Source organism: Falco cherrug, chromosome 5, assembly GCF_023634085.1.
Source record: "Falco cherrug isolate bFalChe1 chromosome 5, bFalChe1.pri, whole genome shotgun sequence".
Taxonomy (NCBI): Eukaryota; Metazoa; Chordata; class Aves; order Falconiformes; family Falconidae; genus Falco; species Falco cherrug.
In genome coordinates this window covers 88,166,264-88,238,352 of record NC_073701.1, presented here as the reverse complement: position 1 = coordinate 88,238,352, position 72,089 = coordinate 88,166,264, and positions in this window count along the sequence as shown.

Here is a 72,089-nt window from a genome sequence, read left to right as displayed (position 1 = left end):
GAACCTCTGGTTAAAATTAAGCTGGGAGATAAAGAAGTTAAATTTTTAGTAGATACGGGAGCGACATTTTCAGTATTAAATACTTGTAAAGGAAAAATTGGAACAAAAACAGCCAATATAAAAGGAGCAACAGGGAAAGAAGAAAACAGGCCATTCCTACAACCCATAGATTTGAAATTTGGAAATAAAATAATTACACATGAATTTTTGTATGTACCAGAATGTCCGGTACCCTTGTTAGGAAGAGATTTATTATCTAAATTAAATGCACAAATTGTTTTTGATGAAGGAGAATTCTTTTTGAAGATACCCGAGTCAAAAACGGGAGAAGTTTTGATGATACAAGAAAAGGTAAAGGAACAAGAAATTCCACCGGAGGTGGATTTGGCAGTGATCCCTACTGTATGGGAGACAGATATTCCTGGCAAATCGAAACTAGCAGAACCGGTTAAAATAGATTTGAAGGAAGGCGCAGGAGCAGTGATAATTAAACAATATCCAATCAAACCGGAAGTGAGACAGGAATTGAAGAAATTGATTGATAAATTTTTGGAGTATAAAATTTTGGAAGAATGTGAATCTGAGTATAATACTCCTATTTTACCAGTCAGAAAACCCTCGGGTGAATATAGACTGGTACAAGACTTGAGAGCAGTAAATCAAATAGTTAAGGATATTTATCCTGTAGTAGCAAACCCTTATACACTGTTAACAGCATTGAGGGAGAATTATCAGTGGTTTACAGTGCTTGATTTAAAAGATGCTTTCTTTTGTATACCTTTGGAAAAAGGAAGCAGAAAACTGTTTGCTTTTGAATGGCAAAATCCTCAAACCGGGCGAAAGATGCAGCTGACATGGACTAGATTACCCCAAGGATTTAAAAACAGTCCAACTATTTTTGGAAATCAATTAGCAAAGGAACTTGAAATCTGGAAACAGGATAAATCAAGGCCTGGACATTTACTCCTACAATATGTGGATGACATACTGATAGCTACAGAAGAAAGACTTACCTGTATACAGGTGACTATTGACCTCTTGAATTTCCTGGGACTAAATGGATATAAAGTGTCCAGAAAGAAAGCCCAGATAGCCTGCCAGACTGTGATATATCTGGGCTTTGAGATTTCAAAAGGACAATGACAATTAGGAAAAAATTGCAAAGAAGCTATTTGTAGTATACCTGAGCCGAGAAATATTCATGAACTCAGAGCATTTTTGGGAATGACTGGGTGGTGTCGCCTTTGGATCATGAACTATGGGCTAGTAGCTAAACCGCTGTAAGAGGCCCAAAAGAATTCTCCCTTTGTATGGGGCCCACAACAACAAAAGGCTTTCATAGAGTTGAAACGTGCCTTAATGTCTGCACCTGCCTTGGGACTGCCGGATCTAACCAAAGATTTCCAGCTGTTTGTACATGAAAGACAACACCTTGCACTGGGCGTGTTAACCCAGAGGACAGGAAGCTGGAAACGACCAGTCAGATATTTCTCTAAACAACTGGACACAGTGAGTAGAGGGTGGCCGAACTGCCTTCGAGCAGTGGCCACAACAGTGATGCTCATACAAGAAGCTCAGAAATTGACTTTGGGAAGAACAATAACAGTCTATGTCCCACACATGGTGATAACTGTCTTAGAACAGAAGGGGGGACATTGGCTGTCCCCCAGCTGAATGATGAAATACCAGACAGTATTGACTGAACAAGATGATGTGATTCTAAAGACAACTAACCTAGTAAATCCTGCAGTGTTTTTAAGTTCCATACAGGAAGAAGGACGACTGGAACATGATTGCTTGGCTACCATCGAGTATGTTTATTCCAGTCGTGAAGATCTGAAGGATGTGCCATTGGAGCGACCAGACTGGGAACTGTATAGTGATGGAAGCAGCTTTATGGAACAAGGAGTTCGATACGCTGGATATGCGGTAACAACAGAGACTACAGTTATAGAAGCAGGAGCATTGGCGAGTACCACATCAGCCCAAAAGGCAGAACTCATCGCTTTAATTCGAGCCTTAGAATTAAGCAAAGACAAGAGAGTAAATATCTGGACTGATTCAAAATATGCCTTTGGGGTAGTGCATGTCCATGGAGCTTTGTGGAAAGAGAGGGAGTTATTGTCCTCTCAAGGATCAAATATTAAGCATCAAACAGAGATTTTACGATTATTACAAGCAGTTCAAAAGCCAGATCAAGTAGCAATCATGCACTGTAAGGCACATCAGAGTGGGAATACAAAAATAATAGCTGGGAATAATTTAGCTGATAAGACTGCAAAAAGGGTAGCAAAGAAACAAGCATTGCAAATGGCAATAATTCCTTCTAAAACAGTAACCCTTCCCAGGGAAAAACCGAGATATTCAGAAGAAGATGACAAATTGGGTCAGTTATTAAATGCTAAGAAAAACTTAGCGGGATGGTGGGTAACTCCTAACGGACAAGTAGTAATTCCACCTCCTTTGATGAGAGAAATAATTCAAATGAGACATCAAGAATGTCATTGGGGGGCAGAAGCCTTAGTAACATCTTTACGCAAACAAGTAATATCAGTTAAGATGTTAGGAATAGCCAAAATGGTAACTGCAAAGTGTGAAGTATGTTTGAAAAATAATCCAGTGATTAAGAAAAAGGTTCAAATGGGTAGGCTGAAATCTGGTACAGAACCTGGAGATTACTGGCAAGTAGATTTTTCAGAGTTGCCTAGATACAATGGGTACCAGTACATCCTGGTAGGGGTTGATACTTTTACAAGATGGCCAGAAGCCCTTCCCTGTCGCACTACACAAGCAAAAGAGGTTGTAAAATGGTTATTACAAGAAATAATTCCGAGATTTGGAGTTCCTATTGGAATTTCCTCTGACAGAGGTCCACACTTTGTGGCTGAAGTAGTCCAAAGTGTTAGCAAAGCATTGGGTATTAATTGGGATTTACATTCATCTTGGAGGCCACAATCTAGTGGGAAAGTGGAAAGGATGAATCAAACGTTAAAACGACAAATAAGTAAAATTTGTCAAGAAACCAGTTTAAAGTGGCCTCAGGCACTTCCATCGGCATTATTACGAATCAGAGTACAACCAAAGAGTGGAACCTCAGTCAGTCCTTATGAGTTATTATATGGAAAACCATATGAGTCTCCAGAACCAAATCCGAACATACATGTGAAAGGAAAGCAGGATGTATATAACTATTTGCTTTCTCTAGGAAAAACTTTGACTGCAATTCGGAGTGCAGTAATTTGGAATAGACCTTTATCTCTGGAAAATTCAGTGCATGATTTCCAGCCGGGAGGCTATGTTTGTGTGAAGAATTGGACCTCCGAACCTTTGCAGGAGTGTTGGAGAGGACCCTTCCAGATACTGCTAACCACCTTTACAGCTATCAAAATTGCAGAATCGGATGCTTGGATACATTATACTCGAGTGAAGAAAGCACCGTGAAGAAAGCATCTATTCCGTGGAAGATTGTGAAATGTAACTCAGAGACTTAAAATTGACTTTGAAACATGTTTAATTTTGCATATCAGGTTATGATTGGGTTTTGGATTTTCTTTTGGTTGGTAGTGTTGGTGGGATCATGGGCTGACTTGGTAGACAGGAACAAAAGACAAATAGAAACAGAACAAGTGATTGACATTCCCAAACAGATGGTTGAGGAAAATTTGATGGTAGGATTGATTAAAGAATTTGCCAATTTACAAAACATCACGCAGATTACTGCTTGTTTGCCAATACCGAAGGCAGTAGGTGAATCTATTCCATGGGGAATTTTAACTATGAATTTGACTAACCTGGAACATAAAAATGAAACCAATTATTGTGAACAGAGGCCAGTGACTCAATGGTATGAGCAAGTAAAAGTCACTAGAAAACAGTGGAAAACTCCAGGTAATCTGGCGGATTGTGAAAAATTGTTAAATTATGTTTTTACCAAAATAGGAAGATTGAAGACAGTGGGATGGTGTTCTTATGATGAACAATTTAAAATCAACGTGAGCAAAAGTGTTATGAAATGGAAGTGTAACGAAACTGGCCAGAACACCCAGTTAGTAGACCAGTGGGACTCTATATGGTCTATGTCCATATTTTCCCATTTTCAGTATATAGCAAGAACTTCTTGGTGTTTTACCTGGGATGGAAAGGTTTTTTTAGTATTACCCTGGGTAGATGATAGGTCAACTACATCGGGAGAGAAGGAAAATAAAATAGTGCCATGGTGGAAATGTGAAAAAGTGTATGATTGTAATAATGCAGACTTAGTAATTCAAAGAATTTCTCCTTTGGCTGCTGCTTTGAAATATGGTTGTTTTTGTCGAGGTCTTAAGAATACTCTCAATTTAACCAGCGCCTTTACAGTCAGAAGAGGAACTTTGTTTAGTTGTAGAAAATCTTCTATTCGAAGTCCAGGACATTTAGTTTGGGCATTAAGTGATGGAACCTGGACAACACACCTACCATTAGATGGTAAGGTGAAACAAATCACATTGGGCATGCCAACATTGTGTCCGATTTGGAAGAAATCACCATTTAAAGGATCTCTAGAAAATCTAGAATTAAAACGAATAAAGAGATCAGGGATAAGTGATGATATTTGGAATGAACCATCTACAGGAGTGAAAATTGGCTGGGCACTGGAATCACTTTTAAATCCTATAGCTTCATATAGAAACAGAGCATGGCTCTATCATTTAACTGCTCAAGTGGAAAAATTGGCAAATGTTACCAAGAAGGGGTTTAAGGAATTGAATATACAACTACAGGCAACTTCCAGAATGACTTTACAAAATAGAATGGCACTAGATATGCTCCTACTTAAAGAACATGGAGTGTGTGGATATCTTAAGGATAAACTGGACCACTGTTGTATCCACATTCCAAATGTCACTCAGGATGTGGAACATGATCTAGATCTATTGGGAAAAATTGAAAAAGAAACTGAAACAATTCAAAAGGATATGTCAGAAGATTGGCTTGGGAAAATTTTTAACAAACTGGGACGGAATTTGAGCTCTTGGATACAACCTATAATTAAGACTTTGTTTCTGTTACTAGTTGTCTTTTTGATGAGCATGCTGATATATGCATGTCTGAAGAAACAGTTTACCAATAGAATTGCAGTGAGTCGTATGATTATGAGAGAAGTACCAACTATTTCACCAAGACACGATCCATTACCCAAATATGTTGAAACAAAAGACATATGAATAAAGTGAAAGTATTGAAATAATGATTTTCAACACTTTCAAAGGGGGGAAATGTTACCGATTAGTTAATAAGTTAAAATTGATTGATTCTATTTGATTAATTAATTGATTTTATAAAATCATTTAATAGAATTAAGATGTAGAAGGCTAAGGAAAAAAAAAGTTATAGGAAACTTGCATCTACGCAATAAGAGACGTTATGGAATCTTTTGTACGTCTTGTACCAAGGCTAGAAGAAGGGCCTGGAACTATTGTAATAACTCTAGGGTTGGAAGGTTCCATTGTATTTAACCAGTCTTCTGTACGCAGAGGTGTATTGAAATGTCAGAATATGAGATTAATGGGAACTGGGGAGAGTCGACTGGAACAGCTTGTAGGTCCCTGCCAAGAAACCGTGAACTTTAGTGACAGGTAATTCCGGCAGGGGGAGATCGCGACCACCCACTCATATACCACCTACCCAAATCGTACCCCAGACCCATTTCTAGACCTTTCTAAGCTTTGCTGCGCATAATCGGATATAGGAGGAGAGTATGTTAATGATCTACGGGAAATGTTATGGTTATGTATGAATAATTAATGAATATGTATGAATAAGTTCTATATATGGAATCTGCTTTTGGGACCTGGTGTGCGTTGATCGTGAGAGGACTCGCTCACGCACCCGGCCGTCAATAAAGAAGTGTCTGCTTATCTACATCACATTGGTGTCGATAAGTTCTTCATTCCGAGATTTCGGTAACACAGCCAGCTCCAGGACAGACTCCACCAGTGGCCAAAGCTAAGCCCATCAGTTCTGTTGGTACTGTCTCTGTAATAACTCTTACGAAAAGGTAAAAATTGTTGCATAGAAGCAACTGTGAGACAGAGGAATGAGGATATGTGAGAAAAACAGCCCTGCAAACACCAAGGTCAGTGAAGAAGAAGAGGGAGGAGGTGTTTCAGTTGCTAGAGCAGGGATGCCCCTGCAGCCTACAGAGACGACAACCACGGTGAAGAAGGCTGTTACTTTCTAGCCCATGGAGGTTAATGATGGAGCAGATATGTACCTGCAGTCCATGGAGGACCTCAGGCTGCAGCAGGTGGAGATGCCCTGAAAGAAACTGAAGCCCATGGAGTATCCACACTGCACCAAGGGTTTCTGGCAGGACCCGTGGCCTTGTGGGGGACTCATGCTGGAGCAGTCTGTTCCTGAAGGACTGCACACTGTGGGAAAGACCCATGCTGGAGCAGTTCTTGAGGAACTGCAGCCTGTGGGAAGGATTCATATTCCATGGGAGGGACCATAAAGTGGAGCAGGGGAAGAGCATTGTCATGATTTAAGCCAGGCTGGTGACTAAACCCCATGCAGCTGCTCACTCACTCCCCCCACAGTGGGATAAGGGAGAGAATCAGAAGACTAAAAGTGAGGAATTTCACGGGCTGAGGTAAAGACAGTTCAATAAGTAAAGCAAAAGCTGTGCACACAAGCAAAGCAAAACAAGGAATTCATTCACCATTTCCCATCAGCAGGCGGGTGTTCAGCCATCCCCAGGACAGCAGGGATCCATCACACATAGCGGTTACTTGGCAAAATAAATCCATCACTCCGATCATCCCTCCTTCCTTCTTCTTCCCCCAGCTTATATATGCTGAGTATGATGCTATATGGCAAGGAATATCCCTTTTGCCAGTTCAGGTCAGCTGTCCTGGCTGTGTCCTCCCCCAATTTCCTGTGCCCTTCCAGCCCTCTCGCTGGCAGGGCCCAGGAAACTGAAAAGTCCTTGACTTAGGGTAAACGTTACCCAACAACAACTAAAGACATCAGAGTGCTGTCAACATTGTTCTCACACCAAATCCAAACCACAGCCCTGCACCAGCCACTAAGAAAATTAGCTCTGTCCCAGCTGAAACCAAGACAGGCGTGCAAGGGAAGGAGTGGCAGAGCTGAAGTGCTATGAACTGCCTGTATCCACCATTCCTCATCCACTGCACTGCTCGGGGGGGGGGGGAGACAGAGGAGTTGTGAGTGAAGTTGAGCCCTGGAAGAAGGGAGGGGTGGGCAGAATGTGCTTTTTAGGTTTGTTCTTACTTCTCATTATCCTACTCTACTTCATTGGCAATAAATTAATTTCAACAAGTCAAGTCTGGTTTGCCTGTGACAGTAATTGCTGTGTGATCTACCTGCCCTTATCTTGATCCATGAGGCTTTTGTCATATTTTCTGCCCCTGTCCCATTGAGGAGGTGGAGTGATAGAGTGGCTTGGTGGGCACCTGGTGGCTAGCCCAGGTGAAACCTCCACACGTCATCACAAATTTAGACATATTTCTGACTAATGTTGCAGTTACCTGAAGCCATATTTGATTAAGGACAAAACAATGCAAGTATTTAGTGAACTTTTATTTCTCCCCACATCTGAGCTCAGATGTGGTTTGTGACAGCAGTCATTGAATCTTCTTGTTTCTGGTAGTTTCACATTAATCCCTCACTAACAGCTGTAAACTAGGCAGGGAAGAAAATTGAACAGATCGTAGGAATTCAAGGCTGAAAGGTATCTCAAGATGCCACTTCATACCTTTTCTAATGTATTGAAGCTCTCCTCACTGATTATTCTTAAATATGTCCAGTGATAGAATTTCCACATTGGGCATTTTTTTTTTTTTTTTTTTTTGCAAAAAACCCATCCAACTCATTATTATTTGTAATCTACATAATCTGAAAACCAAGGTAATTCAACACACTGAAAATACATGGAGAAAATGAAAACAAAGATTTTTCTTTAGAAATGTTAAATCTAAACATATTAAAAGTATTTAAATAAATGTGTTCATTATAAAAACTGATTTTCTAAAGCAATTTAATAACAAGAAAGAGTTTTAGAAGATACTTTTTTATTATCGTCTTTCTCACCTTTCCACCAGCCAACCTTGAATGCCAGTATATATATGTATATATATATATTCAAATTAGTAGACCAATACGTGTTTTACATTTGGTGATCATGATTAATATTGGAAGCTTCTTCTGTATGGAACAAAAAAGTATTTTCCAGCAGTCTGAATAGTTCTACTGTTTCTCATGGTTTTCCTAATTTGAAATAAAGAAAATATTCCTTAAGACGATAGTGTTTTACTGAGACAAAAAAAAATCCCAAACAACAAACCAGCAACAAAAACCCCAAACAAAACCAAAACCCTAAAAAACTTGTTTCTATTAAATAGTAAAATAACGTAATTTTAATTGTTTTGAATTAATTCTGACAGTCAAAGATTGCAAGAAACTAAAGGACATTCTTCTGAAACCTTAAAATCTGATTTGACTTGGATAAGAAAGAACATAAGGCATATATGATCATCGTCATCACATCATATCATTGAGTCAGTCCAATCCTCAAGTGCAAGGTAATTATAAATATATTATAGGCTCTGGAGTATCCATTTATTCTCATTAAAAATAATTTTAAAAAGTGATGTAACAATATGTTAGTGATGATACCCATTAACTAGAATAGTATGTTATTGACACCATCAGCCACAAATATTGCCCCAAAACCCATCAATTTTTTTGCCTTTAAATGTAGTCTGGTTTTAGGCAGAAATATTAGGAACCATAGCTAGTGAGTTACTCTTGTGCAAAACATGAAATAATCTGTACAGGACTGTTACAAATTTTCTTTCAGAAGAAGATCAGTGGTTGCCTGAAGTTTCCCAAGAAATCATGTTCTTATGACTAAAACTGTTTTATTTTATCTGCAGTAATTGAACAGCCAACAGGATCATAAAGTTCTCAAGAATGCACTGTTGACATTCCAGCAGATTCCAGACATTACCAGGATGGTAATTCTGTCTCATCAGGTTGAATAGTTACTTTTCTTCTCCAGTAGATCTACTAAATTTCAGGATGAGTGACAACCATGCATGGTCTAAATAAAATGACTGTACAGATGTGTTGGAGTCACCACATATGTGTTATGAAAGCCACTGCAGGTATTTCAGAGGTGTAGGATACACCCTGCCTACATAGATTAACTGTATTGCATAGATACACTAGGCCCAGATTGTAGTTAATTTCCTGTAAATATCATCTGTGTCTGTGCAGTAGGTCTGAAACTGTTGGTACATCTTGACTCTGCAAATCTCTGTGTACTACAAAACAAAGTAGCCTGGCATATGAAGCACAAGAGACAAGCACACAAATATTGCTTATTATGAATAACAGGATTTATGTGAATTCCTCCTAACATCCCCCTTAAAACTGTACTTCTAAGATTCTTTCTATCTGTGGTTACACTGATTGACATTAATACCTGAAAGGGCTTTAAATATCATTGTTATTCAGACAACATACAGATTTAGTGCTACTTTAGGTTGATAATTCCTTGATAAATCCTATTTGTGCCCTTCAAGAGTATTTGATGGTGATTCAGCAGTGGATATATTCAAGCAAGCTGTCTCTTCACACCTTGTAGACTAAGTTATTATTATATCTCCATCTGCTTGTAAAAACTGTCTGGTGACTTCTATATTTGCCTAAAATCTAGATAATTACCATACAACATCAAATCTTACAACCATTCTGGAAACAGTAGCAGCTACTTTTTAACAAGTTAAAAAACAAGTTAAAAAAACAAGTCCCTAACAAAAGCTCATGGGCTTCAGAACTAAGGTGTTACAACCACAGCAACAACCAGTTTCAGATCTTTCATCTCTTTTACAAAGTCCATATAGTGAATATGTATAGAAAAGGTAAACTTGCTGTTCCTGAAGATTTTTCAAAAGATATTTCAAACTGGTTAATGCTTTTACTTTTTAAAATTACATATAATCTTATATCTGTATTTCCTCTTCTCTTTTCTCTCCCTCAAATATTTTGCTGATAATTTAATTTAATATTTGTAGAATTAAGATGATAATTTTTCCTTAATTTTCTTAAGACAAGCTAAATAGAATGAGAAATATAGATTACAGAAGTCACTGAAAGCAAGCATAGGAAGTTTTAAAAATAATAATGATTTATTATTATGATAACTAACTCTTGTTTTATGAGAGCTATTTAACTAGCATTTGAAGGTAATTCACAAATTGTGTTTGAGTACTACTATAGAAAATTTCCTCCATAACCAAGGGGCAAAGTAACGGATAAAGATACAATACCCTTCAACTTGAGGGAGAAGCCTCCTGCATTTGGTAAAGTAGGCAGCTAGTTTAGTCTGAATCCAGAAATACTTTCAGAAGTGATGATTCAGTGAGATACAGCACTTCAGTCAAATATCCAGCCTTGTTTTAGGAACTGTTTTGAGCTAATTCACATACGTCATTTGCTTAGCTGAGATTAGCAGAGATCTGACCAGAATGCAATTACCTAACTGAGATATATGTCAAGGATTTTAAAAAGTGACCAATACTACAAAAATTGTGTGTAAATATATATTTATATATGTTAAAACAAGGACAAAAAATGTGTTCTATTTGTCTATAGACTGTGGAATCCATGGAAATTTTAAAAGAATAACACAGGTGTTGACAAAATTATATCCTGCATCACTTAGGCAGGCATATAATGCTTTGATGTCATCTAGACAAGGCTTGTGGTAGAACAAGTAAATACTGTGTTATCTTTGCCATATAATCAAGATATGTAAAAACTGAAGAACTGGCAAAGCGCTTTTTGAGCAAATAACAAAGGTTTTGCTCTTTTTTTCTAATTGAGAATGTACTTTAATACACCCAAAGACTAATTGCAAAGTACTGTCTTCAGTATCTTGAAAGCTGAAGGTATAAATTCCTAAAATATAAAAGAATCAGAGAACAGTGGTTTTAAATAGCAACAGGAGCTCTAAAGAAAAAGAGCATATTGGAAAAATGTGTCAAAGCTGATGAATTGGTGAAAATTGAGTGTGAATTATTTGAGATTTTTGTGTGGGTTTAGTTTTCTATTTGTATTTAGAAAAATATATGGAATTCTAATATTTTTAATAAAGCATTAACATTTATATAAAATATAAATACAGGAATTATCATACATGTATTAAAATAGTAAAATATATTGATTTAATAAAAATATGTATACACTACCTATACATGTAGAAACAAATATGCATACAAAATCACACAAAAAGTGCAAATACTCAATCTTAGTCTTCATAGATCTGTCTCAAAAACCTTCAGGAATGAAAAAATAGCATGGTCTGGGGACTATTTTTTTAATCGTATGATCAGATATATTTTTGTAATGTTACTTGAGCATTTGATGATTATAAAATGTGGGATACACTACGTCTACCAAGAATCAGATTTGGATATTTTCTTTTGATATAGTGGTAATATGATTGGTATCTCACCTGCTATCTTAGTAAGTAAAATTCAAGAACAGTGCTGAATTTTTTTCACTGACAGCAAAAGAGGTTTAACTTTTTTTATGTGCTTTATCGATAACAATAAACTTTAAAGCCTTAAAAACTCTGATAGAAAAGCAGCCCATTCTTCTTTACAGCTGGTTTCTAATGCATTTCTGAAGATTTTTTTTAAGTGTTCATTTTAAAAGATCTATAAAAGTTTATTGGCATATTTATGTCCGTCTATCACTACAAGACCTATGCAAGCAGTTCTTGGGTTTTATTATAAATGTTTAGAAATCATCACAACTTTTTAATAATGAAACCCATTTTTCTCTAAGAAAAATAAAATCGGTCTGTTTGGTGGTAATAAGTACTTTCTGTGAAAAGTAATCAATCATCAAAGCAAAGTACCATCTTTCACTGTAGATCAGAATTAGACTTTAGATAGCAAAAATCACCCCACTTAATAGCTTTATTTAAAAGAGATTATTTCAGTGTAATAAAACTTATCTTTTCTAATGTGCTCATATTTGTTCATGTCCTAACTTTATTATTCTGCTGGTATGCTTTAATAGACTCTGCAATTAATGACCATTTGTTATTTAGGATAGCTCAGGTGGGCATCACTGAACACAGTAGACACAAGCAAAACAGACAGAAACATACTGAACCTTGGGGGCAGGCAAAGAGCTCCAAGCTCCTGTAATGTGTTGCATGTCATTAGGCTGTGAAAAGTTTCCTATTAGGCAACATATATCACTAGAAAAGTACATGGTAAAGAAAAAAATCCTGTCTTGAAGTGTGAGTGACCTTTTCCATTTTTCCATTCCTATTTTTTTGATTTGGGATTTCTATTTTTTAAACAGCTTCTGTCTTAATAAGCTTTCTGCATAATCTGGCAGATATCATACTTTCTTGTCATCGTAGGTATGGATAAGGATAAAGCTTACTGAGCAAAATTGGCAACTGATTCCAAATATGGAAAATAAAAATATAGCTGATCATCCTTAAGTTACTTCAGAAGATGGAGAAGCAATGGTGCTTACTGAGGACTGGATTATCTGGGATCAGGATGACCAGGCACTGTGTTTTAGGTTTTACTATACCTACTGGAGGATTTTTGAAACAAAATAAAATCCTAGTCATATTTGTATGACAATTATTGCTATTGCTTGATAATTGTTGTTATTTCTATAATATCAGTCAGTATTTTCATATGAACAAATTAAGATCTTCAAATTTAATCAAATGTCATGAATTCAAATAATTTCATAATTTCAAATAATTTCATAAAATTAAAAACTACTGAAGTCTCAAGTTGTGTGAAACAATAAAATCAGGAAACTCTGTGCCCCAAATTTGGCCATAGCATTTGTAATAACCACTAGGTCAAAGCAAATGAGAGAGAAATGTTTTTTTCTAATACGTAGCCTGATGTTTGATAATTACTCTGTCTTCTTCTTAAAAGTAAGCAACAACTGGAGGACTTTATCTTACTGTTTTATCTCCAAAGATCTTTCTACTCCTGAATCCCCAAATGCTGATTCATGTCAATACATTTGAAGCTAGCATGGGTTAAGCTCGGTGAAAGGGTATGGGAAAAAAGTGGCAGTCTTAGTTGAGATTCATCAAAATCTGCAGAATTAAAGCCTTGTTCCCCTATTAGGGGGAAAAAAAAAATTAAAAAACCCCAACCTTCTGCCCCTCGACATGAATCTAAGTGTAAAATTTGTAACAACTGTTTATCCTAGGAAGAGATAATAACTATATAAACACATCTATAACACTAATGGAAGTCAAAATCATAAATTAAACTTTTTATTTGCAGTAGTGAGCAAATAAGATATGCAGAACCTAGATTGATCTACTCCTGTTTTCCTCTGTTCTGCATACAGTTCTGTCTCTTGCAATTATTTGATGTATTTTCAAGTATGTTATATTGTATTTACAAAGTTACTATAGCTTATATAAAAAAGACAAAAAATATATCTACATCATAGATTTTGTTGATAATGTGGATTATAATTTACTACTATCATTGAGGCAAGATAGCCTCCTGTTTCCTGCAACAGTCAAAACATACAGTAAAACAGTGCTCAGACTGAGACAGATACACCAACTGGAGAGTAACACAGCTATTAAGTATCTTAGGACAGTATGGATCTGCCATATATATATATGGCTAAGACGATTATTATATATGATGTTCATTTCCTGTCTTTCATCTGAAAATACTCTGTACCTTTAAATTAACATGTTTATATTTTCATTACAGCTGATGATAAGTTTAAAGAGGCAATTCCTTGAATTTTTGTACTTATGTAAAGTTGCATTCAGACACATTTGATTAAGGATTTGACAAGCTACTATGAAAAATATTCAAACTAGTATTTCTCAGAAATTTGTTAGTGAGTTGTGAGCAACTGCTTCAAAATTGGTTTAATTAAGATTAGATGGTGATCAATATGGGTAATACCAACCCAAAAGGAATAGCTGCAAAACCCTGAAATTTTAGTTATTTGTGTTCTGAAGGGCAAAGAAAACTGCAGTGAAATGATTGGGGGGGGGCGGGGGGGGGGGGGGGGGGGGGCGGGGGTGTGACACAAAATACATAACAGCAAAAACCGAAAACCAAACCAAAACAATTCTTTCAAGGATGCAACACTAAACTTGTTTCAGTTATTAAATGTTGATAGAGCACTGTCTTCTATTTGTTGTTTTTTCAGACTGGTGTCAGCAGCTTTTTTACAGTTTTTCTTCTTTTTTGTAAAACATTAATACAATAGTCTGTGTTATATAACTCTGTGTTATACATAAAAGCAGACTCCTGTATAGATATATATTTCTTTTTACTTAGTATAAATATTATAAACCAGAAGACATATTTATTGCATACAAAAAAAAAAAAACCCAACCAACCAAACAAACAAAAAAGACCATGGTAAGATTTTCAGTGCTTGGACTGTATTTAATAACTTTGCAAATCTTCCTGTCAACCGTTCTGTACTTCTAAAATACTCTGTATGCAAATGGATACTTAAAAAGTCCATATGTATAACTGATGAAATCTGCCTTGAGCACTCTCTAAAGAAGCAGTAAAAATCATTGCTTAATGTAACACTGGAATGAATGGCTGAACTAAAACTGCAAACAGCCTAGGGACAATTATGTTCCCTTTATCGTAGAACTTACCTGATGGACACAGCTTCAACACAGATTTGTCTCTCAAGCCTCAAGACACAATGTGAGAGATGCTTCACTGCTATCTTTACACACACACAAGGCCTCAAATTTGCATTGAAATCTTGGTGAGCAGATGTCCACACATATGCAATATATCAATGAAGTCTATCAGCCTCCACTAATGCACAGTGCTTCTTGAAGGATCAGCATTTAGATGTTTCAAGTATTTAAAAATACATATTAATGTATTCTATATGCAGCTAAGTGAAATTACTTCTCATATTTCTTGACATCTTTGAAAATTAACCATCCTTTTTGGAGATGACACGTTATTGGCCCTTACAGTTAATGTTTCAAAGCTGTAATTAGTTTAGGTCTTTGTACTTCTACTGTTTTCCCAAGATTTGTAGTTCCTGAGCTATCAGTCACTTTATAAGATACTAAATGCTAGACATGGTAAGAAAACACCCAATAGAAACTGCTGTTCAGTTCTGACAGATATTAAAATTTAATACAATCTCTATGAAGTAGCTTAATCAAATGTCAAAGACATCTGAAATCTATCAATAAAGACCTTAATTCACCAAGGGGGCAAAATCAACAAGAAAGGCAAAAATTCCAAACAAAAAAAGAGCCTTTATGGGTTGTATTTGTAGTGCCAGCTGCTTTGAGTTTATTGTTCTCAACAGGCTACTCAGCTGCCATTTAGCATCTGTATTACTTATTAAAGAAGTAGTGATTACATAGAAATATGTCATGAGCATTAGCAAAATCCTGATATAGTGATAACACAGCCTGATAGATACACTTATACTGTACTAATTTTTTTTTTCTTTATGAGTGAAATAGCAATCTTTGTGCATTCACAGTTACAAATTAATAAACCTGGTGTTTGTACAATCTTAAAACAAACATATGATGTTACAAACATATGGCAACACTTCCAGTAACTCACAAATGTCATGAGTTGTATTGGTCATTAAAAGAGCATTACTCCATCGATTGCAAAGCTGTGCAAAATTTCTTATACAACTATGAACTAACAGAGACACTTAAAATGTTGGGAAATGACAGTTTGCCCTTGTATCTAGCAACTTGCTCTGTTGTTCTTTTGTGAAGTGAATGGACTAGGAATACCATTCGTATCAGCAGGATATTGCAATGTGTCTCTTCTCAGCGCTGCGGCTTGAGTGCAACAAGTACAGTAATGGGGATAACGGAGGGCAGTGGACAGAAGTATCACAGAAAGCTGAGGTGAAAGGAAGGCAGTTTTGGAGCTTTCACCTCTGTCTCTTTGTACATGTTTGTCTCTTCTTTACAAACAGTTTGTTGATATAATTTGGGGAAAAAAAAGAATATGCATAAATGTTTCTGTATGTTAATATTTTAATTATTATAATAATAATAATTATAAGAAAAAAACCCACCAGCCAGCCAAGCAAAACCCACCAAAAACCCACAGATGTCAGTGAATCAGGATAGATAATCATAATCTGATAACAGATCCAGTTTGCATTACTTCTTTTGACTTCAAAAGGTCTCTGTACATAAACCTTACATTTCTGTTTAATAAAGTGCTGAGCTCTGATAGTGTTGTAGCTCTTTGTCAAACACTCTTTGTATCTAATCAGTGTTACAGCTATTACTACATTTTTAAACCTTCAGCTATCAAATCTGATTTTTTAAAAGAGAAATATACCATTGTATCCAGCAAAAGTAACCCTGAAGTTCCAGTATAATTACCCAAGTTTAAATAAACAAATAAACAACACATTAAAAGAAGCATTTCACTCAAAAGGGTAACAAAAATGAGATTAGGAATTACTGTTTAGATCCCTATCCTATGAAAAAAATGCATACTGAATTTCAGATGTGATTGATTCTACTGATTTCAGTGGGATTACTCATCTTAAACATGTTTTTGTCCTTTTCCTTGATCAAGTTTATAGAACAATAAATAACCAACAAGAATGTTATATGTACTGTCTCTGGACAAAGTTTCCTTTCATGCCTCCTTCCATCTACCAACCTCAGGACTTTCTATAGCTTCCACTGAAACTGTTTATACATGTTGCTCCTAAAGTATTATGCTATGAACAGATCATATTAATTGGTCCCTACCACTGTACCACCTCTTATTATCATCTGGTTTTATTTTTCTTCTTTTTTCCCCCTTTAAGATCTTTTCATTCTAAAAGAAGGCTTAATGAAATGTGTTTGAAAAGACATGTTTTAGAAGGGCAGCAGAAGAGACTGAGATGTAGGATAAGTCTGACCAAGGTGTAATGGCAAATTTTAAATACCTGCAGACTTATTTTTTCATTTTCTGACCTATGCTGCATCTTCATATGTAGATTTGAAACCCTAACACTTCCTATAGGACTATTGTGAAAGATTAAAGTAATCTGAACCCTGACTCCACAATTTTATTTTCAATTATTTAGCCTAGAAGAAAAGTATCTGAAGGATCAAGATCTATTCTAACACTATAATGTATCAAATTTCAAGAAAACTCAAATATGAAATTGCTTAGCTTCTTTCTATGAAGCAGAGCTATTTCTTTAAACAGGCTAGGTATCAGAGAATTTAAATATTTGATATGCAATGTCAGTTTCTAAAAAGGTCACAGGTCTGATCTCTGTACTTGTTACATTCAAAATCTTGTTATGAGCAAAAAGAAACTCACCATGTATATGGAGCTAGGAATTTATTGGCAGCCCAGTTAATGTTTTAATGCTCTAGTAATACAAATTATGAAATTAATACAGATAAAAGCCTCATTAGTAACAGAGTTAAACCTGTTATGCAATCCCTTTGCCCCTTCCTGGCATCTACCTCTTTTCCATCCTACTGTGCTCATAACTTCAAATGTCCCTGACAGTCCTGAAGTTGGCAGGATCAGCTCCTGACAGGAAGACTGGAGAAGTCTAGAAGAAATGCCAGCACAATCCTGAGGCCTTTGGCAAGATGGGTATGAAGTTTAGTGGGGTGGCGGACGAGGCTTCCTCCTCTTTTAGGGACTTTGCTTGAATTAATTTTATACATTTCTCTACCCCAGGCAGGTGCCTTCTGGCTTCTGAGAGGTGACCATGGCCCCATGGCCTCCCCAGGCTCAGCCCCCTCCTGTGTGCTGGGCAGCGGCCCCCTGGGTTTGCCAGACCCTTCTCAGGGAGGCGTTGGCAGGGCCCAGGCCCAGGCTCAGGCCCAGGCTCAGGCTCAGGCTCAGGCTCAGGCTCAGGCTCAGGCCCAGGCCCAGGCTCAGACCCAGGCTCAGGCCCAGGCCCAGGCTCAGGCCCAGGCTCAGACTCAGGCCTAGGCTCAGGCCCAGGCCCAGGCTCAGGCCCAGGCTCAGGCCCAGGTTCAGGCCCAGGCTCAGGCTCAGGCTCAGGCTCAGGCTCAGGCTCAGGCTCAGGCTCAGGCTCAGGCCCAGGCTCAGGCTCAGGCTCAGGCCAGGCCAAGGCTGACGACCAGGCTCAGGCAGGGGGGCAACAGGCATGTGGCCCCAAGTCAGGCGCTTAAACCAGCCCAACCCAGTGCTGTCCTACCAGGTGTAGTGCCAAACTTGTGAACCTTTATTAGTAAAGGCAATAATTATATTTTCTGGGCTGCATTCTAAGCAACGGACAGAACCAATAGTAGATAAGGCAACCAGCAGACACCACCAAGTGCTTTGCATAGGGGTAGAGGGAGCACAGTTTTCTGGAGAGAAATCGTACCTAACTAATTTTCTAGTATTCTTTGAAAGAGATATACATGCAGATACAATAGAAGTCTTACCCTGGGGAGCTTAGCTGTAACTGGATGTGAGAAAATCTTTGGCTTTCTAACTGGTTGAAGACAGCAAAGAAGAGATTGCAAAAAAGGTCAGTTTTCACAGCAAATCTAGGCTGTCAGTAAGGATTCCAAATATGAAACCAGCACAGTGCAGTCATAGCGGTTCTGGAAATGGATTTAAGGAGTGAAGCAACAATGTTTGCTGGTGGTACAGAAGTATTCAAAGAGGAATAAGGCCTAGTACTATAAAAAGACTGAAAATCTTTGTCAGGGTCTCAGGATATTGAGCAATTAAATTATAAGATGACATCAAATTATGATACAGTTTAACACAAATTTATATGAAATATAAATGGTAAATGATGCAAAAAATTCACAATTAGCAGAGTTTATATACCTATAGCTTATTTTTCTACTTAGAATTCTATTTTAAAATTATCTTTTTGTTCAGATGCAGCCAAAATGATGGTTTCTTACTTTGAGGAAAGGCATTTGGAATAAATTAAAAAAAGAGACATAACACTGCATAAATTAATTATAAGACCACATCTTAAATATTGTGCAGGCCACACAGAGAAATTATTAAAAGATGGTTTAAAGACTAAAAGAAAGAAGGACTTTTTCAAGTATGGCAGAAACAGAAAATATTTCTAAAGTATGGATAAAGAAGGCAAAAAATCTAAATAGATTTCAGATGTCATGGATGATGGTGACTAGCAAGTACAGTAGTTTGGATGTAACTCTGGCTTTGGAGTCCTTACGTGACTAGTAGTTTAAAACCAGAGGATATTAACGAAATCAGCTCCCTTTAGACATGTCCACTTTCTTTTAGTCTTTTTATAGTCATCTGCTATGGACAGGTAGAGAATACTAAATCACATACATCTTTTATATAACCTGATTTTTTAGATACTTACAAAATCTTACAATTTTTAAAGATATTATAGCTTATTTAATGTGAAAACCAGGATTAAAACTGAATAAAATTCTTGTCATGCTATTTCTACAACTGACAAAGTGAAACTGGAATTCACCATGCCAGACTCACCATATAATCTTTTTCTGTTTTTCTGTTTACCTTGGATGTTTTTTATCTTCAGAAATCTGTAATTCAGAACGTCACATATGTGTCTGTAAGTAGTCATCTGAGAGTGTGATCTGCAAATTTCATATAGTGTATTTTGAATGAAAATATGGAAGGCATACAGAAAGCTAACATTTATGGAAAACTTAATATAACTCAGAAACTTGTATATGTTCCTAAGTCAAAAGAAGAGAACATCCAGCTCTGTTATCTCTTGTAAATTTTTATGCTGAGGGAGAACAGACTTCTTTAAATAACATAAAAGATGTTCTGATCAATATTATAATGAAATTTAATATTTGATGTTAGATTATTAGCTTATAATGAATTTTCCCTTTTATTATTGATGCATAATCAGTATTTTAAGCAGGTTCATAAATGATACCGTATCTAGAATTCAGCATAGCTGGAAAATTGATTGCTGGATTGATAACAAACAAACCTTATTATGACTTCTATTGTATATGCTCTTCAGTAACTGATTTTATAGATGAAACATTTTATAACTATAGTAAACACTTAATGCCTTGCTTATTAAGTGAAAACATACCAGTGCATATTTCTACATTAAAAAAAGAAAATATTAATTTTTTTAAATGCAGAAATATCCTTATTCTGAGAAGTTTAAAAGATGATTTGTCATGCTGACTGCCATGAATTTACGCCTTTTACCAGAAATAATTGTGTTCTTCACAGGTTTATATTTTAGTGACTGGAATGTGAAATTATGAAAAAAATACTCTTCCCACAGAAGACAGAAAATCTAAATATCTTAATTAATGTAGTTTAACAGTAACTACAATAATACCTGCCTTGTGAGAAAAATATTTTTCTTTATTCATAAATAGCATATCAGCCTGGCTTAGAAAAAAAGCCTAAAATGTATGTTAATGATATATGAAACTATTATTATTTAATCTTAAGAAATTATGACCACCTGACTCAAGGCATATATGACAAGGTATAGCTCTTTGAAATAATGGTGTAGAGTATAACAGTTTCTGCTTTGACATCTGCTTTGACCCTTAAAGAAGCTTACATAAAGTAGGATGACCACTGACTATAGTCTCAGAAATGTGGAGTTAGAGTTGAAAAACAAATACTTGTGCTTTTATAAAATAAAGGTTTTTACCCCAGGCCATCAACATCTGTAATTTTTAGTTTATGAAAGGATTCAAAACTGGATTTTGTCTAGATCAAATAAAAGTCAGCTCTATTTGTTCCTTTTATTTTTATATGAAGTAATTAATACAATTATCATTTAACAATTTAAAAAGCGCAAGTAGTAGGGTTCAGTGTAGTCAGATACCAAAGGACAGATCTCAGGAGATAACGATTTAGTAACAGAACCATTTGCCCTGAAGTATGAATTGGCCCAATCCACAAAAGAGGATACATTAATTTAAAAATTATATGCTGAATATTGCATTTGTAACCAGCTGATGTAACTGTTAGTGTTATTTTATTTATGTTGTTAGTAGCAGAAAATGGTGTGAAACAGATGTTCTACAGAAGGTAACCCAGCAGAAAAAATGAAAGGAATAAAGCATTAATTACATAAAATAAAACAATCAAATTACACCATGACCCTCCAAACCAAAACCAAAATCAAAACAAAAAAAACCCCGCCCCACACAAAAACCCACACAACCCCCCCCCAAAAAAACCATACACACACACACCAAAACCAGGAGTTTGATGGTTTCATTTGAATAGGATTTCCTTGCATTTTTGAAACCATTAAAGGGACATATTGTCTAATTTCTTTTTTTTGTAGAGACCAAAGCTTGAATTCCAAAACCAGTTAGGGATATTTGGTAATATCTCTTCCTGCCTTCTTATGAAGCAAAAAAGGTACATGTTACAAAATACTCAGTTTACAACAAGGAAATTGTACCTCTTTTGTAGTAGTTCCTACATCCAAATCCAATGTTAAAGATTGAACACAGGGATTTTTCATGTTGCCTAGGAATAACAGGCAGTATTCAGGGACTAAGGATTATTTTGAAATAGTAAATCACAATTTCAAACCTTCTTCCTTTTTGGTGGGGGATGCCATAGGAAAGGCTGAGATAAACAATGATGTAGATGTACTCAGATATACTGGGATAATCATGTCACCAATAGTTCAAATGTCAAAAGGGACATATTCTTTACCTGCACAGAGATATAGATATCTACTTGGAGTGCATTATACAATTCTTACTTACTTTTTGCAGAATAAACACTTACAAATTAGTTTTAAATCCTATAATTTGTTAATTCATTCAGGAAGATAAATATTTACCAAGCATACTATTTATGTTTCCTGTTATCAGTGCTTGGATATCTGTATCAGGGGCATTGGTATAGACTAATAATATGATCCCTAGGTAGGCAATAAATAATTGGTCCTTAAGCATCCCAGAATTTTCTCTCTGTTAAGCTAGTGCCTTCTGATATTCTCTAGGGAAAGATAAAAGTGAGAGAATGTGACTTATCTTTTTTTATCAGAAGTGGTTCCTTACCAAAAGTAATGTAGAAACAATCAGGCTTATTATTTTTTCTGCTTTCTAATTGGATGTTTGCATGATTTATGACGAGCTTCGCATTGTATTAACAATCTGGACATAGCTTTCAAGCTTGGCTCTTTCTAGTTACCAGTTTACACAATTCTTGTTGAGTCATCATTGGATGTAATTATCACCTCAACCAGATTAAAATTACCAGCTACCTCTTCTTTGCTATTCTGCTTTCATCTACAAAATGCACATTATTTTTAAGTGTGGGGGTGGGTCTTACCCTGGTAGTAATAAGCACTTACATCTCACAGAATTTCTCCGGTTTTTTCTCTGAACTCAAAGAGATTTTGTTGTTAAATGTCAAATTCCAGAGCTTAGTATCTGGAAAATGACATTTCTTTTTTAAAATGCAAGTCACATGAACTGTCTTTAAAAGTAGAAAACAAGCATCCATTGTTTGCCTTTCCTAAAGTGCAACTTCAACCAGCTTAGCCAAGGGAAATAAATTATCTGAAGCAAGTGCTGTTGGCTACTATAAGTATTATAGAAAAGCATATATTTGGTTTTGCTTTTGATTTTTCTGTTCTTCTGAATTATTAACAACTATTAATTTTACTACAGATGAGATGCTTCTAGGTTGCTATTAATTAGCAGTGTCCAGACTTTTTAAATTTATGAATAAATTAGCTTTTTATAATTATAAAGCTCCTATCTATATACCCCCAAAAGCACGGAAACTATTTAAAATTCTGAACCCAAAGTACAGTACGGCCAGTTCACCTCCTTTCACAATGACCACTACGTATTTTAAATTTCCTAAGTGAATTTTCCCATCATTCTCCATATTTGTCTACAAAGTCTGCAGTAATATCTGTATATCCTTATTTCCCCCAATTTTTTTCCCTTACTTCTTTCAATATGCATGAAAATTGCATCAATATGCAAAATGCATGCAAAAAGAGCAACTACAAATATTCTTTAGTTAAATCATAATCTCATATTTTCTCAGGTTACAAACTTCAACAGATAAACTGGGAATTTCTCTTTTCCATTGTCTGCATCTTTCCTGTGGAAAAAATATCTTTCCGTGTTTTTTTCAGGCCCTGAAAAAGATGTATAATCTATGAAAAAATAGTATTTTTATTAAGAAGAAGTTCTAAACCCAGTCAATTCTCTCACACTATTTGTCTGACAAGAAACAAAAGCATGAATACTTATAAATTTCTCACAGTGATGGTTTTAATAAAGGCACATTCAGCACATATGCTGTCACTAGTTTAGGAACAAGCAGAAAGAACACTAAGTGTGAGTGAGTGCATGTGTATGACGGATATATATAGTCAATCAAGGAATAACTGAACCATAATTATGGTCACCATGCTTTCTACCTATTTATTCACACAAAACCATATGCGTATACATCAGTTTCAGTGCAAATCTGTCTGAAGACAGCAACCTAGTCTGTTTTTATTCTTTGCAGGAATCAGACTTATCAGTTTTAATCATAGTTGCCAGCTTCTAGGTTGTCCTTCACATCTCACTGGTCAGCTAACAGTAATCAACACACATTACTCACATAGGGCTCAATCCTAATTATTCTTCTCAGCCTACAATATAAACAATCAGAGATGCATGATCTGAATGCTGACTCACTTTTTAAGCTTTCTGAGTTTTCTCAGTTTCTTTACAGACTGATCTCCAAATATACCAAATACAACCACAGTGGATACACCAGACTGATTATAATACAGACATATTGGGCTCTAGGTCCTTAATTTAGGGTACAGAACATGTTAGTTCCAAAATGATACATGAATCATTAATTAAAATCTAGAGTTTATTTTCTTGCTTAGATCTAGGAGGATTTAATAGTGAATTAGGTGGTGCTCAAAGCTATTACAGTATCTTTAAAAATGTAAAAAGGGTATGTGTACCTCATCCAGAAGACCAGAACAAGACCTGTGTGACAGGCAGGTTTTTTTCATATTTTCTCACTGTTGAGTTGTATCTCCCTATCACACTGGCCACTTGAATATTTTCTGTGGGTTTCAAGATTTTGGTTCTGGATGAAAATTTCATCAAGGAAGTGATATTTTTAACAAAATCTATATTAATTGAATTAATAACTTGGTAAACCTTGATAACATCTAAAAACCTTGTGATACACCTAGAAACAGAGCCGTAAGAATGGCTGCCATGCTTGGTCTTCTAGAATAGGAGGAATTTCTTCTCAGGCATTCTGGGCTGAATACCCACAGTATTATTAAAAAAGAGCATCAATCCTGGCTCTGACCAGTACTTAGAAGGAAGTAACCTGGAAATTGTGGGTGCTGCAAAAAAAAACATTTTTTCATGAACATTTATGGTATTAGTGCTAGATGGTAACAATCAGACTTTCTAGGTTTCATCAACATAACTGAAAAAAAAAGAAAAAAAAGTGAGAGAAGGAAGACAGAATTGTAAGTGATTACTTTGAAGTTACATGTTGTGTTTATTTCATAAATTCCTCTGTTTATGGCTAAGAACATTTTGGACTGAAGATAAAATCTCCAGAGACAGAAAGCAAGGGATATAGGAGAAGAATGAACTGACATAATTTGTTCTTTGGAGAAAATGACAGATCAGTGTAAAGCACACTGTGACTCTTTGAGTTGTAATGTTAACAGAATGGTACTTCAGTCCTGTAATCATCTGTCAAAGACAAATTAATGCTGACATAAAGCTGAAGTATTCAGCAGCCATGGGTATAATCTTAAAAGCAGAGAGAAATTTCTATGAAAATGTGAATCTTCGGTCTAACACAGTTAAGAATTTCTGAGGAAAGAAACTGCCTATCATCATTTGTTTATATTGTGTTCAAAAGAAAAAGCATTTGCAACTCTACCTTTTTTTTTTTTTTTAATAAAGATTAAAAAGAACACACTAGGCTTGTATAAGTAATTTCTTCTCTTTGTGAAGTCAGCTTTACAAACTAAAACAGTAACAGAAACTCTTTATTGACCTCAGTAGGCTTTCTGGGAACTTTTTAATATGTATAGGAACAGATATAATGAAAGTTCCATTTAATTGAGCATCTCTCGAAAATCTTTTTGTTGAATTTTCTTCTCAGATTGTTGGAGAACTGAATTTTGCCTTACAGGTGGGAAGTGTGAAAAGAAGATACAGTTTTTCTGCACTCTTCTTGTGTTGGTGTGCATGTAGAACTCCAGACTTTTGAATGGTTTATGGGGCATGCCATTCTTTGCAGCGACTGTGGCAAATGAAGTCAGGCAGAAAAGGTGAGAAGACTTCAGGACAAAGATTCAAAGATACAGTCTTCTGGAGACAAAAGGTTAGATGAGGATGTAGAAATGCAAAGGCTTGAAGAGACATTATAATAAATGTTTGAAGGCTGTGATCCTTCAGACTTGAATATAGCCAGACAGATTCTTGAATTGTGTAAGTTACCAAAACAAAACCTTTATTATTTAATAAGGGAAAATTGTTTTCCAGAAAAAGATGGAAAACTACCTGTTTGTTTGTTTGTTTGACATGATTTTAAATAATGCTTACAAACAGGGTTTGTAGGAACCATGAAAATGGAGAAGGAAAACTTGTTCCGTAGAAATAAGTAGTCAGTAAAGTACTAAAAAACAGCTTTAAAATTTACTCTGACTTTTTCAATGTATAATTATTTGGGGTTTGGTTAATTTTATATGGCCTCGGCCACTTCTTTTCAGCTATTTGAAGACCCTGAGTTTTTTTGGTTGGTTTGTTGGTTGGTTTTCTTTTGAAGGTGACCCAAAGTCACCATTTATCTGCTCTTGGTTATGACCATGAAGTCTTGAATTATGAAGTCCTCAATTATGAAGCGTTGAATGCCTTCTTTGCCTCAGTCTTTACTAGCAAGATGAGTTTTCAGGAATTCCAGGTCCCAGAGACCAGAGGGAAAGGCTGGAGCAAGGAAGATGCACCTTTGATGGAAGGCAGTGAGGTCAGCGAACACCTTGAAAAACTGATAATACATAAATCCATGGGCCCTGATGGAATGCACCCACAAATGTTGAGGGAGCTGGCAGATGTCATTGTGATGCCACTCTTAATAGTCCTTGATCATGTTGACTAGGAGAAGTACCTGAAGACTGGAGGAAAACAAATGTGACTCCCATCTTCAGGAAGGGCAAGAAGGAGGGATCAGGGAACTACAAGTCAATCAGCCTCACTCAATCCCTGGAAAAATGATAGAGCAGCCAATCCTGAAAAACATTTCCAGGCACACAAAAGACAAGAAAATCCTCAGGGCTAGTCAGCATGGATTCCCAAAGGAGGAAGTTATGTTTGACCAGTTTGATAAACTTTGATGAACTGACTGGCTTGGTAGACAAAGGGAAAGCAATGGAAATTTTCTACCTAGACTTTGATAAGGCTTTCAACACTATCTCCTATAAGATCTGCACAGGGAACTGTTGATTTATGGGCTAGATGAGCAGGCAGTGAGGTGGATTGAAAAGGGGCTGAATGATCAGACCCAAAGGGTGGTGATCAGTGGCACAAACTTGGTTGGAAGCCAGTGGCTAGTGATGTACTCCAAGGGCCAAAAGTAAGTCCAGTTCTGATTAACATATTCATTAGTGATCTGGATCACAGGCAGAATGCAGCATCAGCAAGCCTGCTGATGGCACAAAACTGTGAGGAGTGACTCATACACCAGAGGGTCATGCTGCTATTCGGACAGACCTTGACAGGCTGGTGAAATGGGCTGACAGGAACCTCATGAAGTTCAACAAGAAGTGCAAAGTCCTGCATATGATGAGGAACAACCCTATGCACCAGCACATGCTGGGGCCACCGAGTTGGAAAACAGCTTGCCAGAGAAAGACCTGGGGATCCTGCTGGACAGCAAGTTAAGCACAACCCAACGAACTACCCTTGGGGCCAAGGTGAATGGTAACTTGGGCTGCATTAGGACGCGTGTTGCTAGCGGGTTGAGGGAGGTGATCCTTCCCCTCTACTCAGCACTGGTGATGCCACACCTGCAATACTGTGTCCAGTTCTGGGCTCCCTAGGAGAAGAAAGACATGAACATACTGGAGAGAGGCCAGTGAAGGGCCACAAAGTTGATGAAGAGACTGGAGCTTCTCTCATGAGAAAGGCTGACACTGTTCAGCTTAGAGAACAGAAGGCTCAGGGGGAATCTTATCAATGTATATAAATACCTGAAGGGAGGGTGGAAAGAAGTTGGAACTAGACTCTTCTCAGTGGTGCCCAGTGGCAGGACAAGAAGCAGTGGGTACAAACTGAAAAACAGGAAGGTCCACCTGAAAATCGGGAAAAGCTTTTTCACTGTCAGGGTGACTGAGCACTGGCACAGATTTCCCAGGGAGGTTGTGGAGTCTCCACCCTTGGCAAGTGGTTCTAGGTGGCCCTGCTTGAGCAGGAGATTTGGATCAGATGACCTCCAGAGGTCCCTTCCAACCTCAACCATTCTGTGATTCTATGATGACTGATTAATGAAAGCTGAGATCCATTTATTTCAAGTGACTCAGATTTTTGTTTGCAGCAGATGAGTTGTAAGGCTTCCTAAGAGTCACTAAATAGCATGGTAAGCTAGATAAATAATTGGTTGATAGAACTTTTCTCCTCTGAAAAATCTCAGTTGCAGTTTTTGTGTTTATGTACCAGATGTATTAATATTAAAGTCATCTCTGACAGTGGTGTCAGTGGTTCTCAAGTGTAAGTTTAGGACACAATACAGAACTGTATGTCTGAGGATTTACTTTAACACATGATCATTTGAAAAAGTCATGACATGCATTTTGTGAAACTGTGTCTTATTTTAGTTTCAAAAAATCATTTTCAGGGTTGTCTAAATGGCTTAGAAATATGGTGTAAGCATTTTCCAAGCTGATATCTAATCTTCTGAAAAAAAATCATGAGTCTGGCTATTAACAATCTGAGGACAGCTCTCCATTCTTATCTTGTTCTTGTCAACATGCTTGGGACAATTTCCATTTGTTTCTAAAGCCTGTCAAATGTATAATTAGATTTGAATCCTACTGCTTTAGGTGATATTTTGGCAGGCTGTTTTAAGCTGTTAAGGGCTATCCTCCCTCTTTATCTTGAAAGAATGAGTGCAATGTCCAAAGATTTTTATATGCTACAGGTAATATATTTGTACTGTGATAACTATATTGTAAGAAGTGACTGAAGAAGATGCTTAAGTATAGCCTGAAGCACATCATATACATAGAGATATATCTGCCACCTGTATTACTGATTAAATTCATAGATTACAGAATTTATCTTTCCAGTAATGTAAGGCAATAGTGAGTGGTTCATTCTTTCAGAAAAGACTGACTGCTGCCTTTAGGTACATGACAGGGACACTCACAAATCTGTACAGTACATGCAATTGCACACAGCCTCTCCAGTGAGTTTGGTATGATTTTGAAAATCTATGACTTCTCCTAAATAGCAACACTTTACTGCTAACAGTGCATCAGAAATACATTTATGCTATCTGGGAGTAAACCCTGAACAGGAGCTGTATGATCACTCTAAAAACTGGGACCCCAGGATATACTCAAGATCACTGATCCTACGAAAAAATTCATATCAAAAGCAGTGAAGATTCTGCTTCCTTATATTGCTTTCTACCTCCAGGATATACAGGCTGACTCAGCTGGGGCGATGATATGTGCAGAGGAATTTGATTGCTTTCTTACAGCTGTAAAAGACGTGAAATTTGTGATATGGTCCAATTTCTTTCCGTTTGTGGCTTCCATTCTGCATTGCTGTTCTGCTGGAGGAGGATCTAATTTAAAATATTTTACTCCCCATCCTTTGCAAGACTTTATGACACCCTTGGGTGTGCTGATTCAGCTGTGTGGCCTTGCTCTAAACCAGAGGAGTGAGACAAGCCATTTTAAGAGTAAAACACACTATATCTTTTTATGTATTTCAGTGGATCATTTCAGGAAATGTAGGTTATAGTAAGGTGACACAGAAACGGAATTGAACAGGGATGGTAATCTTTTCTGGGGAATAAGCAAGTGTGGAAACAGAAGAGGCAGAACCCTGGAAATTAGCAACTGCTGCTGCTGGGTTACTGACATAAAGCCATATCAAGCAAATAGGCTTTTTCCCATAAAATTAATTCTTACCAGTTGTTACACAAGTCACACATCAGAACACACTTTTATAGTGTTCTACACTAAAGAGAGGTGGGGGGTTTTGTTTGTTTCAAAGGACTAAGAGGAGAAATACATTTGGTTCTTTTTTAAGTCTGAATGTTCTACTTGTTCTCCAGCTGGCAATAAAAGACAGTGTACCTCTTCCTCTAAGTAAAAAGAAAATATAACACTTTTTATATAGAGATTCTCTTTCTGGATTGCTTTCTCAGATAGAATAAATCAGCGCATACTGGCCCATCAAAGTCATTGGTACTATGTCAGTTTATATTAGCTGACAACGTGGTGCACTTTTACAGTGAACTCTTTCTTTCTTATGCCATTCAGCTCTGTCTTTGCTGAGCTGTTTTATCTCCCTTTCTGCTGCACAGTCTTGCTAAAGACTTGTTTAAACATGGGAAAACTTCTAGTCTTAATAGTCTGTGCTTTATTCTCTCTGAGCCCTTTAGAAATGCTTTTCTAAGAGTTTTGTACATATACTTATGATACAGAAAGATTGTTTTCTGACTCCATGCACCCCTCTTCCAGTTAATTTTAGAGGGGGGAAAACCCCCGACTATTTTATATATACTTTCTATATGTTTTCACTGCTTGGAAAAAAATACAGACCAGTTCTGCATATCTTAGTAAGACTGTTATTTTCCTGATGAGTATATCCTAAGGTTCTGTATTTTAAATTTCTTACAATATTATTCAGCACAGTAAACTGGGCTGTTAAATCAAATGGTTCTTCGAACAGGACATAGTGGAAATATTAAGCACAGTAAAACATTGAATGCAAAATAGTTCTGTCTGGCATTTAAGCTTGGAAATCAATTAACATGAAAATAACAGAGAAGGTTACGCCGTACACTGAGAATAGAAGTTCTATTCAGAATCCAAACACAGTAATACTGATGAAAATGAAATATTTCTGATTCATCTTTGTATTTTCAAGATAGATAGCCTTCTATGATGGAATGACTAGCTGGGTAGATGAGGGGAGAGCAGTGGATGTTGTCTACCTTGATCTCTGCAAGGATTTTGACACTGCCTCCCATAAGATGTGCATAGGTAAGCTCAGGCAGTGTGGGTTAGGTGAGCAGACAGTGCGGTGGGCTGAGAACTGGCTGAATGGCAGAGCTCAGAGGTTGTGATCAGCAGCTCAGGGACCAGCTGGAGCCCTGTAGCCAGCGGTGTTCCCCAGGGTCAGTGCTGGGTCCAGTCCTGCCCAGCCTTTCCCTCGGTGCCCTGGATGAGGGGACAGAGGCACCCTCAGCAGTTTGCTGGTGATACAGAACCGGGAGGAGCGGCTGATCCCCCAGGAGGCCGCGCTGCCATTCAGCCAGGCCTGGACAGGCCGGAGAGCTGGGTGGAGAGGGACCTGGTGGAGTTCAACAAAGGCCCGTGTGGGGTCCTGCACCTGTAACCCCAGCACCAGCACGGGCCAGGGGTGACCTGCTGGGGGGCAGCTCTGCGGGGAAGGGACTGGGAGTGCTGGTGGGCGGCCAGTTGCCCATGGGCCAGCGGTGTGCCCTGGTGGCCAGGAAGGCCAGTGGGATCCTGGGGGCATTAGGAGGATCGTGGCCAGCAGGTCGAGGGAGGTGAACCTGCCCCTCTGCCCTGCCCTGCTGAGGCCACATCTGGAGTGCTGTGTCCAGTGCTGGGGTCCCCAGTTGGAGAGACACAAAGTACTGGAGAGGGCCCAGCAGAGGGCTACAAAGACAGTGAGGGGACTGGAGCATCTCTCCTGTGAGGAAAGGCTGAGAGAGCTGGGGCTGTTCAGCCTGGAGAGGAGAAGGCTGAGAGGGGATCTTATCAATGCCTGCAAATATCTTAAGGGTGGGTGTCAAGAGGATGGGGCCAGGGCCTTTTCAGTGGTGCCCAGCAACAGGACAAGGGGCAATGGGCATAATCTCCAGTACAGGGAGTTCCATCCGAATATGAGGAAAAACTTTACTTTGAGGGTGACAGAGCACTGGGGCAGGCTGCCCAGAAAGGCTGTGGAGTCTCCTTCTCTGGGGACATTCAAAACCCACCTGGACACGATTCTGTGCACCCTGCTCTGGGTGAATCTGTTTCAGCAGGGTGTGTACTAGATGATCTCCAGAGGTCCCTTCCAACCCCAACCATTCTGTGATTCTGTGATTCTTAGACTATCATCTGGTTTATTCCTCTTCTTATTTATAAGTATGAATATATAAAAACACACATATATGAGTGTATAAAAATATGACTGAAACATTCCTCAAGTATTCCACTGTTCCAGTATTCAGCTGAATAAATGTGAAAAACTATTTACACAGTTCAATGAGTTTCTTAAGGACAAAAGTTTGAACAAGTCTCCTTCTAATTTAATGATAAACTTAGAATAAACTATTAGGTGTATTCTGTCACTGCATTACATTTCAATCATTTTGAAGGCCACAGTTAACACATGGTAGCAGTTACATGAAGTTTCTGTCAAAAAAAATTTTCTGTGTCCACTCACTGACTTAACTGTTAACTGCAAAACCCTGTATTTTTTAATAGTACAATAAACTGCTTATGGCGTAGGCAATTGTAAATTACTCTGGCAATTTGATGGAAATAACAGTATTTCCCTGCTTGATAATAAGGTGTTCAGATCTCTCAGAGCTATAGCAAAGACAGATTAATAGCTAGACATCCATTTCCTTACTTTTCTTTCTTTGTAACCTAGTCTTCCTGTCCAGCTGATAGAGACTTGCAGCGCTTTACTTCAGGTGGCTGCAGTGGCAGCTATCAAGGATGAGGTGGATTTTATTCCCCTTTGAGATGTAGGCAGAGGAGAAAGAGAAAGAGGACAGGTGTTTTTCATACTCCAGTTACACTGAATGAAGCAATGGCACAGTAGAGATAGGTTGCAAAAAGTTTTTCTACACTTTACAACAAAAGCTGATTAATATCAGCATGTATACAGTTTATTTATTAACCCTAGGTATTTATAATTGATTCCTACAATGTATCAGTCTACTGAAAAATCTGTAGGACACATGACTGAATGACACACTAGATGATAAATTTATACTTTTCTTAGTGCAATCATTTTCCTTTCAGTCACATTCTCTCTTGCTAAACTGAATAGGCAATTATATGTGACTTACATGTGCTGATTAATATGTGTATAAGTATATAGCTAAATGTAACATTTGTATATATGTGCATAACCATATATTATTGTATGCACCCGATTTATCAGCGCAGAAATACTTACTTGCAAAGATCCCAGGTGTATGCTTTCACATCTGTATTACTACATTATCTTTAATGTACATCAAATAATCATGATATATATGAGGATGCAAAAAATAATTCTACACACATTTTTTCCCTGTCACAGTTTGCAGTTTTGCTTTGAGCTTGTGGGTGCATATGGTCTTAGGTAGTCAAACAAATACTTATTTAAAATGGTAATTTCACTTGATTTCAGGTTAAGCCATGTGAGAATGAATGTTCCACATGATTCAGATATAGAATTGTGTGTTGTCAATGACTTTCTTCAAAACTGCTTTGGGAATGTTTGAGCTCTGTGATGATCCTAATCTGAACTTTGTATATTTGAAGACAAAGATGACATCATCAAGGTTAATAAAATTTTGAATTTAAGAACAAAATATATAACCATTATTATATTTAATACACAATGTGGATCTCTTCTGAGGTCTCTAAGGCCCATTCTGTAGAAATTTTTGTACACCAGGCAGCAAAAGTATATAAAATAAATGGTATAATAAGTGGAGATTTTTCTAGCTCTGCTATTTGGACTACTCTTGTGATTCTAGCAAGATACATTATGAGACAGTCATGAAAAGTCATATATATTTCCCTGCTCACAGGCCTAGTGAGTATACCATGAGTAATATTTTTTTTGTATTATTTTGGGCCCCAAATACCCATCAGACATTGATAAACTGGAGTGAGTTTGGTGAAGGGCCACCACAATGTGGCAGTGGGGCACTTGCCCTGTGATTTGAAGCTGAGGAAGCTGAGCTTGTCCAGCCTGGAGAAGAGACAGCTTCAGGAGGACTGAATGAACATCTGCCCCCAAAGCCTATGGGGAAGATAATGAGAAATCAGTCAGCGTCTTCACAGTGGTGCATACTGGTAGAAGAACAGAATATGGAGACAGGCTGATAGAAGAGAGCTACAGAGCAGATATAAGGAGAAAACATTTCCCTGTGTGGACAGTCAGGCAGTGAAGCGGGCTGCTCCAGTCTCTCACCATCCTTGGAGGCTTTCAAGACCCAGCCAAAAGAGCCCTAAACTGAGGTCTGACATCAGAGATAATCCTACTATGAACAAAAAGTACTCTGGATTTGAGTTATCCTGAGATCTCTTACAACCTGAATTAGGATATGACATTGAATTATATCGTGATTCCCTTGCTTTAAGAATGTACAGATATTTAGAGCTACAGTAACATAGCAAATTTTAGACTTGCTGAGTGTTGTTTTCAATTATTTAAACAAATAAAGCAATAGATAAAATTAAAGTTTAGGAATAAAATTAATGGACTTTAAGCATTTTTACAGGAATATTCTAAAAATTGATTATTTATGTATTTTAACCAAGACCATGTCTTTATCCAATCCATATACTCTTAGGCATATGCAAGAACAGTCTCACATCATATTCAGTTTTGGGATCAGACTGACTTTTGACTGGAAAAATTGATAATACTTTCATTAACAATCAAAAGCAGGGTGGTGGTTTTTTTTCTTTTTTCTTCAAGAGGGTTGTTGGTTTTTTTAGCTGTCAGTCTCATTTGTTAATAATCTCAGCATCACATCAATCAATTCTAGCAAAGCACTGGTGTTTCCCCCTGTTCCCAGATTATATCTGCTTTTCTAAATGAAAAGAAAATCATAAGTTCTCTGTAGTAATAATGCAAGTTAAAAGCAGATTATGTGAAGATGCGTTCATATTCCCCTTGCATAGTCCTGATCACAAAACTTGGATATTCTGTTCAGTTACAGGTATAAGAGCTGCAAGAGGGCTATTTTGTTTAATGACAGCTATGCAGGTCCTCCAATGAAGCAAGAACCTACATAGTTCCCACATGGGATGTATGGTCCTTCTACGTCACCCCCCCATAAAGCTAAAAGGGTGGTAAAAATAATAAAACCACCCCCAAAAAAGTCCCCTTTGGAAAAAAAAAAACACAACCAAAAAGCCACCACAAATCCAAACAGTTTAAGGGTAACCAATTAACTTGTTTTGAGTCAGATTTATATTAATAGGAGCTAGAAGGTCAATTTGTCTGTGTATGGATAAACACGTTAAGTAGCAGTTAAAGAGAAGGGGTTTTTAAGTGTTCCTTAAAAACCCCTCCCTATACTTCAGGTTGTTAAGCATGGTGTTTCCTCAGTCAATTCCATAAATATGATGCTGCTTAGTAGTCAAATGTTATACTTGAGTCTTATTTCTGATACTCTGTGCAATCTAATTTTCAAGGATAACTTTCCCTGAAAATCAAGTGATGAAGAATTTTGAAAAAAATTTCTTGCCTTACGTACCATCCCTTAGAAAGTATCTGATGACAATGGTGATTTCCTTGGATTTGTATTTTTCTTCCACATTTTCTTTACTCAAATTTAATATTCTGAGAAAGCACAAATGAGATTTTTGCTTTCCTTTCAAGTTTGTCTTATGTTTTTCATTATGCTTTTTCTTCTTATTCTTTAACTTAGCTTACTGGTACTTTTAGGAAGACACAAAAATTTCTGTCATCAGAGCTGTCATAAAAGTTTACCTAAAAGCAAGCTATTGTTTGAAAAGTCTCTGAGCTCCCAGGAACAGAGTGATCTTAAACACAAAAGAAAAATTTCAGAGAACAACATTAAACAGTAAGTGGATAAATTATGACAAGAACATTTGTGGTTGTACAGGGCATAAAATGTTTCCTGGAGTGAACACACAACACACTTATTCACGTTTTGTACTACATGAGAGTTGCTGAATGATTAAGGCAAGTGAACCATGACATTAAGGCAGAATAATATATATTACCATAAGAGTAATTCTGAAGATTCAGATGTAATGAGACATGAACCTAGGGAAGTTATGTTAAGTCATTCTCTCTGCGGTGCCCAAGTTTTGCATTTTGCACTGTATATTGTAATTTAAAATGTAGATTTAGAGATGTGCTAAAATATGGTCCTTCCTTCGTGTAAACCCAGTGATACCAAGCATTTCAGAAAATCAGATCCTAATTATAAACTAAATTATTTAGGCCGCAATCACACCATTTTGATATCTCAGATTAATAAGATTTTTGGAAAATACAGGACTTAAGATTTGTGGTTTGATCTCATCTTAGTACCCTAGAGAATCCTGTTTCTTCATGATGGGTAAAGTGACATTGCTGGAGTTCTATTTTGACTTTTTGTGGTCTGTTAATCTTGGCTACCAGACACCCACCAAGCTGCTCTCTCACTCCTTATGTCAACAGAATGGTAGAGGAAAAAAGGGTAAAAAAGCACATGGGCTGACACAAAACCAGGGTGATTGCTTACCAGTTACCGTCACAGGCAAAACAGGCTCGACTTGAGGAAGAGTTAATTTAATTTTTTGTCAATTGAAAGCAGAGTAGGATGCTGAGAAACAAAGACAAAACTAAAAGCGCCTGCCCTCTACTTCCCCCTTCTTCCCAGGCTCAACTTCACTCACGACTCTTCTACCTCTTCCCACCCCAAGCAGCACAGGGGGGCGAGGGGTGGGGGCTGCAGTCAGTTCATGAAACTTCACCTCTGCCATTCCTTCCTCCTCACACTTTTCCCCTGCTCCAGCACGGGTCCTCTCCACGGGGTGCAGTCCTTTGGGAACAGACTGCTCCAGCGTGGGTCCCCCACAGGCCACAGTTCCTGCCAGGACCCTGCTCCCGTGGGTGCTCCCCGGGCTGCAGGTTCCTGCAGGGCATCTCCATCTGCTGCAACGTGGGGGCCTCCATGGGCTGCCGTGTGGGTATCTGCTCCACCATAGTCCTCCATGGGCTGCAGGGGAACAACCTCCTTAACCATAGTTTTCTCCATTAGCTGCAGAGGAACCTCAGCTCCAGCCACCTGGAGCACACATGCATGCACCTATCTACTTCCTTCCTCACTGACCTTGGGGTCTGCAGGGGTTTTTCACTCTCACAGCTGCTCACAGCATTTTTTTACCCTTTCTTAAAAATGTTTTCGCATAACACTTCACCTCTGTGCTCTTTCCCCCTCACAGTGCTGACCTGCGCCACCCACCCAGTCCTTGACAAACTGCTCCAGCATGGGCTCTCTCCGTGAGGTGCAGTCCTTCAGGAACAGACAGCCCCAGTGTGGCTCCCCCATAGGCTGTGGATCCTGCCAGAGAACCTGCTCCTGCGCGGGCACTGCAGGGGCCGCAGCTGCTTTCAGGGCACCTGCACCTGCTGCAACATGGGGTCCTCCACGGGCTGCAGTGTGGGTGTCTGCTCAGCCTTGGGCTTTCATGGGCTGCAGGGGCAAAACCTGCTGCACCATAGTCTTCTCCATAGGCTGCAGGGAATTTCTGTTCCGGCACCTGGAACACCTCCTCTCCCTCCTTTTCTGATCTTTGTGTCTGCAGGTATTTTTACTCACATTTTTCTCATTCCTCTCTCTCGCAGCTGCTGCACAGCCTTTTTTACCCTTTCTTATATATGATTTCACAGAGTTTTGCTGGCAGCCTCAGCTTTGTCCAGTTGGCTCTGTCCAGCATGGGTTAACACCTTCTGCATTGTCATAGAGGCCACCCATACAGGTCACTTCCCCGCTCCCTCACTACCAAAGCCTTACCATGTAACCTCAATACACTTGTCCAGGTAAATTAGTGTTCTGTTCAAACTTACAAGTTTCTTATGCAAGAAAATCTTATTATTTTTTTGTCCCACTTTGTAAGCTATTGTTTTATAGGTTATGAGGTCTTTTTATTGCCGTCATGTTTATATATCATCAATCTGTTACCCACTGAGAACATTTTGGGTTATTTCTTCATGTTATCCATAACATCCACATGCTAAAGTTTTAGGACAACTATGAAATCCAATGAAGTTTTGTTTAACTGCTCTGGTGGTGATTAAAGGACCAGCAAACAACTCTAACTGGTGATTTATAGCTGATTGAGTCCAGCAAAATCCCAAGATATTGACAAAGTGCCAAAGTATTCAGGACCAAGATTATGTGTCCAAAGGCATGAATGTAGCCAAATATTTTTTTCAGGAAAAGGCAAACTTCTAGAACAAAGGAAAACCTCTATAATTAAGCTGTTATAATGTAAATTTGTGTTTGATTGTGTGACCTATACTATGGATTATTGAGTGAATTACTGAAAAAAATTAAAAAGGATGTTCTGCCTTCAGATCACGTGTTAGGTGAAACTTAGGAAAAAAATATGATTTAGACTCTTAATGTCGGTAAGGTAGTTTTTGTTACCCTCTTAGAAGGTGCACCACAGTAGTAAGGATCCCTTGGAATAATGCAGCAACAAGAAGTGTCTGAAATGACATATTTCCTTGCATTTCATTTTAGTTATGATAACAGTCATGATAATTTAACAGGCAGTGTTGATAAAAAACATCATGATCTTCCCTACACTGTCTTCTTGTAATAAACTTTGATTTTATAGTCACAATACTATGCCAGACAACTTGGTGTCTTGCTTGCTGAAACACATGGCTCCCTGTCTGGGTCATCCTACAGCAATTAGCAACCTTTTATTCCCCCCCGCCCCCTTCTTTTTTTCTTTGCAAAACACCAGTGTTACATGAATTTCCTATTTTTGACAAAACAGCATATTAAAAATGATGGGCTAATACTTCATGATCACTGTATTTAATTGGATGCTCTTCATTCAGTCCACTGCATGTCTGTCTTTATTATTTTCTTTAGCAATTACTCATTATCTCAGACTATGTATTCAGACAAAGTAAACACATAAGCACATTATTTTTTAGAAATAATGTGAATATTTTCCTGTTTCTCCAAAGCTATCCTTTTCAAAGCCACAAATTTCACACAGCATTTGTTTTTCTAGACTAGGCTATTTTACTTGTGGACTATTTAAAGGATGCTGTTGCAAGCAAATGACTAGGCCAATGACTAGATTTTGGCCTGAGGGTAAGCTAAATGAAGAGAAAAACTACTGAATATGCTGTGAGGTATTTCTGAACTTAACAAATGGCAGAATGGGAAGCTGATGACACAGGTAGCTCAGTGAGAAATGGCTGGATTTCAATGATGTTGAAGTAGAAGTGATGTGTGAGACTGCAAAACTGCAGAGATACTTGAAGGGGAGCATTGGGGACTTTTTGGGGAGTACAATCTTGTAAGGCCAAGAGCATATAGGTAATCACATCAGATGTAGTATACAGAGCCGGGATTACCTAAGTAATGGAGAAATACTAAGTTCTATGTATTTCAATATGGATTTAGCAAAACTGTGACTGAATGGGCAAAAAGTAATTTAGGCAGGTTGTTTATTCAGGCAGGAAGGACATTGAGATGGAAAAAGGGAGTTACAAGGATGATAAAAAGGAGGGCCAAGAAAAGGAGTAATAAGGTACGTAATTGTGTGGACAGTGTTTTCTGGGGATACCCATGGGGCAGCCTTGTGTTTGATCATCACAATTAGAGCAGGACAATAAACCAAACGTTGTTATAACGGTGCCTCATGAGTCAAATCTTCTGCTGTCAGGAGGACAAGGGTGGGAGTGTGATGATGGACTTCACTGGACTGCGAGAGAACACCTCAGTAGATGTTCAACCACACTAGTGTCACCATGTCAGTGCAGATTCCAGGTCTGAAGGCAGTGGCAGCTATTCACTGCTTCAGAAAGTACTCTGGGCAGAGTTTTGTTTATTAATTCTTTTTCCACCTTGTTCAAATCTGTAGTTAAACTGGATTATATTTCTAATTTTATTAAAGATCATTCAATTTAAATAGCATTGCAAAGGATTCCAATCAAAGTTTTTATCATGTAGGACAACAGAATGGGCAACAGATTATGTGGTTTTATGGCAAAAGTTATCTAGCTGCTTATTCTTCTGGGTGACCTCTGTGCCTTATTTCAGACAATGAGACTTGTAATTCAGAATAACTGCATGATATAATAGCGCAATACTGATATTTTCAAAATTGAGTTGCATCTTTCTGCTATGAGCTAGCACACACGGCACTTTCTTATGCTCTGATCTACCATTCTGTGGTTTTTAAACATCATGAAGCAAGGCCCATGTTTTTTTCTACAGATGGTGAAAATTGGTGTTCATAAATAGGTACTGTTGGATCAATTAATGTGTGCTCAGGACACAAGAAATGGAGACTTATAATGCAAGGGCAATGTCTCTTGTTCCTTATTGATTTTTCTTTCTATTGACTTATACCTTTGATAGTGCTTGCCTTGTAACCTGTTCTCAAGGTAGCCTACAGTGTCAAAATGAAAGTGCTTTTCTCTATCCTTTTAAGAGCATACTAGATACATTGTGATGTCTCCACAAGAACTACTTTTCCGCAGCAACTTTGCAGCATATGTCATTGGTTTCAGGGACATGAAGATTTGATCAAAATTTGGTGAAGCTTAACATCATTAACATGCCTTTAACAGTGTCCTAAATTTTGTGCAATACCTTTTTATTTTGGCAGAATATTCTCCTCAGCCTTCTTTAACTCTTAATCTGCCTTTATGTGCACTTTATATGTATATATTTATATCCATATCTATACCTACCAGGTTCATAGAAAAGATAAAGGCGATTTGAGATCAGCTGAAGAAAGATGGAATTCACATTTTATGAACTTTTTCATATGTAACTTTTCCATAACTTTTCAAGTAATTTTCTATGCTGTAGAGCTAAATAAAGCCTTACACATTACCAATATAAAAAGTCTGAAGACATTCAGAATCTGTTTGTCTGTCTAGTGTTTCTAACAGAAATCAGAAATTTCTTGCTTAAAAATTAATAATCTGTCTTGGAGCATTAAGTACATATTTTTCAGTGTGATTTCACAATTTGGTAGACAAAACCCACTATTTCTCCTCATGCATTAAACCTTAGTCGATATATGCACTTTTACATGGCAGTAGACATTTTCTCAGTTGTTGTAAGTGCTATACATTTATATAATTTGAGTTTGCTTTTTCAACCTCCTTTTAATAAGCAAAGCTTTGTTTCAGGGAAAGCGTATGGGAGTTCTGCAAATATCCTGTACAAGCACAGCACTAGTAAAGTAGTTCAGGAAAAAACCTAGTAAGGCCAGGTCAAAACTTTGAGTCTTTGAAAAGACATTGTTTTCTGTTTCATCCCTACTAACTTCAGCAAATTGATTGGTTTTTATTTTCTTATTTGGTTTGTATCTATTTAATTACTCCTCCTAGTGGAAATACACCTCGGTTCAGCAAATTCAATTAGTTTTTTACTTCATTAGAATAATGAATTTTATTTTAAAAAATTAAATAATCAAACCTGGTAATAAACATTTAAAATTGGTAGGAAAAAACCTAGGAAAAATACTCAAATTTTTCACTGTAGCTGAAAATGTATATTGGAAATAACATCTCCTGTGTGGAGGAGTAACAGGTTTTCTCATCTATTTACAAAAAAAAAAAGAAAAAATCCTTATAGAAAAGAGGACTAATAATAATCTTAATTATATTAATATTTTTTATCAAACACTTGGTTTTTATTAACAAGTTTTGATGTCTGTATTTCTAAAATGTTCTTCATAAATGTTTTATTTTATGTCTGAATAGTGCATATTATTTCCTTTCAGGCATTATATCATTTTCCTTATGTCTGCTGCCCTAATATTGATCCTATTAGTGGGTTTCTGGCTTATTTTGGATTAATTTTTGTTGTAAATAACAGGAAGAAGAATACTTCACTCCTAGTCACTAAAGAAAATCTTTTCCATGGACTTCATCCAATGCCTCCTGAAACTAAAATTAGTTGTCTTTTTCTATTAACATTTCTGTATTCACATTTTATGTGAGTAAAGACTACCAAGTGTTAGTATGTGATGAATAGTTAATGGTCTCCGTTCAGTAGTATGGAGGAGCAATAAAAATGATTTTTCAAAGGCTACTTCAGTATCTAAATAAATAAATATACCTGATGGCACTGACTTGTATAAAAGTGAAATTCCTAGAGCAGTGGTCTGAATGATATAAATTTCACCATTAAAATAGTCTTTAATAGACAAAAATGTAGGGCAAAGTACTCAATATAAAATTACTTGAATTAATTACAAGATCTTTAATTAAAAACTTGAGCAAAAATTTATGTTAATGGGTCATGAACACGTTCTATGAATCAGCAAAGCTGTATTGATCTTTCAGTTGTGTTACTCTATCACAATTACTATGCTAAAATTTTGGGGCGGCTTTGCTTTTTTTGGGGGTAGTCAAAAAATCTCAATGTTCAGTAAGAAAAATGTATTTAAAAAAAATAATTCATGTCTCCTCCTCTTTCTCTACTAAGCTTTTACATTTTCTTTGTTTACCTTTGTCCTTTTTGAAACATTCTTTTTTTCAATGGCTGACTTCTTTCTTACTTTAAAGGTATAAGGAAAAGTTAAAGATGCTTATGGCAGCAGATTAGTTTGTATGACAAAATGATTACGGTCTTATTGCTTGGCTAATCTAAGTCAAAGACAAGAAATCCAAGGTTACTGTATCTGTTAGAGCCATGGATGGAAAGCAATTTAATTTGCAGGTAAGACCTACTCCAAAACATGAAAACAGACAAGTTAAGTTGCTTTTTTTCTTTATTTTTACCTGTTGTTTTGAGCAGCTTCCCTTGCCATATCCTACCAAGGAGCTGGGATTACCAGTAGACTGGTGCCGTTTCATTCTTGATGCTGAAATTCTGCTGGGAATGCTGGTTCTTTAGGACTCAAAAAAATATCTCTAGATAGTGAATGTTTCATGTCATTCTTATTGTGTCATAAGAATTCTTTTGCTTTATAAGGGGAGAGGTTGTGCCAGGTATTCAGAAAGCACCACCAGCAATGCCACACTTAACTTCAGGGAAAACAGAAACACACGTATTGATGGAGCCAAAAATCTAGTGTTAATCCAATTAGTGTTTTAAGAGTGTAACAGTTCAAATTATTTGATACAGAAAACCCCTTCTTATGTATCCCTGTTCACTTGGTGCTGTGTTTACCCTTCCAATTTCCCTAGAGGTCTGAAGTTGATGGTGCCAGCCTCCTCAAGAACAGAGGAGGATTTTATGGTAAATCATCCTGAGTTCTTAGCCAGGAACAGCACAATTTGGAACCCCTCAGTTGTGGACTCAGCTCGGGTTTATTTTAATATGTCACATTGGTCTGCTGCCTTCTGGATGCTCCCAGCTGAATGTGAATGTGGCCCCATGGCCTCCCCAGGCTTAAGTCCCACCAGGGGTCTTCTTTACTGGGCAGCAGCCCCCTGGGTTTGCCAGACCCTTCCCAGGGAGGCACTGGTGGAGCTCAGGCCCAGGCTGGGGGGCAACAGGCACGCGGCCCTGAGGCAGGCGCTGAAACAGCCCAGCCTGTGCCGGCCAAGGTGAGCCCAGGCCAGCCCCCAGAGCTGGGCTCTCAGCTCAGGGCAGAGCCTGAGGACTTTTCACTAGGAACAGCAAAAGTCGTATTTACAGGCTTTCCTGTATCAACATAATCACTGAAGTATCACCCTGATCTATTCTTCTTCCCTCAATACACTACACAAGTACATGACAATAGTATGTCAAATTGTGTCACTGAACCACAAAGTAACCATAATATTATACAAGACAGTTGCATTACTGCAAGAGGAATTGTGGTCTTTCCATCTTTGTGCATTCTTCACCCAATATCTTTCTTCCTCTCCTGTTAGGATAACCATTGGCCTCTGGGCATCTGTTTAGGTTAAAGCTTTTCCATATTCTGATTATCTTTTTTCTGCTAGAGAAAGTCTGAAAGAGGCTAGAAAGGATCATAAGAAAATAATTGGTTCATGTAATAAGGTCACATGCACAAGTAATTAAATGTCATATTTTGACAAATTCAAATTATCTGAATTCCTAAATATAATTTTAAACAGTTCAATTTTTCCTCATTTGACTTCAGTACACTTGGTAATAGAAACCTGTTCAGAAGACTTAAAAGGTGATCCTTCTGTAAGCCATTCTATAAGTGACAACTTGACTACTGTGAAAGGTATTCTAATAAGCTAAATTTTGATAAACAAGATGCATCTTCAGACTTTTCCAACTCAAATTAGAGAAATATCCTAAACACTAAACTTGTAGAAGGAGTGACATATCTTGTGAGGAGAAAAAAATAATCTTCAGTATATTAAATATTTGTTGGTTAAAGATGACTAAATTAGATTCTGTAAATTCCATTTAGTCCCTGTGACTGCAATGTCTTGTTTTCTCATAGTCGGCTAATGTAAATTTTAGGATGTACACATCAAACTAAAACAACCAGAGACTAAGGCCAGGTCATTAAGTCTTACTGCCATGGAAAGTAACAGAGCTGTTATTGTTCAGAGTTTTAGGTGAAGCACCAGGCTTTTAAATGTAACTAGAACTGATCTGCCAAGTCTAAAAATAAATAAATAATTGGGGAAAAAAAAAGTAAATAAATGAATGGTGAAGTATAAACACAGTAACCTTCATATTTGGAAAGCATAAACATGTCACACTGTAAATGTATAAAGCTCTTTGAGAGACTTGGGATGTCTTTGATTTACCATTTTCCTATGACACTCAGATATGACAGTTGTTGGAGGCAGGTAAACAGCCTTATATAATCTCTTGAGGTCTCAGTAAAACTGACAGAATTTATGAGGGGTTGCATCCTTCTTTTCTCAGATTCCAACTTTGATTAAAACCTGAAGGATATTTTCAAAGCTTCTAAACAAATCTCTCAGAGCAAAATTTACAAAATATTTTTAATTTCAAATTAATGTGTTGTTTGTTTTTTTTCTTTCATGGCTTGTTAACTTTGAATTTCTCTAACTTAGTGTTACATTGATTTCCAGCACTGGGATTTTATAGCTTTATAAATATTAAAATCAGAATGAGTTCTACATTGTAAGTTATGAGTTTTGAAATTATTTGAAGGCAGCATTGTAGTTTTGAAGTTGTACCCACTCTAGTTTGTGGTACATATAATTTCAGATGTTTTAAGCAGACATGTCAAAGAGAAAAGCAGGCATATGGAAGAGCAAAAAACATCCTCAAACTCAACTATCCAACACAAAAGTGAAAGCAATGGATTATGCCCAAAGACAGTAAGCACACAGAAGGATTTCTATCACCAAATGAGTCATTCAGACTCTCAGAGACATCATAGACATCACAGGCAAATACTTGAAACATGAACTTTAGTACCAAGTATATCGTAATTATTGGAACAATGCCAAATAACTGGCAGAATGTGGGAGCCACGAGGTATATTTTCCACTAACACAAATTTCAGGTATAGTCTTATCTGGAGGGCAGGGGAGCAATTCTCTCACTCCATACATATCTTTTTTGTCAAATTAAGTTTCAGGATCAGTCTTTGTTAATGATATGCTAGAAGGCTTACTCCTGAGCTATCAGAAATTGCAAGTCTGGAAGAACAAGCTAAGCGTAGATCTGGAGATGAGAACCCATTGAGTTCCAGTCCTGATTTTGACTTAAGGTAGATTCCCATCTTGTGAAATTTATTGTTCCCTCAGTTCCACAGGCATTTCTGAAAGTGTTCTGGTTTATGGCTGCACAAGATATGACCTGATGTATAATGTTAGTCAAAACTTGCTGTGTGCAATTAGAATCATTTGTGTTTCATGGAGATGACATTTTAAGACCCCACAAAAGGCCTTTACATAGACAAATATAGCGGCATGACATGCAACCATAACATAACTAAAGTTTTCAGGATACAGAAGGTTAAGAAAACCTACTAGAAACTTGCATTGCTCCACCCTTGTGTATCTGTAGCACAAAGTGCAGCTCTGGTCCAACTCCTGAACTACACCAGTATGGCTGTTCTGGGAGAACGCCAGGTATGATTTTAAAATTTGACAGTTTTCTGACCAGTATACTCTGTATTCTAACACCATCACAAATACAACTCTGTCCATTTTTAATATTTATGTATAGAAAATATTCCTCCATTCTGTCAATTCTCTGGTGGCTTGTGGAAACATAAAATGGCCCAAGGAATATAAAACTAGAGAGGTACACTGGAAAAGCATATGATTACTTTTAATTCAGATGTAATTAAAAACTATTGTGGATACTCATGAATATCCTAATTCATGAACAAACAGAATTATCATGAGATTAGTGTTATAATTATTAAAATAAATCAGAACTGTTGTATAGGTTGTGTTGCTTGTAACCTGCATAACTATTTATAGCTTTCTTATTGCTTAAAGAGGAGGATGTAATTAATGAACAAGATCTACAGTTACTGGCAGGTAAGAGTTTTAGCTAGTGCCTTATCAACCATTAGATACTTCTAAAATTTAAATGCAGTATAATATAAGAAGAAAATTTTATCTAGTCCCTTCCATCTTCAAATGAGAGTACATTTCAGTACTACGTAAAGATTTTCTTTCTATCTGTACTAATCTTATAAAGAAACATTCCCTCTTTTTCATCACTTTCTGTTTTCAGAAAAAACATTAGGACTGAATCATATGACATAGTTTTAACTATCTAAAGATTAGGCTTCAAATTAACTGTATTTTCTCTCACATTGACCATCACCTAGAGAGGCAATTCACCCCAACTGAAAAAAGGTGTCTAAAATACATTGTAGGTAACTATTCCATTTTCAGTTCCTTAGCTCATATGTCTTCCTTACATTCCACATTACTGAATTTCAGGCTGAGTTTTTCCTGCGTCTTCCTAAAAAGTTCCCGAAATAAGTGTTTTTAAACTAAGAATATTCTTGGTGTGTCAATCCATTTTCCATCAAATCATCCCGAAACACTGATGTGGCCTCTCAATTTTTTTTGTTTTCTCTACTTTTGTTTTTATTAATTTCAACATGTGAGTTTAAGTCATGAGTTAAGAAATTGAACTCTGACACCATACATTGTGGTAGTAAAGCTACTGTGGAGTATAGCAGATACCTTCTGGCACAGAAACACAAAAAACCCACATGGTGTATCAGAGATACTTAAACCAGAAGCATCCAATACTCATACACACATGCATAAGAAGATCTTAACATTAATTGAATGTTCCTAAGAACAGAGTCATATATTTGAACAAAACTAGTTAGTCATTACAAAAGTAATATTTTTTTGAGGATTCATTTAGGGCATTGACCATGACAAACAAGAAAACAAGCCTTATTGACTGCTGTGAAGCACTTAACCAGAGAAAATACAAGATGTCAAAAGACTGTCTTTATTAACTACTTTCTATTCACTAATCAAAGATACTTTCATTCTGCACCACCAGCAGACTTAGAAGTTGTTCAGTTTAAAAAGCATGCTTACCTCTGTCGAACATACAATTTATTTCCACTTAAAAAAAAAAAAAAAAAGCTTTGAAAGTTTGATTTTCTTTGCAAAGTTTGCATATAGATTGCATACTCATTTTTGAATGTTACCAATGGCAAATTGTGGGAAAATTACTTTGCTGGGTGAATTAGAGAAAACTGGGACTTAATAGAAGCGTAGTGTTACAGGATGCTTTTTAAGATAAAAACAGCTGTCACTTTGAGGATGGTTGGCATACACAGAATCTGCATCACCACAGCTCCCCAAGCAACACACCCTGCCAGCTCAGCACGTGCTGATGCAAGTAACGGAGGGTGGAGCGGAGTGGAGACCCCACGGCTAGGCCCTGCTGTGCTCCCTGCAGGAATGCGAACTTGATGGCACCACACAGCCGATAAGCTGCATACCAGCTGGCACATGAAGAATCTATGAGATGTCCACTGCTGAGCCAACCGTTGTGGCGAAATGGCTTTACTCAGATGAAATAATCTCATTGTAATGCTAATGCACACCTCTATCTCAAAGTTACCAGCCCCAAGGTACTACTACACCTCACTGAGAGCACGATACCAGTTAGTAACAACAATATGTATGACTAGAATCACTCCAGCTCCACCCAAGCGTGAAGGAAATGGACTAGTCCTTGACTGAAATAAGTCCAAAGGGGGGAATTGTTGTCTAACCTCCCAAATTACCCAAACCTAATTTAGTGTTCACTAAGTTAGGTCAAGCTGACCCACTCTCTAAACTGTTACGAATGAAGGGACTTCTAATCAAGGGAGTCAGCCTTTGGAAGGATGAGAAACAAAGAACAGATAGGAAAAAGAACAGCATTATCTAAGTTACGCAGAAAGAAGGCTTCAAGTGAGGAAAGTTCTGTCTATAAGAGAAGACAGGCTGACAAGCTGCTGCAGTCCACTGACATCAAAAGAAAATTGGTTGAAAATAGGACAAAGGTAATTGTGGTAGTGGGAGATCACAACCTCCCTCAAATAGTCCACAAAAGAGGACAAAACCCACTTGAGGAGCATTCCTGGTTACTAGAGAACTTCAGCAGTGCTATCTGAGGATGCATACTAATTTGCACTTGTAACCAGTCCTGCGTATGATGAATAAATATGCGACGTACTATGAAGCATAAAAAGTGAACAAATGAGAGGAGAAGTTAGGGAAGGCTCCATCATAACTTCTGTGATCAGTCGATGGGCTGAACCTGTCTTCTCCCCTCTTCTCCCCCACAGGGACATCTATTAGGTAAGAACTCTATCCTATACGCACTAAATAACTAACTCATGCTAGCTGTTATTAGTGAGTATAGGTTGGTTGTATATCAGTTCCAGCTTGTTTTTTGCAGGCAGTCCCTATCACCGGCAATCATGAATATTAATTCATCATGATTTTACATTAATGAAGGGTGTTATTTTGTAAACTGTTAGTGTTAGTCCATCGTGGGTGCTAGCAGTCACCAGCAACGCGTTACATATTCGGATAAAGTGGGAAGACCTGCTGAGGAGTCCCCCGATGTTGTTGGTGTGTTTCCCTGAACAAGTCAGTCAAATTGCCCTCCAATCCAGCAGAACTGCTTAGTGAAGGTTCCCTATAACAGGACACTGACAGACTGGTTGGGCGCAGGGGTCTTGGTTTTCATGGGGTGCTGATAGACAGATCAAGCACTAGGGGTCGAGAAAATCTTTCCCCGCTTTCACTTGACATGAGTCCAAAAGCAATTATTATTCTAAATAAGCAGGATGTAAATGTTATACATTGCTTGCATGAATAGTTGCAAAACAATACGAACATTGCTTTTTCTGTTTATCCAAGCCCTCATTCTTTGGAGAATTATCATCTTAGTCTGTTTTGCATTTTCCAGTTGGATGAGGGGAACTGCAGGTAAGAGTCTTTCATTAGAGGCATGTCTGACTTAATGAATCTTTAATTATTGTGCAAAACAAATGAAAGGATAGCTTCGATCAGCAAATTCATTTGCAACATTTATCAACTAGCTGATCTTTATCACCCGCCCAGATGACAGTAAATCAAATGCACACCCCTTTTCAATTCATGAAGCAAATGATTAAAGTGTCCATAAAAGTCCCTATCCTAACTAAATCTAATTGTGTGTGAATAATCAGTTCAGTTTTGTGATGAATGTGAGATCATAGAATGTAGTCCATAACCAAATCATATTTTAAACTATGCTTGCTTTAAAAGGCACATTCTTAAGCTCATGGTTTCAGACATTTCTTCTTCCTCATTCACTGACAGAAAAATATATATCATATTAGTTTCATCATTTTTCCTTACCTTCTACTTGTGTTTTGGCATCAGCTATAGGGATTGCTTTCACTTGTTTTTTTATAGTTGTAACACATTCCAAACAGATATACATCCTATTAAAATAAGTCAGCTTAAGATAAACACAAGTATTACTGTATTTTACTACAAAGGCCTTATTATACCAAATGAAATTGTAATTTTTCCACTGCATAGCTTTGATTCTTAAGATTCTGCTTGACTAAATATCTTCTTCACTTAACAAGAAGAAAAAGAAATCGCAACTGTATTTGTTTATTGCTGAATAGAAGTGGTGCCAGAATCATACATTCTCCTTTAGAACAGCTTTCTTGACCTCTGCTGTTCTTAAATATTTATGAATCCATTCTTTTTTTTACCTGGACTTCTAAAATCACTCATTTAAGGTTTCATGAATCTTCTGTTTATGGACAAAATTTCATTTAGAGAATTTAAATGAGGATTTCACACCTTTAGGATCTTGTTCATCAGTACATAATTAAATAGTGATGAACTATCATGACAAATAAGCAAATCTTTTTCCTTATTTATCCTTTACTTATATGACATTCTATTTCATTTTTCTTCAAGTATGCATGTATAAAATGACACATTTATCCCTACCCCTCATCTTAAAAATAATTTAAGAGGTCTCTCGATAGAATTCACACAGTAAAGGGAGAACAAAAGCTTTGTAATTAGTTGTGTTTAGCTGGTTAACTAAAACCAAAGAACTAGTTTTAAGAGTCTTAAAAAGACTGAAAAGTAAAAAACTCGAAAAAGAAAAAAATTCTTGCATATATTTATTGCTTCTATATACAAAGACGAAGTGAAGGAGAGAAAATGGGATTGATGTAACAAACCAAATATCAGAACTAAGAAATACCCATTTCTTCTCACACTCTGCTTTTGGAACTGCAAAATCCTGATGTACAGTAGGGTCCTGGTTTTGTTTTGATTTGTGTGGTTGTTGTTATTATTATTATTACAATGCATTTTTATTAGCTACCACTTTCATCCACAGTAATGATATGTTTGAGTGAAATGTGTACTCATCTGAAACAGATTCTGTAGCTATCAATGAAAATGCATCCATCAGATAACAGAAGGCAAATCCTATGTGGATGCACAATCCCATCAGTCAGCTGGCTTCAAGAGCTACATTGATTCAAACCTTCTCAGACATATTACAGATGACTAGATGCCATCCACAGCCACTCTGCTGGGTCATCAATGGTAGGTCTCATATACCATGAAACCATGAGCACAAAAGTAGAGAATGAAATAATGAAAAAGTCATGCTGTGGCCCTAGGGCAAATATACCAACAAATGATAATGTAGATATATAACCAAATGAGTAAAAAAGATGCTTCACTAAGTCAGATTAAGCAATTTCTTATTCCCTACAGTTTGGAAAATTATTTGTTCCCTTCATTGTAATCCAGGCCTTGATTTGTGTGTGAATGTGAATACTTCTTTTAAACTAAAGACTTCCAGATTTTCATTAGTGAAGTGTTTAGTGGGAGAGTTTGCTAGGCTTTCCTCTTAACGTCATATAAAGTGACCTAATTAAATTATTAAGCAAGTGGTTTAATTATACAAACTTTCACATTTCTAACTGAAAAGCAGATGTTTTATTGGAAAACATATTGCTTCATGAGAACAATAGGCACATTGTTGCAGATTAAGACCTAATGACAATCTGAAGGATAAAGGCATTTGGATACCAAAACACTTTAATCACAGATTTATACAATTTTACAAATTACACGACTTCTGTGTTTTGTGGGAAAGATGCTGTGGTCCCAGAGAGAAGTAAGAGGAAGTAGGTCCCCTGGACTCTCTTCTGTTACCTGGAGTATCGAGGCTGCAGAGATGGTCTTGGCTCCTGGTGCAGGGATGGTGTGTCCCGCTGCACACACACACACACACACACACCCCAAGGGTCTTTCAGGTACTCTGAGTACCCCCAACACTCCTAATTTTTTGTGAGTTATAGGGTTGGATAGAGAAAACCTCATTAGTGATTAGTCCATTCAAATTGTACTTTAATTTCCTTATTTGCTGTTGCCATTTTTGGCACTCACAATGTGTTCCAAACACATCTAGACACATTCACACTTGTTCATGTTGTTTGCCTCATTTAATTTTTTATTTTCTTGAGCACACCAAAACTATTATTTCATTTGAGGCAGCTGGCTGATTGTATTTTGTCTACTTCTATGACAGCAAAAAGTCAGTTAAGTTTTTTGTCTGTACTGACTGTTCCTGAACTTGTGCTACTACAAGAATTGCTGTTCCTTCCCTGTGCAGGAGGGTAGCAGATAGACAGGTAATATAACTCCAGCTGCCAAGATCTTGTTCAGAGGTTTTCTGAGATACATATGGATGAGACACATCTAATTGTTGTTTTCAAACTTAATGAACACACACACGCATATATATATATATATGTCTGTTCTCAACAGAGGGCGAAAATAGAATTAATTTCTGTTCACTTCTCAAAAATAAAATGAGTCTTTCACAAAAAAGGGATGGATTTCATGTGAACTGATGGGGAAAAGCAAAATAATTCTTATAAGATTCCCTTATAAGTGTTAGGGGAAAGATATTCTTTGAAATGATGAGCATAAGCTAACAATTGCTCTGAGAAACCATGAACACCATCTGCATGTAGCAGAGCCTGTGAACAACTCCCTTATTCCAGGTATAATATTCCCCTTAAAACAGAATTATTGTGCATTTTTTCAATATAATTTTGGGCATTGAAAGAAAAATCTTTCTTCATCTGAAGAGGAAGATTGTGTTTACCTCTCCCACAACAAAGGTTTGAATTTTCATAGTAAAGAAAATAATTCAGCAAAGAGGTAGGTTCTTGAGTAAGCTGCAATAACATTTACAGTGAGGACTGTAATGTCAGAATAAAAAAGTAAATGTACTAAACGTAATTTTTAGAAGCCCACTTTTACAATTTGTGAGACGTTCTAATGATTTTCAGGGCCTAATGCATAGTTTGTGAAAGGTTGCAGTTGGCAGCTCTGTGGATTTTAGTTTAGCACAGAGTAGAAGACAGTCATCTAGATATTGTTTTGGATTATTTATGGACTCTAGTACTAACTTAGTGTCGAAGAGGTATGTATGATAGTGTGGCTTTGGAATGGTCCAAAGATGTGAGTCGATCTAGACTGACATGATGTGTGAATAACTGGATACTCCAAAAGGCAGAGCTAGACAGATGCAATAGTAGTTAGATCATCCTGTTGTGTCCTGTTAATCAGTTGAGCAGGTGTATCATACCCAGCTCAACAGGCCTTGCAGATATATCTGGCTGAAACTGTTTATTAAGCCAGGTCTGTATGTGGTTGCATAACAAAAGTACAGAATAATCAAAATATGAGTTAAAATATTGGCATAGGTATTTAATAACTGTATCCAAATATATCATTGTGGTGAGTTGACCCTGGCCAGCAACAAAGCACCCACACAGCTGCTTCCTCACTCCCAGCCTCACTCTCGTAGGGACTGAGGAAGAGAACAGGAAGATCAAAAGTCAGAAAGCTCATAAACCAAGGGGGGTGGGGGTGGGTGGGTGGGTGGGGTGGGGTGGGGATGTATGTTGCAAAGATTATTACTTACCACTTTTGGTGGCAGAACAATGCCCAGCCAATCTCTGAGCAACAGCTACCCTGGAAGTTACCCTCCTCTGCAGTTTTTATTGATGAGCAGGACATCACACGGTATGGAACATCCCTTTTGTCAGTTTGGGTTAGCTGTCCCAGCGGTATACCCCCAACCCCAAATTCTCACCCACCCCCAGTCTACTTGTTGAATGGACATGTTGAGCAGAGTGAGAAGAAAAAACCTTGTCATTGTTAAGCATTCTTCAGCCAAAGCCAAAATTCACCACTGGTTTAACCACAAATCCAAAGCTATGAAGAAAGTTAACCCCATTCCAGCCAGACTGAGTATAATCATAATATGCTGAAAAGAAACTTTGTAATAAACAGCGTTTGCATATTACTATCAGCAATTAAATCAGTGAAGGGTTTGGGTTTTTTTGTTTGTTTTGGTTTTGGTTTATTTTGTTCTATGAAAGACAAGAAACAATTTATATATTCAACTAGCCAACATTAAGGTTTATTCTATTCAGCTTGCCAGGTTTGTTGATTCATCATAACAGTTTTGTCAGATTACATCAACTAAAATTGCTCTTGAAGACAGGTACAGTAACCAAGTGATGCTGTTGAATAAATTATCTACCCTAGAAATAAATAATCACATATAAACAGCTTCTTGACATGTTTCTCGACAGTAAAGAAAATATTATGTGATGATTACGCTCCAATCCAATCGAAGCAGAAAACTGATCTATATAATATTTAACAAACCAATCTGAGTGAAACGTGCCCAGTCTCACTGGTCTATGCGAAAAACTGAATTACTGCCCCTTCAAATTCATCACAAATACTTAGATATGCTCTTTTAATTGGAAGGTCATTTTAAAAATGACAGGCAAGAGTTATTTCTATTTGGGCAAATATTTGAACTTACTTACCTTGTTGCGTTTATACAAAACTGTGTGGATTGTCCTTGTGTAAGTACTTTTCTCTCTGACCTTTTCAAGCATATAGCAAATAAATCTTTCCCAGGCTTTAAAGTGGCTGTCATAACAACACCACAGGGTGCTAGGTGTTTTGACTAACAATTTCAAAACAGTCGAATCAATTTGGAAACATTTTTCTTTGAAATTAACAAATGTTGGTATGAAACGACTAATCAGCTTTAAAAGTTTCCCTTCATGAATTTGAATGTCTTTCCCAGTTAGATTTCCATATAGTTTTGTAAATAAATACATTGTAACAGTTTTTATTACTATGGGATTAAAGTGAATCATTGCAGGAAGGTGAGAACTCATGTGCTGACATTATATCCTCTTCAGCACGATTTTTTTCCTTTCTTTCTTTCTTTCCTTCTTTCCTTCTTTCCTTCCTTCTTTCTTTCTTTCTTTCTTTCCTTCTTTCCTTCCTTCTTTCCTTCTTCCCTTCTTTCCTTCTTTCTTTCTTTCTTTCTTTCTTTCTTTCCTTCTTTCTTTCTTTCTTTCTTTCTTTCTTTCTTTCTTTCCTTCTTTCTTTCTTTCTTTCTTTCTTTTATTCTTTCTTTCTTTCTTTCTTTCTCTTAAACTGATTAGGAATTATCTTCTGTTGCAGTTAACTAAAACAGACTTCCCATCAGAGAAGTGCCTAGGTAAGAATGCAGTCTCAGTTTGAAAGCCCTTATCTTTAAAGAAAAAGGTTCATATGATTTTACCCCTAGCCACGAGGACTTCCAACTCAACTTAGAATCTCAAACTCAGGCTGCATACTTTCGCTACTCTGACCCAAATGAAGTTTATGCTCAGGTTCAGGGATCCCTGTGGTGTGTTGTCCAAAACTGGGATAGAGTCAGGTTTGAACTACCTAGGCAAACAGTGAGTGCACAGAGAGAAAAAATGTCATATTGGCAATTCTCTTAAATAAATTTGGAATGTTAAATATAAAATAGGTTTCTTCTGTGTCTTTGTAGAGTACTCATATCAAAGCGATGCTACAGGACTGTGCCTTCTACTGGTGATCATAAGAACTCTAACCCAACAGGTGAGACTTCCTCCTAACACATCTTTAATCAGAAAACTCTGGAGTAATAACTGAGAATAGGATGCTATCTATACTGTGCCGTTCCTGGTGAGATTTATTGCTTCTGTCTTTCTGTGCATGGGTCTGCATGGGTGACTGAGCCAGCAATCCTAAAGCCAGTATTTAACATAGACGACTCACTCGGAAAAAAAAGTGTCAAGAAAACTAGCTCTGTTGAATCCTATGAATAGTGCCAATAATCTGATTAATTCCAATTCTGATCTAATTCAGAGTGCAAGATGCCTAACCCATGAACGGTGCCACATGTCCAAAAAGTGACAAAATAAAATATAATCAACTAACTCTTTTGATATCCTTTAGTGCCAGGCTCACATCCCTTGAAAGGCCTGCCTGAGGAACTGTGCCTAACACAAGTGAGATCCTGAAAATCTAAATGGCTTTGGTTAACTTTGTGTTGAAAACAGTGACAAAATATTGTACATGAAAAAGGTATATGTTACAAGCAGTTATTTACATCATAACACAAACACTATGATGTACCTTTAGTCACCAAATAGAATATGCATAAGGAACTCAGATACTGGACCTCTCTGGTCTGCTTGTTACAGGGTAAAACCTAAAGCTTGCTGTCTTCTGTCAGGGCGCTGCGAGGCTTGGTGGCTCTCTCAGGCCAGGTGCTGGAGGCCAAGTGGCCTCCTCATGGGGTGTCAGGGCAGGGCTTTGTGTCCAGGGCTGGTCCCACCACCAAAAGCCAAAGGCAGTGGGATGGGACCTCGCTGGGACACCCTGCTCTGTCTGCCTCGAGCCAGGGTGCAGAGCAGGCCAGGGTGTCTAGTGGGGGCGCTGGGCATATGGGGCTGGAGACAGGGCGACACTGTCCTGTGGCCCTAATGGGACATCTCTGAGGCAGGAACTGACAGCCATGGCAGGGGTGGTGTGGTGTGAAAAGAGGTCCTGGACCAAGGGTGGGAGACAACACAGGAGGCTGTCAAGTGTCATTTGCTTTGGCAGCAACTAATACAAATCTCAGTCCTGATCCCACCCACATCAATCTCAAACTTGCAAGTATGGTGAGTCTTTCGGAGTAAAAAGAGTAGAGTAGTGAAAACTAGAAACAGGATAAGAAAAGGAAATGTATCAGAGGCTGTTTAAGCTATGATTGCAACATCTTTGGTTTGTAACTGGAAAGGTGCCAGAGTAGCTCTGGCAAAGCCTCTTGTGTCCCAAGGAAACAGGAACATGAGAAGCTCACAAATTCAGTATCTGAAATTCTTATGAGGTCTTTAAGCTTGTGGCTATATCACTGAACATAAAACTAAGCATAAGGCTATACCATTTTCAAATTCAAGGGAGTTACTCTAAATTGATTATGTTAATAGCAGGGGTTTAACTTAGCAGAGAGATATTCAACTTAAATAACCAAATTACTATAACCACTAACGATCTTTTAAATGGTCAGCAACCCGCTAAAGAGTGAAGATTATTTCTATATATAAGAAGTTTTACCACAAATGATGTGGTTTAGGTTGTTTAAAATGGAGGGAAAAGTCCCTAGTAGCTTGTAAACCACTTCCTTCCTTCCTTGGTGGAATTCTGTAATATTGGAGAGTTGCTGAAGATCCCTTCTGTGGACAATAGGTCTGATTCTCTAGTGCATTGTTCCTACTGCAGCTAGCTCATTTGCATTTCATTTGCAATAGTAAAATGTTCCTAATCTGCTTTTACAGATGTGATTACAGGAGTAGAAAATCAGAGTTAGTTCTGTTATCTTTTGTTTGTGAATATAGCTGTACAATTCTGACAATTCTGGATTTACTCTGGAGAAATGTCATGTGGACCTGAATTTCTATCAAAATATTTTTCATACCCCTGAAGTGGAGTGAGTCCTGGAAAAATTGGAACAAACATAGGTCTCTAAACGACTTTTATTATACTTTGACCTGTGTTTACCAGGTTGGTTTTGGTTTGTAGTTTTTTTGTTTGTTTGTTTTTCTTTTTTTTTTTAACATGGAAAAAGTTCATGTTTCTTTTCATTTACTTTCATTACTATTAATTCAAATGTGTTGACTGTAGTGGCTTTATTCCTTGTCCTGTTACGTGTTGTAAGCAAAAATGAGGCTGTTAGGAATACAGTTGAAGCAGGCTGGGTATTATTTAGCTATAAATAGTTCAAAGTAGGTAACTCTTCCTTCCATAATTTGTAGTGCCTGGTAGTGGTCTGACATTAGACTTCATCACATACTCTTTCCACATCATTAACCACAACCATAAATCACATTTTCACAATAATTGAAGTAATGCTCTGAAACAGTGTTGTGAACATTAATTTTAAAAGATTTATTGTTTTGAAATGCTTTGGCTATATTTAATCCCTTCCGAATTTAAAAGACTTCAATAAACTTGTGTGCAGATTAGTGTGGAGGGGAGGAAACACTAGAGCATCACCTCTTGTCTGAATGGATCAAATACTTACTGCAAATAAAGCTTACAATATGCAGATTTGACATGCATGATGCTAGTGCTCAAACTCAATAACCTGAGGGTATAAAGCTATGTGGTATGATCAACCAAATCTGCAGTCCGGGTGACAAACAAGATCTCTGTACTGTGATAAGGAGGAATCAAAACATCATAGTGTCCAAATCAACCTAGCAGAAAGAAAAAAATCCCTCTCAGGTGAAAAAGAATCTGAACAGTGGACATTTGAGGAAACATTTTATCATGTGCTTTAGAAATTTTGTGTCCACTTCCCAGCTCCCAAAGATTAAAAATCATTCATTCCTAAACTTTGGCTTAAGGAAGATTCTTAATTAAAGTGGTAAAGGAATATGGAAATAAAAAGTTTTCCTATACCACACTATAACATCTACCACACTGTATAGTAAAATATCCTTCAGTGTAAAAAATACAGTGAAGAATTTGTATCAATTTTTGTCATGAATCTTTGAGATAAAGGGTTCACAATTTAGTAGAACTGTTGAATAACCAGCTATTATCAAATTTCATTGAAACTGTTTAAATGCATTACAGTATCTTGAAAGTGCTACTGAAACAGTTGGAAGAGTGCTTTCTTCTGGCTAAAAGATGGCAAATCGATCAGATAAATTGAACTCTTATGCTTATATATCCTCACTCTTTGTATCTGTAAAGCAAGTTAAAGCGGGTTCCTTCAAAACTGTACAAAACATGTATATAAGATTAGTTGCTAGTTTTGTTTTATTTTTGTATTTTTTTATATATTTTATATATTTATATATATATATATATTTGAGTACCTGCCAAAATTGAAATGGCTGTACACTACTGACCTTAGCCAAATCCAAGGAAAAATTGCTAAAAATCTCGAGTCAGTACTCTGCTTCTGTGAAATGTCTTGTCCTCTCCAAAGGCTGAGGATTTAAACTCTCACAGCATTTAAACTCTTGTTGACTGAAAAATAATAATAATTTACTGATGCATGTATCAGGATGCTGAGGGAGCTAACAGGCTCTGCAGCCTCTTCCCCCAGCTCCTAGGGGTTTGGCTACCTGTGCTCACAATCAGCTCTGATTTTGCTCAACTGTGTAACCAGGGATCAGACTGCTGTGAAACTGAGATGTGGGAGCCTTTTCTAGAATCTGTTTCTTTTGCTTGGAAGCTGTATTTAAGCTAAGACCTTGATACTTGTGTGAGTTTTGTTGCAGCTGTGCCTCTGCCTGGCATTGCACCGTGCTGTCCCTGACCTGGCCTCACTGACCCAGCTTCCTGGCCTGATCTCAGACCTGCATTGTCACTAAAGACGTGGCCGTTTGCTGACCCTGGTCACTGCCACCAGTCCTCTGCCCTTCTTGTGTGCCTACGCTGTAATGGTGTCCCTTGGTGGCAGAGTTGCTGCCCTGCCTCCCTGCTGTGATTTCCAGTTCTTGGCTCCGCTTTCCATGAAGAAGTGCATAGGCTTGCTGTTCTCTATCATTGCAAAGCTCACTTGCTGGATCAATGGCTCTGTAGAACACTGAATTTCACATAAAACTGGGTATGAAATCATGTTCTTTTTTTTTTTTTTTCCCAATCCTGGGACTGACACAGAAATTACTTACACTGCATACTGAAAGTTCCTGTATGTCAAAATAGCTGGCATTTTTTTCCCAAATAAACCTCCAGTCCTGGGAGATCTTTGTTACATCATGTCTTGATATATGGCACCTTTTCTATTTTGTTCATCTGGAAAAAAAATAAATAGTGCTTCATATATGCCATGCTTGCCTACCTTAAAAGAATATATAGATCTGATCTTACAGGAGTTTCTCTTTGAGACAGCAAATATAGGAGAAGCTTGGGAGCTAGAGTGATGTTTAAATCAGTGGTTTTATTCTATAATAATTTGTGTTTATTCCTATTATATAGAGCTTATCAGAAAATTGCCAACAAACCATTTTTTCTTCATCAGAAAAAAAGACATTAAGAGCCCTTAGTAAACAGTATAGACTGGATTTTCTTTAACAAATTATTTCAGAAGTTTATAGCAAAGTTGTAGTTGAAACTGAAGAACATAGGAAAAGAATTATGCAGGAAAGTCCTGACTGAAAAACCACCTGGTGACCACAGGGTACCTTCCTCACAGGTTTTGTTTTCCATTCCAGCTTTGTGACCTAATTCATCAGGAATCACTTTTCTCAGTATTTCAGCTTGATGGTAAAAAAAATGTACAACTGAATATTTATTTGGCCAATGTAAGACTGATCCCAGAGTTAAATAACATTTTCCTCATGTAGGGTATAAAATACATGGCTTATCGAATTTACATGTATGTATTTACATAAAGAAGCACAACTCCAAAGGAAAGAACAAATGATACTGTTGTAACTGCCTGTCATCTGGCAGGATGGGGACTTCAAACTTTGCCTTTCCACACATGAAAGTATCAAAGATATCTTAACCCATTCCCTATTTTTGATGCCTTCTTTTGGTTTTTTTGTTTCATTATTATGTAAGGTTTTAAAATATCTGTTGGTTGGGGTTTTTTTGTTGGGATGGGATGGGGTGGGAAGGGTTGCTTGTTTGTTTGTTTTCCAGTGAAGAACATGATATTTAAAAATAGTTTATTTTTTTTTACTATAAAATATGTTTATTAGATGTGAGAACCACCCTGTACCTAGCCCTAGATAGGCACAATCACCTCATACACAGGTCTGCAAAGCTGGTGGGTGTCAGATTAAGACTTTAGAAAACAAAAAACCCCATAATGTTTAGTAGCGATCAAATTGGCTGAAATAATTAGGGCCTACAAACAGCCTTTAACATAGCATATTTTTCAGTGGCCTAACTGTTCATCCAAAACTGGTTAGACTTGGCTTTCTTTGACTTTAGGATTGTTAAAGAAATAGGCTGGAAGTGAAGCAAATTTAACTTCTTTGCAGAGACTGGGTAGATGAAGGAAATCTGACCTTTAATGTTGAACCTGAAGAGTGGGAATATTCATCTAGACCTGCCTGATAGGAGTTGTCTTTGGTTAAATTTGATGTGGTTTTATGGAACCCAGATCACACACAAACTTTCCAATGTCTTGGCACTTGGAGGCAGCACATTTCAGCTAGTGTATTAAACCAACTAGTAATATTTTCAGCTATGGTTTGTTTGTTTGTTTCATCTCTACTTCCTCTGACTTCCATAACTTTTGGGCTGCATCCTCATTCCTCTGTGGTATTATTTGGAAAAAAAAATTCATATCCTGAGAATATTTCTCACAGACAATTTTCATGAAGTTATCAAAGCAATGGCCAGGGGTTTGTATCATTTGAATGATAATATTAAGATTAGAGATAAAAGTCAAATAAAATAAATGTGCAAATTTTCATATATACTATATTTGATTCCTCTCACAGTGAAACAGAAGGGTCTTTTGGTTTACTTACACATAAAAGAAAGAGTAACATTGGATAAAATTTTGCTCTCTTTTTGCTGCCAAAGCAGAGGCTTGCGGCATCTATTAATTGTATAAATCTGTATATAGTTAATAATAATTTTCTTACAAATTATATAAATATTAATTTCCTTACAAATATGAACATAGCAAAATGTATGAATGTAGTGTGACCAACAGCAGTATACAAGCATTTTAGCAGTATACAAGTACTTGTTAACAACACGATGGCATTTCTGTCATAATGTGTACTGTACATTAAGTATGTGAGGTCCAAAATAGCAAAGATATATAGTTGCCCCAACAGATACACAAATGATAAAAGTTTCTGCAAGTAGTCAGGGCATCTGGCTGAACACAGAAGAAAGATGACTGGCAAAATTAAAATAAAAAGAAAGAGTGCTGGTAGCAGATGAGGTCTCATTTTGGGCAGAGGTCCCTTCCAACCCCAACCACTCTGTGATTCTGTGAAGGGCTAAAACAGCAAAAACTTTTCAAACACAATGAAGCTAAACAGAAAATAGAGAAGACAAGCCCACATCAGTTCCAGATTCTCAGGGTCTGAAGAGGCCTGGTTTGCTCACCCTAAATTCAGTGACCAAGTACCTCCATGGACTGTATCTATCAGTGCTATGCAGCATCACTTCTGTAGTGTAAGTGTATGCATGTAATGTACTTTGTGTGTTAATTAACTACTAATACAAAGTGTTAACTAATTTATGAATTTTAGTTTTGACTTGTCTGATTTTTCAGGCTTCTAAACACTCCTCTTACAGCAGTCTCAGACTTGACAACCGATATATATATATATATATATCAATCACATACAATGATATATATATATCTCACATACAATGAGAGATATATATATATATACACACACAGCTATGCTACACACATAAATATATATATGCCACATTTGTATGTAACAGATCTCTTTTCTAGGTCACTAATAGTCTTCTCAAGACTGTTTTTTCAAGCCATAATCCGTGTTCAGTCCTCTTATGGGGAAAAGAATACTCCTGAAATTTATATACTCCTGAATGTTACATCTTGTAGCTCTTTGAGGCTTACTATCATTCCACAGAACTTCTTCATATCCCTCAAACTTTCTTTGAAGATGGAGACACAGAGCAAGTATCTGGGAAGTGTAATTTCTTTCCAGCTTCAGAATCACCATAGGAAGAGATTTTTGAAGATTCTAATTTGCATCCTCTTTTCTACTTGGGAAACAATGAATGAACCTCTTCTTCATCTCTTAGTCTGCTTTTAGACATGTAGTTTATAAATTTTTGGAAACACATTCTGAACAGATTTTTAGTGCAGGTAAAATATTGATTAGGGATGGATACCAGATTCTCTCAGTTACTTTTATAAAAATGTTTGTAAGAATTAGTAATGATTAAATAAAATAATATTCTTAGTTGGTGGTTGTTCTGTAGGACTTTGGAGGAGCAGGTTGTTTTTTGTTATTTTGTTGGCTTCATTTTGGTTTTTATATTAATGGCATGCTATTAAGAACATTAAAAATTCTGAGTGCTGAATGTGTTAATGCTCTGTTGGAATTCTGCCCACAATAGTGTTGTAAGCATAGTTTCAGCAATGTACATTTACAATGTGTTGTTGGGTATTATAAGACATATGACATTAACTGTAAGATTATTTATTAAATAATGACAATACATTTAAATTGAATTTTTAGAATAGTATTTTACTGACTATGCTGTCAAAATATGCATGAAGGTTTTTCGGAAAAAGAAACTTTAACCATATGACAGTTGCATTTGACAGCATATTTTGATTTGGTTGTGATTTTTACTTGTTATACAGTCTTTAATGGGATTTATCTGTCCTTTGACAACACACAGGCTGAGTTTATTCAGTGCTAAAAATAGCAAAATTCCTAGCCAATAGGCAATATAGTTTTCACCACATTATGCATAGAAAAGAATAACGAGGAATTAACTACAAATAATTCCAGCTTTTTGGAAAGAGTGTAGTACATCCAGCAAAGACATTGCTTACACTCCTTACAGCTGATAGTATTCTTTTTGTGAGTGTACTTTCTTTAGTGAATTAAAGTAAATTATGATCTAGCAAATACTGTTGCTACAGGACTACAGTGAGTTTTAGATGATTTGAGTAATTTAATGAAATATTTTTTATTGGTACAATATAGATTTTACATTGGAATTTCACTTGGTGTTTGTTTTTTAATGTTTGCAGCTGCAAGCAGAAAGCATTAAGCTATAGCACAGTTAAAAATCAGAAGAGTTTTGGATGGGTGCAATGGCAAGAATTTCCTTGCCTTATGACACTGATTAGGTCACCATTTTGGCTGGTACATTCAGGCTACTGATGTTTATGGCTAATTCATGCAGTCATGAGAACAGGCAGATTTTTCCATTGATAATAAAAAAAATTAAGTAAGAATTGATTTATAAACAGCATGAATTCCTCTTAAAAAACTCTTTTCACTAGTATTTTCAAGAGAGCAAATCTTATCTTCTTTAATTTTATCGTTACACTTCTTTAGGAGACCTAAATACACCAGAATAATACTTAAAAGACTACTTATGATGTATTTATTCTGTATAAATTCTAGACAGTTTATTTAGCCTGATCTATGAGAGTCATTCTTAATTGCTTACCCACGAGGAGATAATATATTAAAAACATTATCATTTTCTATGCAGTTTCCATTCTGTGTGGCATGGAGAAAAGTTAATTTACTTTAAGTGGAGAGGGTTGGTGTTTTTTGGGTTTTGTTTGGGTTTTTTTAATTCATCAGTGCTCACTACCGCTGCTATGCTGTAAGTTTAGATTCGAATGCAGACTTTTCCATGGTTTCATGATTCCAAAGAAATTTAGATGTGAATGGTATGTTTTTAACTAAACATATAAAAAGGAATGAATAAACAAATACTCTGTCTGACAATAGATAAAGACAAATTGTACAACCAAGAGATAAAATTAAAACACCTTTACTGGTTACCATTGTAGATGTTATCATCAACATGCATTGAATGGAATGATTGACTAATCATTTTCTGAAATATTAACTGGGTAATCTGTATTTTTATAGTTGCATTTTTATAATACATTTTTATAATTTGTATAATTTGTGTAATTGTATTTATATTTAAAGAACTTCATGGGTTTGTTTCCTTTTTTTGTCTCCCTTGCACTAAATGCATACACATGAGTTATTTACTTATTGAGAGTAAAGATTTACACCCTATAATAGAGATGTTGACTATAAAACAAATTGTTTCACTAGAACATATACCATGTTCTTGTCAGGTAAAACAGAACAACAGATTTATTACATTAGTAAATACAACGAGTAAAAGGCACTCTCAAAAATATTTAAAGAGAATTGCTTTCTTTCTCTGTCTTTTTTTTTTAAGTTTGTACTACTTCTTATTTTTAATTTTAGGTATATGATATTCCTAAATTAACTTTTAAAGGAAAGCAGAGTGAAAAAAAGGACTCTCAATTCATTTTGTCCAGCTAATAAAAAACATCTTAATAATGGAAAGAAACAGTAGTAAATGGCTACTTTTTTCATTGATGGATTGCATTAAGTTGTTCAGATACAATAGGGGTATAAAATAAATCTAGCTCTAATAACTGTTCTGTTAGATAATTTGATTATAAATGTCATACATATATATATATATGGCTTACACTACCAGAATTGTGATTAACACTTAACATACCAAGAAAATATATGTTGTCTATGTACAGCTTGAGACTTTCTGAAATGTAGAATATGATTAACTAAATTTTGACATATTTAGATTCTTGTTTATACTGTAATTTTCTACTGCAATCAAGATGAAATGTCAAAATGCTATCACCTGATTTCACAGCTCTTTTACATATAACTATCTTCAAAATGACAATGTTAAAAAAGTTAAAATCTTTATTGAAACATTATTTTATATATCGCTCCTTACTGGCTCAATAAGTGCCAGTATCTTGTTGCTAGCAAATTCAAAATTCATCACTTAGAGAAATTTAAAACAATACTTGAAATCATGACCCTTATTTTAGTTAACTCACCAATTTTCTTGGTACTGCAAACTTTTGGTACAAAGATGAAGATCTATCCAGTTTCACTTCTGCCAGTCGTGGCATGACAGCTGTGATGATGTCGTGTACCATCAGGTAAGCTGGGAGTAGTCTTCAACATAAGACTTAAAACAAACATAAGATTCTAATTCCATGTATTAACCAGCATTATTTCACACAGATGTAACAGATAACTATGCACTCTGATGACATTACTTAATTAGAAGTTTGTTCCTTTCACACAAAGTTAACCTTAATTTGAAACGAGAGATGGTGATTTTTTAAATCATTTTAAAATAGGTCTTTTGAAGAAACGACAGTGTCAGAAAAACTTGTTATAATAATAGTTAATATTTTCCTGTTTGATAAATCTACCTTGTGAAATTAATTAGTAACTTAAAACAAAGCTAAGCAAATAATTTCTATCAAATAACTTATCAAGCCTTTTGTTTCATGTTCACAAATCTTGATTCTCTATTTCTTTGTCTCTGGCTTCTTACTGTACTGATTGACTGTAACAATTTTGCAATTGTCCAATAAAAAAATTGTTTTGAATTTTGGTTCATCACATCAATTATATTATATGATTTCTGTTCCTCAGAAAGATAACCCATCTGAGACACTTAGAAAAGAAAACAGAACTTTTTTAGAAGGCAGGAAAAAGTGGAATGATTCAATGTCTTGTAAACATAGGCCTAAAAAGAAACATTAGAATCATAAAATCATAGAATCATCTAGGTTGGAAAAGACCTTTCGGATCATCATGTCCAACCATTAACCTAGCGCTGGCAATTCCATCACTAAACAGTCTCCCTAAGCACTACATCTACATGTCTTTAAATACCTCCAGGGATGGTGACCCAGTCACTTCCCTGGGCATCCTATCCTAGTGTTTCACAGCCCTTTCAGGGAATAAATGTTTCCTAATACCCAATCTAAACCTCCTCTGGTGCAACTTGAGGCCATTTCCTCTTGTCCTATCACTTGTTCCTTGGGAGAAGAGACCAACACCCACCTCGCTACAGCCTCCTTTCAGGTAGTTGTAGAGAGTGATAAGGTCTCCCCTGAGCCTCCTTTTCTCAACGTTAAACAACCCCAGTTCCCTCAGCTGCTCCTTGTGAAACCTGTGCTCCAGACCCTTCACCAGCTTCATTGCCCTTCTATGGACACACTCCAGCACCTCAATGTCTGTCTTGTAGTGAGGGGCCCAAAAGTGAACACAGTATTCAAGGTGCAGCCTCATGAGTGCCAACTACAGGGGGACGATCACTGCCCTGCTCCTGCTGGCCACATGATTTGTGAGAAAAGCCTGGATGCTGTTGGCCTTCTTGGCCACCTGGGCACACTGCTGGCTCATGTTCAGCCAACTGCTGACCAACAGCCCCAGGTCCTTTTACGCTGGGTAGCTTTCCAGATGCTCTTCCCCAAACCTATAGCATTGTCTTGTGTTGTTGTGACCCAAGTGTCGGACCTGGCACTGACCCTTGTTGAACCTTCTACAGTCAGCCTTGGACCATCAGTCCAGCCTGTCCAGATCCCTCTGCCTTCCTGCCCTCAAGCAGATCGACATTCCCACCCAACTTGGTGTCATCTGCAAACTTGCTGAGGATGCACTGGATCCCGTCATCCAGATCATTGATGAAGATATTAAACACGACTGGCCCCAACACTGAGCCCTGGAAAACACCACTTGTGACAGGCCACCAACTGGATGCAACTCCATTCACTACCACTCTTTGGGCTCAGCCAGCCAGCCAGCTTTTTACCCAGTGAAGATTACACTTGTCCAAGCCATAAGCATCCAGTTTCTCCAGGAGAATATTGTGGGAAATTCTGTCAAAGGCTTTACTAAGTGTAGGCAGACAACATTCACAGCCTTTCCCTCATCCACGAAGTGGGTCACCTTGTCATAGAAGATCAGGTTAATCAAGGGCACTGCCTGCAGCCTGCCACCTGGGTGGCAGCGTGTTCCCACCAGAGCTCTGCTGGGCAGCTGTAGCCGTTGTGGTGGGTGCTGAGCTTAGAGAGGCCGTGGCTTTCTGCCAGGTGGATACCATTGCTCCCTGGCCAGGCTGGCAGGGCTTCAGCGCCCTTCCTGTGTGCCCTTCCTGCACACCTGTCCTGCCACGCAAGCTGCCCTTGAAAAAGCATATTTTAAAACTTTTTTATTTTTGGTCATACTGGTTTTTTGTTGTTGTTTTTTGGTTTGTTTTGGTTTTGTTTGTTTTTGTTTTTTTTTTTTTAATATTGTTCCTCTTAAGATTCTAGCTTGTGGTACAGTGGTAAAATAGTGTTCTGTTTCAATATGTTTCCCATGTTTTTGTGTGATCTTGATTACTAATACTGAGTTATGGATTGTTTATGGAGTCTTAGGGGTATGCCTGACACTTAAGTTCCATCTCTTCCTAAACATAAAGATCACAGACTGTGATCCTGAAAAACATTTTGATGAATTTGAAAATGTAGGCCTTCCTTTCCAGTGGCCTTGACAGAACTTTACAAAATATGATGGCACTACAATGACGCCTGTTCTCAGATTAACGCCCTACCTCTCTGCCATAGACACCAGGGGTTTAAGCTAAGCACGGGTAAGAACTGCACTCACTGTCGTACAAGCACATGCCCTTTTCTGCATGCATGTCTGGCTAACAAGTGAAAAACAACCTCTGCAATCCCTGACTCAAAGTATACAGCTTGAAGAAGACAAAAGGTATTATCACAATGATATTCTTCTCATTCTATATTGTACTTTCTCTGTTTCTTTAACGCAGTTTGTAGATAGATAAGAGTTTATGAGCTTCTGTCACAAAGTAAGATATTTGAAAGAGAGGACTCTAGAGCTACAATGAGGTAGATGGGATCAAGACAGATAGCAGAAGTGACAGAGAAGAGCAATGGGGAAAGGGAAGATTTGATGGGAAATTGTGAAACTGTGAAACTGGAAAAGGCTGCAAGGAGGCATGCAGAGAAGACAGTAGGAAAAGAGAGTTTGAACGAATTTAAAGATGATGGATGAGAGAAAAATATCCTGCAGTGAGAGGGCTTGGTTAAAAACAAAATGAAAACCAACCTGATGGGAAATCTATTTTTTTTGCTGGTGTAAGTGAAGCTGAAGACACTGATCACATACTAGCTTATGCTAGCAGAGTAGCATAACTCACTAGAGTTTCTGCCTTGCTGCTCTCTGTAACGCATCTGTCCTTGCCCTCTGCTCTGCTGGAGAGACAGGCAAGGAAACCCCATGACGAGCTGCATGTTCACGCTGTGTGGACTGAAACTGCTAGTTGCTCTGAATAAATTCACTGATAACTAAGTCTGCACTTAGTTGATGAGTGGTCTCCATGAACTGCTTCTTGCCTTCCCAATGGTACTGCTGTTGGTCTCTGCCAAGAGAATCTGAGAAGCCTGACATTCTCCTATTCCATGAAGATGTGTGTACACAGTGTTGAAAATTTGCTCTCTGTGAGTACTAGAGCATAGAAGCTAAGGATTTAGTTTCTGTGAGGATCTGTGTAGACAGAACTCAGTCACTCAAATGTTCAAGAAGAGCAAATACAAAGAATGGGCAGATGGCTGAAGGAAATATATTTCTAAGCTCTCAGCCTTTGGGTTTGAGTTTGTTTTGGTCTTGGTTTTTTCTTTATTTATTCACTAAACTCTTGTCATTTCCTAGGAAAGGTTCTCTTTTTTCCCCTCTAATGTTTTTCACTTCGTTAATATAACATGAAGCTAAGGCACGGTTACACAGCATGTGTTAGTTTTTTTTCTAGTGCAACAAGAAATAAATTTAATAGAATTGCTAACAGCTTTTTATATAGCTTACTTTCTTCCCTTCACTCCTCCCCCCAACCCCCACTTTTTTTCTTCCTCTTTTTTCTTTGTTACAGTAATTGCTGTCTGAGCCTCAAAGGCTAAATTTTTTTTTTCATCTCATGCATGAAGAATTTTAGTCTGATTGATGACAGCTATGAAACCTTTCCTTAGTCACTAAGCTGCACTAATTTGCAAGCTAAAACAATATTAGCAAATTGTTAATGATCCATGAAACTGCTGCAGCAGCCTTAAATGTTATGCTCAGAACTTTCTTACAACTAAAGCAGCTTACCTAAATTCCCACAATGAACACAAAATGAGATGGCATTTACAAAACAACAACAACAACAACAACGAAATTGTAGAAGTGGCAGGCTAGGCTAATGCAGTTACATTAGTGTGAATAATTTGTATTGAGGGCATGTGAACAATTAACATGAAAACCCAGACCTAGTTTGTAGCAGTTTGGATTTAAATTCCATGTGGAAGCTGGTGCACATATCTCCTGCCTGTGCTTAATGCCTGCAGTTTTCCTCTATTTCCATCGCGTATGTCTGGCTTTTAAAATGAACTGGATTCTTTAAAAAGGAGAATAAAGTCAATTTTGGAATTGTATCACTTTGCATATCGAAAGAAAAACATTTTTTTCTCCACCCACCCACCCCATAATGGAGCCAAAAAAGCTGTTTGATGATTATTTTTCTTAAGTGTTTTGAGAAATTATGTTGACTGAGCAGTATTCAAGCTGTTTCATGTTATCAGAGCATGTGGAGGGCTAGTTCCCAGTCAACATGTCAGAGTATGAGAAAACACATTTTATTTTAGGCTATATATTTACCAGCAACAAAAGGAGACTGATAAAGAAATACAGTCTTGTTTAGCACCTGTGTAGCTCACTGTAGATAGAAGGAAGAGTTTAAACAAAAACATTGCTCTTTCCTTGGCCACATATAAGCAAGTGCAAAATATAAAGCAAACTGTTAATGTGCTTCATATACGAAAAATTTAAGCATTACCTCAAAAACCAATGTAGTGCAACGTCAAGCTATTCTGAAACAGAGAAAAAACTTACCTAATATAAAAAATATTATGGAGAAAGAAAAATTATTGATAACTCTGGGTACCTCCAAATATTTGAGAATTAAATTTCCATAGGGAGACTCTCATAATTGTAAATTTACAACCTGTGAACAATTAACATGAAACCCCAGACCTAGTTTGTAGCAGTTTGGATTTAAATTCCGTGTTGAAGCTGGTGCACATATCTCCTGCCCGTGCTTAATGGCTGCAGTTTTCCTCTATTTCCATCGCGTATGTCTGGCTTTAAAAATGAACTGGATTCTTTAAAAAGGAAAACAGAGTCAATTTTGAACCAAAGTTGATTTCTGTTATTAAATCTTATCCTTTCTACATTAGTGGAATAATGACTTAACAATACTTCTCAAACATGATACATTATTTTATGTCAACTATGCTGCATTTCATTATGTGTAGTAGTGATGTGGTTATTAATTATGTTCTGTTTCAGGAAATATATCACTAATATTTTTGGTTTGCTGAAAATATAAGCTCAGTTTATACATCACAAATTTAACGCACTATGATTGCATTTACTATTTTTCATTAAAGTAGGAGAAATAATCGTATTTTTCAGTTTAACTTGATTATTTTGATAATGAAAATGGGTTTTATTTTTGAAAGCCTTTTTATGTTTGTGTTTATTAAAATCCACTGTTTAAAGGTTCAAATACAAAGAAAGGCGTATTAAAATGCTTTCTCTTTCACTGCATGTGAACAAAAGTACTCTTTAACTGTTACAAGTTTATAAAGAATGATCAATGAATCGGTTCCTATTTCATCAAAGTCTCTGTCTCTGTCAATGGACTATTTTATTACAAAGTACACTAGAAATTTTTGAAGATATAAACTAAGAGATTAAAGGAATAACACTTATGTTTTCTGTAGGAAGAGGAGAAGTTAAAATGTCAATCTATGTCTCTCAAAATGTTTCTAAGAAAGCCAGCTGTGAGAGAAATTTTACCACACTGAAGTCAATGAGAATTTTACCATCAAGGTTAACAAGACTGATATTTCATCTATTATTAGTATTAGTAATTTTGCTGTAAAATTGCTATAAACTAGTAGAAAAAGCAGAGAAATTATGGAGCAACATTCAGTCTGTGGAAAGAGATGCATAAAAGGATGTCATTAGAAGATACGATGCTGAATCATCAGGGCTGTCAGTGTGGTCTTTTTGTCTTAAGTTTGGGAAAGGGTGAATTACAAGAGTTTGTCAGGATTAAATAATAGTTTGTTTTATTGGGCGGGGGGGGGGGGGGGGGGGGGGAAGGGAAGTAGTAAAAGGAGGCTAGCCATTTTGAAACATTTTTTCCAGTATATCATTTGACGTCATGTGAAGTCTCTGGGCTTTTCTATGCAAAATTACCTGTCAAGGTCTCTGACATGGACCTTGAAATGTAGATGGGAATAAAGCTAAACAAAGAGTATTAAACTATAAAAAAAAATATGAGCATGGAAAAATGTCATAAAGGGACATTTCAGCAGGGGTATTTTTTTTTTGGTTTGTAGGTTTTTCTGAACATATTATAATGGTTTTCGTATAATACCATCATCACCACATTCTGATTTACAAGTTACAAGATGCCTTGCAGCCACAGTGGTTTGCCACAAACTGTGTTCAAAAATTTTCTTTATTTTTTTTTGCCCAATTAGAAACATTTTTATGTTAACAGAAAAGGATAATAAAATTGTAACAGTAGAATTAGTAAAAAATTCCAAGAACAATAAAACTGTGTGAATTGATTTTGCATAAAAAAAAACTCTATTCTCTAAACAATTTTTCATTTCCCACTTTTTTCTTTGATTGAAATGGGAGCATAAAGGCAAAAAGAAAAGTTTTAAAGTAGAATTGTTCTCTTTCCTACAGACTTTGAGATGATAAGAACATAATAAGCCGCTATTACCAATATATTGATAAATAACATAGGGTCTACTGTATTTTTAGAATACACTTTGACCTCTGTATGCCATATACTTAGGGAATACTTTTCAAAGTAAACTGATGATTTTATTCTCAAAGTTTACAACATACAAAAATATTGTAAAAGCAGAAATGCAATGCTGCTCATAAATATCCTTCAGTGTGTTTTAACAGTGTGTTTGGCAGTAAATAACATTTGGAACCTAATCAGCAAGTCCTTTTTAAAGACCAGATTCCTTATGGTTGATTAAAGGCTTCTCTTTCTTTCAGCATCTGAAAACAGTTTCAACAGAAGCTCCTCCAAAAGCCTTCTTTCCCCTAAAAATCTTGAACTTGGTATTATATAAGGCAATAGCCTGAATCTTCTGTTTTTCTAGCTGCCTTTTTTTTTTTTAAGCAAAATATAATAATAAAAATTCTATGCCTATCTTTAAAACCTTACAATAGTTACAATACTTGACAGAGTCTGGCCTCTTTTATAAAACTTTGAGAAAATACTCTTTATTTTCAGGGTCTTAAGGTTTGATCAAATGTGTCTGCTAGCTCCCAGACTGGTCTGAACTTCTGAAAAAAGTCCAGAAGACTATTGATAAAGACTCGCCCATCAATTGCTCAAAACTACGCAGTTTAAAAGAAGCAGAATAAAAGTGGAAAAAGGTCTTTCTTTGCTCAGCTATGTA